The sequence below is a fragment of the Euprymna scolopes genome, chromosome 15 (assembly GCF_053919585.1).
Source record: "Euprymna scolopes isolate OS-2025 chromosome 15, ASM5391958v1, whole genome shotgun sequence".
Classification (NCBI taxonomy): Eukaryota; Metazoa; Mollusca; class Cephalopoda; order Sepiida; family Sepiolidae; genus Euprymna; species Euprymna scolopes.
The window spans coordinates 27,669,608-27,741,696 of NC_136496.1; the positions used below are offsets into that span (position 1 = coordinate 27,669,608).

General features: G+C 33.0%; 1 protein-coding gene across 3 annotated transcripts; it reads left to right on the forward strand.

Annotated features, from left to right (window-relative positions):
- Window positions 1-8,802: 8,802 nt before the first annotated feature.
- LOC145293757 (retinol dehydrogenase 14-like) lies at window positions 8,803-44,551 on the forward strand. Of its 3 annotated transcripts, none has more exons than XM_080140251.1 (2): window positions 8,803-9,200; window positions 43,456-44,551. In XM_080140251.1, exon 2 carries the CDS (start codon window positions 43,458-43,460, stop codon window positions 44,451-44,453), a length of 996 nt encoding a protein of 331 aa, XP_079996377.1. In that variant the 5' UTR covers window positions 8,803-9,200; window positions 43,456-43,457; the 3' UTR covers window positions 44,454-44,551. The 3 variants fall into 3 exon arrangements, with proteins under 3 accessions (XP_079996377.1, XP_079996374.1, XP_079996375.1); XM_080140248.1 differs by having other exon boundaries at window positions 8,804-9,196; XM_080140249.1 differs by lacking the exon at window positions 8,803-9,200 and adding an exon at window positions 33,256-33,518.
- Window positions 44,552-72,089: the final 27,538 nt, after the last annotated feature.

Genomic DNA, 72,089 nt, shown 5'->3' on the forward strand with positions numbered 1-72,089 from the left:
AAATGCATGATTTTGCGCTACGAAACAGTTGCTGTCAAGAATTGTGAATGTCGACGTGCTTGAAGGAATAAATTCTAAGGTGATCAACGTCATGAAATTTAGTGCATAGACTTTTTTCATTTATTTGTTTATATATATATATATATATATATATATATATATATATATATATATATATATGCGTAAATTTTCAGTATTTACTTTAAAAGTGCTCAATACATAAGTAGAGCTAGATAGTAAGTTATGAAAATATATATGGCAATTAAGCTACACCGAATATACCGCGGTTCATTCTCGTGAGAATTCGCCAGGCATAAGCTGAATTGCCATATATATTTTATAACATACTATATATATATATATATATATATATATATATATATATATATATATATATATATACACGACAATAATATTTTAAATAAATATAAACAATCATCGCTGTAAGAAGTGACAATTTCTGTCAGTCAGGATAGTCGGACTGCGTCACAAAGCTGCCCTTTATATAGCTGGTATTTTACCTTCAGGCTACCAGAAATTAAATACCTATAAATTCCAAACCAGCGGGCAGAAAAAGTAAACAATCCGAGAGTATTCAACAGTAGTAAGGCAGAATAAGAACTTAAAGGAGAGAACTCAGTACATGATAATTTACCTTTAATTTGTCTCGGTGAATATAAGAAAACGTCTTCACTTTAAGAATCTTCCTAGCAAGAATAAGTATACTACTACTACTACTACTAATAATAATAATAATAACAATAATAATAATAATAATTATACTACTACTACTACTACTACTACTACTAATAATAATAATAATAATAACAATAATAATAATAACAATAATAATAATAATAAATATACTACTACTACTACTAATAATAATAATAATAACAATAATAATAATAACAATAACAATAATAATAATTATACTACTACTACTACTACTACTAATAATAATAATAATAATAACAATAATAATAATAATAATTATACTACTACTACTACTACTACTACTAATAATAATAATAATAATACGACTACTACTAATAATGATAATAACTAGCAGAACCCGTGGAAATTCCACTGTAGTTGAACATTTTTTAAACACATTATCTATAAAATGAACAAAAAATACAATATTGCAAATAGCAACTTTAAAATAATTTTTTAGCAAATTCTTTTCTAACCTTTCAAAGCTAAAGATTTAATTTAAAATTTTTAGATTTTTCTCAATAAAAATTCAACACACAACACATTGTTTTGTATTTGCTTTCTGAATATTTTGTTTTATATAAATTATAAATTTACTTGCACTTTTTTTTTACAATTTTTAAAAAGAAACTATCATAAAAACGAACTTACAGTCTCCACTCAACATGACTCTTTTTTTTATTATAAAATAAAATAGTCAATTTGAAACCGTAAACAGACAGCCATGTTTTTTTTATTTTATTATTTTTGAAATTTTTTCCAGAGGAAATGGTTTTGATGATTTTTAATTGATTTATCAGTTAAAAATCATTAAAAATATTTAGACTTTAAAGGGAGGTAATTCGTTTCTCAATGATTAATATTTGCGATGATGATTTTTTTTTTCGTGACACTGGATGGATAACTAGTAAATTAATATTTAAATGATAACACTAATAATCAAACATGTACAGATTTTAGAGCTATTTGGCGGAATTGCACCAAACATAGCATAAAGAATCCATAAGGTGCAAAATGTAGTACGTTTAAGAAAACTAATTATGTTGTCTAAATAAAGCTTCTCCAGTCTTCTACAGGTGTTGGTATAAAAGTCGCCCTTTGGGATTTTCTTCTTTCTTTCTGTCCCCTCTTACATCCGGTCGACGTGTCCGTGTTCAGATGCCAAGTCGACAATCGATTAGATGAAGATGCTTGCACCGCTTCCCCTTCTTTGTCCGATTTGAAAAGGGAGATGAGACTATTCCACGATAATTATTTCTATTATTTGCGATGTTTATTTCCGGTCCGTTGCGTGCAGAACAAATAATGCAAAACAAGCAAAGGGAGATAATTTGGAGATTTGTACAAGAAGAAAAAAAATGACCATCGTATATTGACGGCGATTACCTTCTTTTTATATAATGGAAGAAGAAGAAGAAGAAGAAGAAGAAGAAGAAGAAGAAGAAGAAGAAGTGGCTGAGAAAGAAGGAGGAAGAAAGGGCGGAGAGTAGCAAAAGATAATATACAAAGAAAAGAAAAAAAAGAAAAAGGGGAAGAGGAAGGAGAAGAAAGAAAGAAAACCAACAAAGGAATAATAATAATCTATACTAGATTACGGGACCTGTGGAAATTCCACAGGGAACTCATTCGCATGTAATATATTGATGTTGGCATTCTGTAGATATTGAGTCTAAATGGAGACCCTCTGATATTATTCTAGCCTTTTTATTAAAACTGCTAAAGTATTTATCTTAGCTAGCACGAACGCCCGGCAAAGCCCGGTTGTAAAGTACACTTAAATATGATATTTTAATTCTTACAGATTTCGTATATATTATTATAGAGTTAATGTTCTATCGATTTTTATATCTTATAAATTTGCGATTTCAAAAATAAAAAATATATCTATATGATTTGAATTCATCAGCTTGAATCGAAACCGAATCTCACACACACACACACACACACACACACACACACACACACACACACACACACACACACACACACACACACATAGTGTAGAATTTTGTTGAAAATTCAAAGACTTACGTTTTCTTTTTATAATCTTCGTTTATTTTTTTGGATTTTTTTCCATTACAGCTGTTTCATTAATGGGTAGGCAATTTTACGATTTTTATGTCCATAAAAATATCCTGTCTCCACCAACTTCTTCTGATGTTTATCCATTAGATTTTTACAACAAAAGTATATTTTTAACATGCTGAACATCTTATTCGGGTAAAAAGATTTCCAAAGCTATGCCTCCTCACTTCCTCCATCTTTTGGTGTTATGTGAAGATAGTTTTCCGTTTTAACCCGTAATTTCGTATTTCTATTTTTTATTTATTATATATATATATATATATATATATATATATATATATATATATATATATATATATATATATATATATATATATATATATATAACTTTAGTTCCTTCAGCTATAATCGAAACCGAAGCCAAAACTTATGAAGAATTCTTGATAAAATTATTTATAAAAAAGAAAAAATAAATTACTAAGATGCCATCAACTAAAATCAAAACCGAAACCAAGACTTATGAAGAATTCTTGATAAAATTATTTTTCAAACATAGATTATTGAAGTGCCATTAGCTATAATCGAAACCAAAACGTATGAGGATTTTTTTGTAAAATTATTTATAAAAAAAAATAGATAACTTAAATGTTATTAGCTATAATCGAAACCGAAACCAAAATTATGAAGAACTCTTGATAAAATTATTTATGATAAGAAATGGAAGTACATAACAATTAAACGACCCGGATGTAAGCGTGTGACACAGAAAATAAAACACATGCTATCGTATTTATATATAGATTATTTTAATAATGAGAAGAAGAAGAAGAAGAAGAAGAAGAAGAATAACAATAACAACACGATAAACAGACAGACTAACAAATTGGGGCACTTAATCAGAATTTGAATCAGGAATCGAAAAAATTGGAATTTTGGGGGGTATTGGAATCGGTGTCGGGAAAAAATATTAGCCTATTTTCTGATGTAAAAAAGGTCGTTTTAATTGTTTTTTGTTTGTTTTTTTTGTTTAAAACTTATTTTTCAATTACTGGTACTAATGATGAAATGATAAATATTTATTGATACTAAAACTAAAATCTGTAGACCACACCTTCACAAGTATATTTCTTCTCTTTTTTTCAAACAACAACCAACATGCCTGAGGACGGTCGAAGGCCAATCCAACCGAAACGTTGCACAAATAACACTCAAGATGAGAACAATAATCCGATCAATACAAGTAATATAATCAGCCCTCATCTCAAAAATTCAGAACTGTATTTCTTACGTTTGCGCAAATATATACACATATTACATTAGGCATAACCACTTATCAAGTCCCAGAAAGAACTCGAGGACAACGGTTAAGAGTGTACAGTAGTCAATTGGACAATATAATAATCGTTAGTAATGGAAATTCGGTAAATTTGTTAACTTAAGTGGAACGGCTCATCAAGAACTTGTTTACGTTGGACTTGAAGACAATCAGATTATAGTCAGCTTGAAAGCAGGAAAACAGAAGACAATTCCACAGGCATGCACTACTAAGAAAAAAGCTTTGTTCATGGAATCTACGTTTAGGTTAAGGCACAGATAAAGAGTGGGGGAAATTATTGATAATGTTTTCAGCTAGACGAGTGTTTCTTGTGAAAGTTTGGCGAGGGGGGACCATAGATTGGAGCTCAGTTGAGCACTTGCCATGAAAATAACGATAAAGCAGACAAACTCGCAACATCTCTTCGGTGAGATAGAGGTTGCAAGGAAGAGAAAAGGACATCTCCTACGAGGCTACGAAGTCTATTTTGAACTCTATCAAGGCAAGACAAGTCCTTTCTAGCAGTTACTGCCCAGATGTAGCAACAGTACTCCATCCTTGGACGTACCTAGCTGTTATATAGATAGAGAATTGCATCAGCAGTGAGATATCTACTGGATCGATAGAAAGATCCCACCATTTTTCCAGTGGCCTTGGCAACAGATTTGATGTACGTGTTCTAGTAAAGGTCAAGCCCAGAAACTTGTCAAAACATTAGGCCTCCCCAAGACGAGAGCCATTCATTTTTGTAGTAATCCAACCATTAAAAAATTAAACTCTATAGCTAAATATTTAGAGATTTCAAACGAATAGTAATACGGAATTTAGAACAGAATCAGTAATTGTATCGAAATCGGGAAAAATATTGGATCGTCCCATCACTAGGACATACTGATACATACAGGTCCATATACAGTGATGATCATATTTATTGGCACGGTAAAATAAAAGTTAAATTTTGTCTAATAAATTCTAAAAAAGGGATTAAATTAAAGAAAATAACAAAGTATATTATGTATTTTTAACTGGCCTTTCCGATGCAGCAATCGGATTTTAGAAAAAATAAATAACAAAGGAACAACAAACATAATTGCAAAAAACCCTTGTTCAAAATTATTGGCACGGCTTTGTTTTTCTTTTAGTATCAGTATAATATCAATCAATTTCCGGTTTACGTGCTTTCTGAACTTTTTTATAGCCATATTATGCTTGTTTAACGCTAATTCAGTGAATAATTTTTTTCAGATAATTTTTAGATAGCGATTTATTTAAACTATTATAAGTGACTAAATTATAATTTTCAATCGCCATGGTTAAAACTAAGGAACACAGCGAAGACGTCAGGAAGCTTGTTGTAGCATGCCATACCAATGGGGAGGGCTATGATAAGATTTCAAAGAAGCTAAACCTTCCCAAATCCACTGTTAGAGCCATAATAAACAAGTTCAAATCGCAAGGCCACGTTATGAGTTTAGAGGGTAGAGGGAGAAAAAGGATTCTTTCCCCAAGAGATGAACGGAAAATTGTTCGACAAGTAAAACAAAACCCAAGGATCTCTGTTGGGGAGATTGTTGATGAACAGAGCACCTCTGGAGTGAATGTATCTCGACATACAGTTGGTAGAGTGCTACACTGAATATTCGGCGTTTCATCCACTCTAGGATTCGTCAGTCTTATGCGTGAATTCTGTGATTGTTTATCATTTTTATATGGTCCTCTTCTGTTGAGGATTTTAGTTAGCCTACCATTTTTCTAGTATTCACCGCGCCCCTTCCTATCAGCCAATGGGCATGCATTTTATCGAACAAAGGATCTGTTTTGAAACTAGTTTAGTGGTTTAAGGCAGACATTTTCTTTTTTTTTCTTTTTTTTTATATATAAATATACATATGTGTACATATATATATGCACATATATATACATATATATATATACATACATATATGTGTGATCGTTTATATATATTCATGTTTATTTAATTTATTTATTTGTTTATTTTCTATTATTTTTGTCAGTTTTAAAACTATTTTGTATCGCTATCCTAGAGTAAATTTTATTTTGTGAACACAGTTATTTGCTATTTCTCTTCTACAGTATAATAGATAAGTACATTCAACAATAAAAAAACACCGTATAAAAACAACACTAGCGAATAAATACTGGGAACTCAAAGAAAGCGGACATTCGCCGGTGGTCGAATGGAAAATAATAAGACAAGCTACCACGTGTAGGCATTTAGATGACCCATGTAAATTATGCCTTCATGAAAAATTTGCTATCCTGTACTTTAAATAACCCCAAAATCTATTAAACTGTAGAAGAGATTATAATGCAGATTATGCCGCCAGACTTTGCGGACACCCTGTAGATTATGCAGCCAAACCCTGTGGATACCCTGTAGATATGTAGCCAGACTTTGTGGACACCCTGTAGATTATGTAGCCAGACTTTGTGGATATCCTGTAGATTATGTAGCCAGACTTTGCGGACACCCTGTAGATTATGCAGCCAGACTTTGCGGACACCCTGTAGATTATGCAGCCAGACTTTGCGGACACCCTGTAGATTATGCAGCCAAACTCTGTGGATACCCTGTAGATATGTAGCCAGACTTTGTGGGTACTCTGTAGATACTGCAGCTAGACTTTGTGGACACCCTGTATATATATATATATATATATATATATATATATATATATATATATATATATATATATATATATATATGTGTGTGTGTGTGTGTGTGTGTGTACACATGCACACACACACACATATACACTCACACGGGCGATGTCCGACTTTGTCGGTCGTAAAAAATACTTTAATATATTTAAATTCATACAAATTTCGTATTTATTATTACAAAGCTAATTCTCTATTGAATATCATATTGTACCTAATATATAGAAGTGATTTCAAAAGTAAAAAAATCGGCAAGTTGAAATGAACATTTTGCATTTCAACTTGCCGATTTCAGTACGCGTTATTTATCCATCCAAGAAAAAACTTTGTGTATGATTATTGTTTCCTATTAATCTCAATGTTATGTGATCAGTAGTTTCAGGGTTTATCGGTTAAATATTTACACACAGACACACGCATACGTACATCTAGTGTTCAATATATCATGGACTCTCTCATTGATTTTGACGTATGAGGTTCTTGCAACTTCGTCTATTTAACCCTGTGTGTGAGTTGCAGATGGCATTTCAGTCCAACTAGTGATCTACAAAGAAGTCCACAAATAGTGCAAGAGTGTGAACTGTTGGAGTAAATGGCTGGAACGGCAGACGATACTTTTTTCTTTCCCTTGTTTGATGCAGTTTGACAATGTTTGATAATGTTTGACAATGTTTGATGCAGTTTGACAATGTTTGACAATGTTTGACAATGTTTGATAATGTTTGACAATTTTTGAGAATGTTTGATAATGTTTGACAATGTTTGATAATATTTGACAATGTTTGATAATGTTTGACAATGTTTGATAATGTTTGATAATGTTTGACAATGTTTGATAATGTTTGATAATGTTTGACAATGTTTGATAATATTTGACAATGTTTGATAATGTTTGACGATGTTTGATAATGTTTTATAATGTTTGACAATATTTGATAATTTTTGACAATGTTTTGACAATTTAAAATTAAAATGTTTAAATTTAACGTTATTTCACGCGGTTAATGGTAGCCGAATGGATACGGTCTTTGCTAATCGATTCCCGAAAGGATGAAACACTAGTGTCTGTAGGTATTTAATTATTATAGTAAAAAAATATTATATATATATATATATATATATATATATATATATATATATATATATATATATATATATATATATATATATATATATATATATATATATATATATATATATATATATATATATATATATATATATAACTATTTAATTTACTCACATAAAATTAATATACGAAAGTATAGATTTATGAGCAAACTTTAAGTATTTACTTCAAAAGTGCTCAATGCGTAGGTAGAGCTAGTTAGTATGGCGATTAAGCTACACTGAATATTCCGCGTTTCATCCACTTTAGGACTCTACAGGCTTATGCGCATAAGCCTGAAGAGTCCTAGAGTGGATGAAACGCGGAATATTCAGTGTAGCTTAATCGCCATATATATTTTATAAATTACTATATATATATAAGAACATATATAAATATATGTATTATAGTAAAAAAAAAGAACATATATAAATATATGTATTATAGAAAAAATATATAATAATCTTTTTACCGGTAACCTCATAAAACCTGTTGAATTGCTTTAAACATTATTGTTTCTTTTAGTTAGTTTTGAGAGATTTTGTTATTTTTTTTTTTGCATATTTAACGGGTTTTACAAACTCACTTTTCCTTATTAAGCCATAAAATTCGAACTTAGATAGATAGATAGATAGATAGATAGATAGATAGATAGATAGATACGAACAGACCGAGATAAATAGAGATGGATAGATTAATAGATTAGGTATGAAAGAAAAGGTATGATGAAAATTTGAAATTCAAGTCGGTGTGTGGCCGTGTGGGTGAGAGAGAAAGATAGACAAGTAAAGTAGTAATAAAGGGAGATGGGGGTGGGGGCAATACCCGGCTCGTTTCACTCCATTTTCCCCCTTCCCTTCTTTCTTTTTACTTTAAGACCCATTAATTAAAGAATTTTCCCATATTACCGTCATCATTTAATCATCTTTAGTTAGTCATATTTGCGCACTGAGTTTGCGAGCATGTCTTTTCTTCTGCTTCTTTATGCGTATGTGTGTGTGTGGGTGTGTGTGTGTATGCATGCGCGTGCGCACACGCGCATGCGTGTGTCAATTCATATCTTAATATAGCCTGTCTTTCTATCTACCTTTTTCCTCTGGGTGTCTTCATCCGAGCTCACTCCTGGCGACAGGGCGATATCAGCCTTTTTTTCTTCTTTAATTTTAATTTTTTTTTTTTTTAATTAATTTATATTAAGCTCTCCCGTTTCTTCTTCAAAAGAAGAAAGAAGATGGAAAACAACAACAACAACAACAACAACAACAACAACAACAAAGTATTTGATCTCGGCATTTAGAAAACTTTGAGCTCTCTTATAAGACGCGACTGGGAACAAAACCTCAGGATTGGTGCGTACACAAAATTTTTGCTTATATTTTGATTTTTGAAACGAGTATTTTGTTCTTGTATCTTTCAAAGTTACAGCCAAAAATTAACGGAATAGGGACCGCACCGTTGTTAGGTGATTTATTTTTATTGTTTTATTAGCAGATCGCCCGGCATTGCCCGGTTGAAAATACGCTTAAATATGATATTTTGATTAATGCAGATTTCGTATTTATCATTATATAATATGTGATTTAATATATAGTAATGATTATAAAAAAAAAAAATGACTTGTGCACCACTGCACCACCACCGAGAATCGAAACCAAAACGTTTAGCTTACGGTTTACTGTTTCCTTTGACGTTAATGCCTGAACTATGAAAACATGTTTGTTGCAAAGCTAAAAATTAAAACATGAACCAATAGCTATTACGTTACGCCTCTGCGCTGATTTCCTCGGCTAAAACTCAAATATAAAGTTTCGCATGGGTTTGAATACCCTATATATGAAGTTTCATGTCTGTAGACCAGAAACTGACAGAGGAGTTTGGTAGGCAAAATTCTTTAAAAAAAAAAATATATAAGCATACATAAATACATATAGGAAGAGGTTTGTGCTTGCTATAACCTTTTTACGCAAACTCTAGGAAGTATTTGGTAGACATATTTTTTTAAGAAATACATATACGTATATATAATTATATGTAGAAAGAGGTTTGTGCTTACTATAAACTTTTTACGCAAATATTACGCAAGTATAAATCATGTAAAATATATGCATGAATATAATTACACGTAATAGTTAACTAAAGATGAGCATCTCATAAGAAAACCGAAAAAAAAAAACTAATAAGGAATTAATTAAAATGAATGTTTAAAAGAATATGCAAATTAGCTAGATCTTTTGCAGATGAATGCAATTCCACGAACCATATATATAAAAGTTGTATTTTCTCCCTAAGTAAATAGAAAAATTAGAGTTTTAATATGAATATCAGTAAACACACACACACACACACAAAATTTTTTTTTGCTAGTATATAGATAGATTGTTCAAAGAAAAGAAAAAAAAAGTGACATTTATTTAGTGGATTTCCGTTTGTATTTTTTTTTTTTAAGTTTCGATTTATAAACGATTATCGGGTCTCCAAAGGTGACCGTCACATGCTTGCTATTTTTTCTTGCTGAACGTAACACTCAATACTAGTTGTTTCAAACTATGTAAACGCTTTAAAATAAGTTAAAATGCACAAAAAATAACTTAGGTAGATAGAAGAGTAACTTATTTTGCCTTGGTAACATAATTTTTTATCGCTTTTTCGTTTTGTTGTATATACTACTAAATGCCCATAAGCCGCATATTACTATATTATCTTACATCGGGTAATTTATGAATATCGCGGCTGTGCTTCTTCGGTATCAGATCGAAAACCGAAAACCGCAAAATTGAATTTCCATTAAAAACCAATGTTATCTAATTAATTGTCAGGTCGAAATTATTAACACATCCAAAAATTGCGAAAATTGCTAAAGTCGAAAATGAATGACATTTCGGAATCTTAACACATTGTTCCAAGGGAGGTAACTGTATTTTACTAAGAATTGTAAGAAAAAAAAAGATTTTTTTTAACTACTTTAAGTTTTACACCTTGATAAAAAAAGTAAAATGTTTATGATATCGTAATTTTTCTTAAGCAAAACGTTCGAGTAATTTGTAAGAAAAATGATTTTTTTCTAACCACTTTTGTAAAATACTTACCTCCCTTAGAACAATGAGTTAAGATTCCGAATTACCAAATTAATTATTAATGAAAATCATTTTCGAAGGAAATTACAAATTATACTTAAACACCAAATTCAATAAAGAGGGGGAGACAACTAAAGTTTCACTGGCGCTTCTACACTATTGGGACGAAATTTTGTAATCGATAAATGAACTTTTCAGATAAAAAAACAATGATTTCTACTGCTTTTTTTTGTTTTTTTTTTGTCAATTCTAATAAGTTACGATGGTAGCTTCCAAATTATGCAGTCGGAATTACCTGAATATTACTGAATTATCTAAAAAAATAAACAACAACTTTAATCGTGATAGCAGATGAAAAATTGCCGCCATCGTGTTTAAATCGAAACGGAAAATCGCCTCGCTTTTGAACTCTCTTGTGTCTTACGATCGCTTTTATCAAATTCCATTTTTTATTTTTCTTAATAAATAATTTTCTACCTTATCGATTTTCGTAATTTTTTTAATATAATCATCTTAAAAATACGAGGAATGTGTAGACACTAGTGTTGGGACGATTAATCGGGAATCGGAAAAATCGACAAATTTGGAGGTATCGGAATCAGTATCGGAATCGAAAAAATTGGTGCCCATTTTCCGATGCCAAAACGATTCTTTTAATTGTCTTTCTTTATTTGATTTTGTTTAAAGCAAAATCTTCCATTGCTGGTAATAATGAGAAAATAATAAATATTTATTGATTTTAAAATACCAATAAAATCTATAGATCATCCTCCACAAATGTAATTTTACGTTTACGAAAATATCTGAATATTTAAGATGTGCTTTTTACAGAAATTGGGGAAAATAACAACTCTATAGTTAAATATTTATAAATTTATAAAGAATCAGAACCGGAATCGGTAATTGTATCAGAATCGGAAATTTAGTACGGAATCGATAATTGTATCGGAATCGGGAAAAATATTGGAATCGTCCCATCAGTTGTAGACACTATTGTTTTCATGTGAAATTCAGAATTACGATTTCCGAAATTTCGTCCTACTAGTGTAGAAGCGCCGTTTCTCTTGTTACAGTTTCTCCCAAAATGATGGCATTCAATCGATCGTGAAAGTAAATGTTTTATGTAATCATCTATTATAATAAAGTCAGATTCGTTTCTGTTTGTTTGTTTGTTTACAAGTTGGTTAATATACACAAAACAATACAGTTTTACAACTAGATTTTAATACTGAAAACAGAATTCTTTTTTGTTGTGTACTAGTCTCCCCACGAGGGCAGAACTATCTGTTCAGATGCTTCACTCCACTTTTTTTGGTCTCGGTTAGTGGAGGAGAAATCTTTCATGACTGATCCATATTTTATTTTTGTTACTAACCAGAGTGCCCCTTTATGGGGAGCTGGTTTCCCCTCACTTTAAAAACCGACCTTGTGTCTAACTTTGCCCGCACTGAAAATGGAATATTTTTTTTATTTACTTGCCTCTCAACGAGGACAGAGTTAGACATGAGGTCGGTTGTTTATGTTGGGGGAACCAGCTCCCCAAAAAGGGGCACTCTGGTTAGTAACAAAAATAAAAAATGTATCAGTCATGAAGGATTTCTCCTCCATTAACTGAAAATGGAATGTTATACTGCATGATTTCTATAAGCCTGACGAATTCTCACAAGAATGAAACGCGGAATATTCTGTGTAGCTTAATTGCCATATATATTTTCATAACTAACAACCTAGCTGTACCTATGTATCGAGCACTGTTGAAGTAAATACTGAAAAATTTATGCATAAAATTATATTTCGTATATTAATTTATGTGTGTATTTGCTTTCCCACTGAGCAAATTAGGCACAAAGTCGTTTTTTAATGTGGAGATAGAGGGTGGGGGGAGGGAAAAAGGGGACCAGCTCCCGATGGGTGGGAAATTGGAGCTGGTGACAATTGGTATGAAGGGTTGCCCCTATCATTGACCAAGGTCTGATATGTGGGGTTAACCCCACATATGGTCTTTGCTTGCAGTATCTGTCAGAACAGATACTACACTTTGAGATATTAAATCCTTTATTCATGTTAAAAATACATTGAAAATCAACAATGAACAAAAAACTTAGGCACATGGCCAACTCAAAATAATTTATTAAATGTTTTACATAAATAAGTTTTTTGAATGTTTTACAAAAAATAATTTATCGAATATTTTACAAAAATAATTTATTGGATATTTAAAAAAATAATTTATTGAATATTTTACAAAAATAATTTATTGAATTTCTTATAAAAAATAATTTATTAAATGTTTTACAAAAAATAATTTATTGAATGTCTTATAAAAAATAATTTATTAAATGTTTTACCAAAATAATTTATTAAATGTTTTATAAAAAATAATTTCTTGAATATTTTACAAAAATAATTTATTGAATGTTTTAGCAAAATAATTTATTAAATGTTTTATAAAAAATAATTTCTTGAATGTTTTACAAAAAAATAATTTATTAGGGAGAAAGAATGCGTTGGAAAAAATATTTGGGAGGGTGAAATGGGAAATGTAGTTATAGCATTTCAAATGGGAAAAAATAAATCTAGTCCATATACCTATAAAGTTCAGCTTGTGTTTGTTTGTTTTTTTTGCTCTGACATTGATATTAAAAGCCTACTTTTTCTATTTAAAAATTATTAAAACGAATTCTTAATATACTCAATCATGTATATATGAGAGACTTCATAAAGATTAACTGATTTTTCCTTTGAAAAAAGAATTTCATTAATTAATTATTCATTTTTTAATGGTTCCTTATTGGATAATTGGATTAATTTAACCATTACACTCAGTTCTATTTATGCATATTTTTACATTGTGCATAATTGCATAGCATTTAGGATAAAAAAGTTTTAGCAAATGCACATCTATTTATATATATCTGTAAATATGTATAAAATGACCTTGTGTGTGTGTGTGTGTGCGGAAAATCTCTACCACACTCCTCTCTGAATTTTTGGTCTGCAGACTTGAAACTTCATATATAAAGGATTTGAACCTGTGGAACAAATTTACTTTTAGTTTTAGCCTGTAAAAATAGCTGCTAAGGGGGTCAAAATTGCAAAAAACAGTTGACCTTGGTGGGAGAGGGTCAAATAGTGATGTTGCTTTTGCACATGTCCAAAATTAAATACGTATAGTTCAAATTCGTTTGATTTTTTAACTTTTTGTATTTATCTGTTGGTAGCTTAGGCAGTAGCAATGCTGGAGAGATAAATAACGACTCCGGCTGGCCTGCTAAATGTTTCGGTTTCGATTCCAATGGATGGCACTCAAGTCATATTTTTTTAAAATAATTTTTGAAATCATTACTATATATTGGATACTAAAATACGAAATCTACATGAAGTAATATATATTCATACATATTTTACCACCGGGTAACACCGGGCAGCCTGCTTGTATCATGTATAAAATTGGGTTCTTTGTTATTTTAGCGAAATTCAAAAAACTGAAATATTAAATTTCAAGTGAAACCAATTGTATCTACTGAATTGTCATGTTGCACTAATGAACATATCCAAAAATTATGAAAAATGATTAGATAGAGAATTAATTATTAATGAAAATAGTTTTCCAAAATAATTTCAAGTGCGTAAATTAACGGCATCAAGTCAGGGGAAGTAACTCGGTCCGTCTTGCTACAATTAATCATCTATTTGAACGTTTTATGTAATAATGCAGAAATCTATATAATTATAAAACTCAAATGACCTTGTAACGATGTATGTAACCCATTTTCTGGTTTACGACATCCGGTTGCGCATGCGCGCATGACCTGCGCACTGAAATATTAACATTATTATTTTGAAATTATTATTTAACATGGGAAGAGTAGGGTTTTAAATAACTTAAACGTAATACAGAAATGAACAATGTAAAAAAAAAAAAAAAGCAGACAGTATTAACAATTGTTTATTTGGATAATTTAAACGCGAAAAAAAAAAAGAACAATTGGGACGCTGAAATTTATTATTATTTCAAAACTATTATTAAACATGGGAAGAGTGCGGTTTAAAATAAACAAAAAACAAAAGAACAATTGGGACGCTGAATATTAACGTTATTATTTCAAAATTATTATTTAACATAGGAAGAGTGGGGTTTAAAATAACTTAAACGTAATACAGAATGAACGATGTAAAAAAAAAAAAAAAAAAAAAAAAGAAGCAGATATATCAAAATTTGAATTTAACTATAATAAGTATTATGGTATCTGTTCAGTGCACATTTACCTATAAGTATGGCCATTGGCCAACAACTTATAACTCAGTAACTGTAATTTTTTTCCCCCAAAAATAATCAATTATATATAATAAACAATTATAATAAACAGAACGACTCCTAGAAATCTATCTATATTCTTTTTTCATTGTAATATACTTTCAGAGAAATGTTTCTGTTATGTCAAAAAACCCCAAAAAACTATTTTCTTTACTTCACAAGTGTCACGCTCATACATGAATTCCATAGCTAATACAGGGTGACCCCAAAAGTGAAACAAAAGCTAAACGGAGGCCATCTAGAACATATGCTGTAGAACGGAGAAAAAAAGGCCAAAGAACCTAATGTTTTGATGTGATGTTTTGAATATAATAAACTAGTTATGACCATAGTTTCATTCCATCCAGACAAAACACTAAGAAACGGGGCCTAATTAGAGTTGGGGCCCGTTTTTTTCTGGTCACCCTGTATAACATACTGACCCAACGGGTCACGGGTAGTCTGCTATTTAACTAATTGTGACATGACAGTTAGGTGGATAACATTGCTTATTGTTGAAATTGATAAAAACAGTAAGTAGTTATCAATGTTTTTATAATGAAAACTCATTTTTTTTCGTACAATAATGTAGAAAGACCCAAATATGGATTTAACAGGAGACAATACACAGCTAAAAATAAGCGAAACGAGTCAAGATATTTCAATAACCCCTTTTATGGTTCTAATTTCCATCATGTTTGACACATGCATAATTTGTAAATGAAATTCAATAAAACCATTGAATATATTTTATGTACAAGGGACGTCCCAAATGTAATGCCTTCTATTTTTAAAATCCCACCCAAATAGATCAAAAGATTTGCAAATTGCATTGCTATGATGACTGAAATTATTCATTCATGATCTCAAACATTTATCTCTCTGTTGCAGATATTGACGGTGTGAGACTCTAAGAAAGCAACATCTGTCAAAGACGTGTGTTAGAAGCAGAGATGCATCGTTAAATTCCTCCAAGCCAAAAAAAAAATTGAACTGATCAACATTCACTGGCGCCTGTTTAACGTCTACAAAATATTTGATGTCAGCACTGTTAGGAGATGGATGCGTTGATTTCAAAATGGCGACAGAGATGTGACAAAGCATGCTCTTATGACCACAGCATCATTCATCGCTGGAAAAAATTTGTTGAGAATAGTGGTGAAATACTCAAGCTGAGATCGAAACAAAAACTTAAAGACAGTGGATAAAGTGCGATAACCATTAGGCCAACATGCCACAATCTCTAAAAAGTGTTTTCAAACGTAACATAAGGAAGCTGTAATGTAGAAGGATTTATGCATATGCAATCGTGAAACAATTGACAAACAAAAGTGCTCGGCTGAGCTCCAATCTATGGTCCCCCTTGCCAAACTTTCACAAGAAACACTCGTCTAGCAGAAAGCACAGTGTGTGTGTGTGTGTGTGTAAGTGCATGTGTATGTGTGTGTGTGTGTGTGTGTGTGTGTGTGTGTGTGAGGAAAACTCTCAACCTATATACTCAACGAATTTTTGATCTATTGACTTGAAATTTGGCATATAAGGTATTCAGACATGTGGAAAACTTTTTAATCCATTTTCATCTGAAAAAAGGGTTGTAATTGAAAAATCGGTGCGTGGGAGTTGTCGGATTTTTACCTGTTTTTTTACGTAGGCATCATCACTTATCAAGGCCAAGAGGCCACTCAAGGATAAGGGTTAAAGAGTGTACAGTAGAAATTGGACAATATAGTAATCGTTAGTAATGGAAATTCGGTAAATTCGTTAACTTATGTGGAACGGCTCATCAAAAACTTGTTTACGTTAGACTTGAAGACAACCATATTGTAGTCAGCTGGAAAGCAGGAAAACGGAAGACAATTCTATAGGCGTGAAGTTCTAAGAAAAAAGCTTTGTTCCTGGAATCTACGTTTAGCTTTAGGCACAGATAAAGAGTAGGGGTGAATTATTGATAGTGGTTTCAGCTAGACGAGTGTTTCTTGTGAAAGTTTGGCGAGCGGAGACCATAGACTGAAGCTCAGTCGAACACTTTCCATGAAAATAATGATACAGCAGAAACAAACTAAGAAGTAAAAAAAAAAAAAAAACAAATACTCGAGCTGAGATGAAAACCAAAATGTAAAGACAGTGAGTCAAGTACGATAACCATTAGGCCAGCTTGACACGAATTTTATAAAGTGAATTCAAACCTACTTATTCTTAACATAATAAATCTGTAATGTAGAAGGATTTATGGATATGCAATCGTGAAACAGTTGACAAACAGATAAAAATCCGATGACCCGCCTCCCACATAAAATTTTTTTCAATTTTGATCCCTTAGCAGCCCATTTTTTCGGATGAAAACCGATTAAAAAGTTTTCCACATGTCTGAATAACCTATATACCAAATTTCAAGTCTGTAGATAGAAAAATTCGTTAATTATATAGGTTGAGAATGTCCTCGCACTTTTATTTTTTATATCACTTTTATAGATATAATAGATAGACAGAGCAGTGCAGATGACCCGATGTAATTGATTTCTCACTGTTTGAAAACAACTCGCGAGTTAACAACTGGAATAAAAGAAGGCGGGAAAGAATTTTGTCACGAGTGAAATGTGTGAGTTTTGATTTTGTAATAGTTAAAACTGGAAATCAACCAATGTAATCAGAAAGAAGGAGGTTAATAACCAACAAATTAAAAATAATGATAGTCTTTTATAACCTTTGCTCCTAGGCTGTCAAGAGAAAAATAAAATTAGATTCTTTGCTAGCAGATGTACCCGGCGTTGCCCGGTATTAAACGTAACGTTAAATTCTTTCACAAAAAAATGAAGTAAAAAAACACACAAAAAAAAAAAAAACGGAAACTGGGACATGTGCATTCGAGTATTATGTTTTTTTCTAAACAGTTCACTTCTTGTAAATAATATAAAAAAAAAATACTCAAGCTGAGATCGAAACCAAAACCTAAAGACAGTGAGTAAACTACGATAACCATTAGGCGAACTTGCCTCAACCTTTTAAAAAGTGTTTTCAAACCACCTTATCCTTAACACAAGGGAGCTGTAATGTAGAAGGATTTACGCATATGCAATTATGAAACACTTGGCAAACTGATAAAAATCCGACGACTCCCACGTACCAGTTTTTCAATTACAATTCCTTAGCAGCCCCTTTTTCAGATGAAAATGGATTCAAAAGTCTTCCACATGTCTGAATACCCTATATACCAAATTTCAAGTCTATAGATCAAAAATTCGTTGAGTATATAGGTTGAGAGTTTTCCTCACACACACACACACACACACACACACACACACACACACACACACACACACACACACACACACATTCACTTTTATAGATATACTAGCAGGCCGCCCGGCGTTGCCCAGTCATAAAATGCGCATGAATATTATATTTTAAATTAATGCAGAATTCTTATTTATTATTAACAGAAATGCCATAGGTATTAGACATAACGTTAAATTCCTTTGAAAAAAAAAAAAAAAGATGAAGAAAAAAAAATCGGAAAGAAACTGAAACATGCATGTGAGTTCATTTCTTGTAAGAAAAAAAAATACTTGAGCTGAGATCGAAATCAAAACCTAAAGACAAGTGAGTTCAGTACGATAACCATTAGACCAGCTTGACACGATCTTTAAAAAGCGTTTTCAAACCGATTTATTCCTAACATAAGTAAGCTGTCATGTGAACGATTCATCCATGCGCGGCCGTGAAACAATTGACAAACAGATAAAAATCCGATGACACCCCCGCCCCCAACGTACCAATTTTTCAATTTTGATCCCTTAACAGCCTTTTTTTTCCAGATGAAAACCGATTAAAAAATTTTCCACATGTCTGGAAACCCTATATACCAAATTTCAAGTCTGGAGATCAAAATTTACATCAATATACAGGTTGAGAGTTATTCTCACACACACACACACACACACACACACACACACACACACACATTCTCACTTTTATAGATGTATAGATAGACTTGCTTAATCATAAAATATATTTATGCAGATTTTGTATTTTGTATTATAAAGCCAATTTGCTATTAATTATTATATTGTACCCAATATATGTAGTAGTCATTTCAAAAGTAAAAAACCAATTAAACTTGGGTGCCCTCAGCAAGAATCGAAACCAAAACCTTAGCTCTCCAAGATTATTCATTATCATCTGAGCTAAGTCCATGTACATATCAAAACATTAAATATTAACATAGTTAACTGTATAAATGTATATTGGCATATGCAAATTTTATTAGCCTGCTGATAAAATTAAAAAAAAATACAATATATATATATATAGATTTGGTCTTTAGTTGGTAAAAATAGCTGCTAAGAGTTCAACATTGAAAAAAATTGGAACTTGGCAGGCGTAAGTCAAATTGCTCTTTTATGCATGTGCAAATATACATTTATATTTTTAACAAGGTTATATTTTAAGTTTTTATATACGGACATAGTACATTTTTAGAATTATATAGTAACTTAAAAATAATTTTAAGCATTTATTACTATAGACAACAAACCGAAAGAGTGATCAAAGAACCAATATAATGCAAATAAATGTTACCAAAGGCAAGATAAGTTATTCTTTTACATACCTGGATAATTTTTCTTTGTGTGTTTAACTTATTTTAAAGTGTTTATTTACTTTGAAACATATGTAGTGCCGAGTTGCTAAGTTAGAATGATAATAAGATGGTAGACATAAGACGGTCATCTTAGGGATCCCGATAATCGCTCAAAACTTGAAAATATAACAATATACTGATAGAAATTTACCCAATGATAAAATATGTTGAAGCACACACACACAACACACACACAGACACAGACACACACACGCACACACACACACGCACACACGCGCACACATACACACACGCACACACGCGCACACATACACACACACGCACACATACACACACGTACTCAAACACATGCACGCACATACACACACAGACGCACACATACACACACACAAACACACACGCACACGCATGCACACACACACATGCACACACACACACATGCACACACACACACACACACACATGCATGCACACACACACACACACACACACACATACACACACAAAACTTATCTAGATAGAAAGAAGTGTAACTTATTTTGCTTTTAGTAATATTTTTTGGTCTCCCGACAAAAGGCGGGTGGACCTGTTAATTCATCCTTGTCCATTCGTCCATCCATAAATTTATCAATAATTAGGCCTTGGAATTTTTTGAAATTTTGCACAAACATTAAACATGATATGAGTAAAAAAGTAACAGAACGGATATTCCTGGGAAAACTCCGATTGCCCCCCTAGGGCAGCCTTTCGGGTTAAAATGGCTAAAATTGACGTTTTTGTTCTTATTAAAAAAAACATTTGATGTCTTGGATTTTTATAAAACTTTCTGAAAAGTTGTAACTAACTGATTTCTATATAATTTTGTTTGTCTATACTTCGCGATAACACTTGGGTGTGCCCCAGAGGCTATTTTAGGGCTAATAAAAACACTCCATTTTTGGAACTATTTTACCATATTTGTCCAAAATTTTCTGTGTATGTCTATTTAGCAGTTTTGCATGGTGCTGAACTCAAATTTAAATATGTTAAAGTCTTGGGGACTTTTTGGTTTAAATGGAGGAGGGGACAAATGACGGGCTCAATCATTTCTTTTTTGCATGGTGCAGAACTCAAATTTAAATATGTTAAGGCCTAAAACTGCACCGTTTGTTCATTTTCACCAGTATTTGACGTCCCCTAAGGACTTTTGGGGCTAAATGGTTTTAGATATATATTTACCTTTTTCACCGTTTTTGTCATGTCATCTATCTTATTTATGCCCAGAATTTTGATAAACGTACAGAATAGTTACACTCGAGAACTGGTAAACCATGAAAAGGACATAATTTATGTAAAATGCATTAGAATGAGATTCTCTAACGGATCTACCTAGGTTTAACATGTGTAAACGAGTTAGATAGTTTTTTAAAAATGGTATAGAAAACTCTTACAAATCACGTTTAAACTTCTCTGGATTTAGTAGAGAAGTTTAATCTAGTGCGTTTTATATAAATTACCTTTTTTATGTTTTAATTGTTTTTTTTACAAGTTCTCAAGTGTTAACTACTCTACAATCTTACCAGACATTTTTACACACTACAGTCGAGATTAACTATACTATATAAATTTATAATATAACTAGCATGGATGCCCGGCATTGCCCAGGTGTTTGGAGGTGTGTGTTGAGCAAAAAAAAAAAAAAAAAAAAAAAAATGAAGAAAGTGGTAGTAGGCAGGCAGGCTAGAACCCGTACCGCGAAGGAGGAAAAGAAAGTGAAAAAAAAAAAAAAATGATGCATTAGCTGTTGCACCCATCGTCAAACCGGAAGTGACGTATGTTTAAATTAAGGCTAGACAATAGAAAAGAGGCGATGACTTTCGAAAATATCACCAAAAAGAGCGACCCCTATCTGTAGAAAAATGCTCCGTTGAAGGTGAGATAATACTTGTTTTTGGCCAATTTTTCAATATTTGTCGTCCGAAAGATCAAGCTTTAAAATGATACCGATCTCGGGAAAATCCGTCGCCTCTGTCGAAAGATTTTGCGAGACAGGCATACATACATACATACATACATACATACATACATTTAAACAGACAGGTGAGATTTATATTATAGAAGACCGGTTGTCTTTGTGTGTATGTGCATATGTATGCACCGCTAAGAATAAAAACTATCAAACAAAGACCCACAATATTTATTTAATTGGAATTCATTAATGAGATGAGTATTATTTATTAATTTATTTATTGCGGACTATTATGCTCATCTTTCTTAGTTGTTGGTTCACGACGTTTCAGCCAACTATTCCTCTTGCCTTCATCAGGTGGTAACCACAATGGGATAGGACCTCCGAATCTCCTAACTGCATACTCAGCAATTACTGTCATCCATAGTTATTGTCGTCTCACCATGTTCGGAGTTCCTATCCCGTTGCGGTTAACACCTGATGAAGGCCAGAGGAATAGTTGGCTGAAACGTCGTTAGACAACATCTAAGAAAGATGAGGATAATAGTCTGCAATAAATAAATTAATAAATAATACTCATCTCAATAATGAATTCCAATTAAAATAATATACCATTCAATACGGACCCAACACTGGAAGATCAGATAATAAACGTTGATTTATAAGACCAAAAAATTCAACCTTGATTGCCCTTTGGGGCCCGTGGCACAGTGGATAGAGACGTTGAATCTCTACGGTTCCAGGTGAGAATTTTCTGAAGATAGCGGTTTCAATTTCAAAGGCTTACTTGGCCAAAAACGTGGTGAGATGGCAACAACTATGGATGGCAATAATTGCTGAGAATGCAGTGAGGAGATTCGTAGTTCCTATCCTGTCACGGTTACCAGCTGACGAAGAGAAATAGGTGGCCGAAACGTTGTGAACCAACAACTAATAAAGATGAAGATAATAGTCCGCAATAAATAAATTAAAGACCCACAAATTTGATACATTGCTCAGAATGAATATCAAAAATTAAAAAAAAAAATTATTATTTCTTTAGCCCTAGACTGGTGCAGATTTGATGTGTGTGTGGTGTGTGTGTGTGTGGTGTGTGTGTGTGTGTGTGGTGTGTGTGTGTGTCTTCCAACCACAAACTAAAGGGAAGTAACTCTGATTTTTTTCACAGAATTAATTCCTATATGCTGACTCATTCTTCAAATGGTCATTTTTTTTTTTAAATATTCTTATCAGTTTGTTTAAGTTGGGGATGCAGCATCCTACCGGATGCCAAACATTCACCCGCTAATTCAGTTATTCCAACTGAAAGATCTTTTTAAGATTCTGACAGTCCCTTTGAGTGCTATTGTTTGAATCTCTCTTGCACTTGGTTCATCGGGTATATTTACAGATAGTTTTTTTAAATTCCTGTTCATGAGTTTAGTTGCTCCTATAATACCTGTAATGATAGAGATTTTCTTAAGATTCCAGTTTCTTTTCATATCATACATAAGATCTTGGTATTTCGTTATGTTTTTCCTTCCGCCTATTGGAGGACACTAACTTCTACTAAGGTTGCTTCTTTCTCCTTCTCCCATATCACTATGTTAGGTTTTTGGCTCCGGTTCATAGGTACGTAGCTGTAGAGATTACATAGTCATAATGGATGGTGTATGACTTATTTCCGACTGTTCTTGTTGGTAAACCTGTTCCTAGGACTTGCTGTGTCTACTTTTTTTTTTTAATTTTCTTCCTTTGAAGATTGTAACGCTGGGTATGGGGCAGCCAAACCAGCTGCCAACATTACCCTGCTTTTTATTGAAACCAACCGAGAGCTCTTTTTAGTATCCTCGTTGTTCCCTTAAGTGCAATTGTCTGGATCTCTTTAGCACTTGGTTCACCAGGAATATTAGTTAGGTAGAACTTCAGGTTCTTCTTCATAAGCCCTGTCGCACCTATAATAATTGGTATGATTGATATCTCCCTAGGATTCCAGTTTCTTTTCATATCATACATGAGACCTTGATATTTGGTCTGATTCTCTCTTTCAGCTCTGTTCAAACCTCCATCAATAGGAACACTCACTTCAACCAAGGTTGCCACTCTTTTTGATTTATTCCATATAACTATGTTAGGTTTCACAGCAGCATTTTCAAGGTGGGTGGCTGTAGGGATTACATGGTCGTAATGTATGGTATATGAGTCATTTCCAACTGTTCTTTCAGGTTGATGTTTCCAGAATTTGTTGCTACATTGAATGTTTAATTTTTTACAGATGGTCCAGTGGAGGTACTTACATACTACATCATGTCTTGCTGTGTAGTAGCTGTTCTCCAAAAGAACCTTGCAACTTGATACCAGATGACTTACTTTCCAATTTCGTGTGGCAGAATCTGCATTTTTTGTTATTAGTGAGACTTGCCATTTTCTTGGATGCATTGGTCATCAATCCATGGTCTTGAGCAGCCATTGTAACCCTTTCCTGACTGTGGTGGAGGGATCCCCTCTTGAGCCAGTCCAAGCAACCTTCTTTGTCTATGTATTCGTGGGAGAGTTTCCCCAGAAAATACTTTGCATGTTGTGTGTGTGTGTGTGTGTGTGTGTGTGTGTGTGTTTGTTTGTAATTTGTAGGATATGGTCGCTTGACAAGAAAAAATGTCGACAGTTGCTTTCACGCTTGACGGGCACGCGTAATTAACGCAGACTCTCGCCCTTCCTATGCAAATGAAACTATTCCATAGGCATAAAAAGAAGCCGTGGATGGAACGGGAGGTGGAGTTGGAAGAAGGCGTACTATAGAGACAGACACGTGTAACAGATTATTTAAGTCAATTATAAAAACTAAGGGGAAAAGAATCACACTACTTTATTGAAACTAACTGCGTTCCTAAGTTATTTGCTTCCCGTTTTTCTTATTTTTTCTTACGTTCTTTTCTATGTTGATGTTGGTCCCACTCTTCAAGGTTCCTCTTTTGGAAGGTTTCAGTATATTTCTGCCAGCTCTATAGGTATGTGCGTGTGTATGTCCAGAGATAGGAATTAGTTGGGCAGAGGGGTGGGAGAGGAAAGGGTAAACATAGATGAGGGGGGTGAGATAGACTTTGAATAGAAATATATTACACATTTTGCCCCGACTGAGAGATCTTTTTAAGATTCTGACCGCCCCTTTGAGTGCAAGTGTTTGAATCTCTTTTGCACTTGGTTCACCGGGTATATTTACCAGGTAGTTTTTTTAAAATTCCTTTTCATGAGTCCAGTTATATGGGCATAAACATAACCCAACTTTCTAACGAGAAAGTTTTATCAATAACCCAGTTCTTGATCACACAGCATAGGACAGAACAGAAAACAAAAAAAACATACACTGCTGATCAAAAATTTAAGACGACTTAAAAAGCTTTAAAAAAAAAATTTTTTTTTGAAGGATAGATTTTAAACTTTTCCGACTTAAGGTTACCAAATACTACAATCTAAAAGGTCATGCAAATAAAAAGCTACATTCCAAAGATTTATTTTTAAATTTTACATTTTTATTAAATTAAGCTTTTTACACATGATCGACATTATAAGATTAGAGACAAAAATTCTATTAAACTTTACAAAAAGTGTATGAAAACATTCAACAATCAAACTTAATAATGAGTTCTACCTCCACTGCTTTTAATGACTTCAAAAATTCTTTGGAGCATGCTAGAAATAAGGGTTTCCATTAAGGTGCGGGGGATCATGCTCCAGTTTCTGAAGATGGCTTCACAAAGTTCATTTTTTGTTGAATATTGTTTGCCATTTCGATAAACCTCTCTTGTCATCCATCCCCAAACATTTTCAATTGGGTTCAAGTTCGGTAAGCATGCAGAATGTCCCAAGAGATGGACTCCATTTTCTTGTTGAAAGCTCAAAGTCCGTCTTGCAGTGTGGATTGCAGCATTATCCTGTTGGAATAACCATCCTTCCTCACACAAACGATGACCCTCCATCATCAAAGATGCTTTTTGTAGCATGCTAACATAGCCAGTTGCTCTCTGACGACCCAGCACCACTTGGAGCTCCATCGTCCCTCTGTGAGAAAAGGCACCCCATACCGTTACAGACCCTCCACCAATATGACGTGTGGAAAAAAATTCTAGGGGCATGTTCTGTCATGCCAATATCGCTGAAAGTCATCAGGACCATCTAAATTGAATTTTTTTCTCATCATAAAACAGGACTTTTTTCCACTTCTCAACGTCCCAGGTTTGGTATTCACAACCAAATCTTAAGCGGTCCACTTTGTGATGTGCAAGCAATCGAGGAATTTGTTTACGATTTTTATTTACCATGCGTTTTTGTTGTAAGTGTCGTCTGATGGTTATTGGACTGCAATCAGCATTTGTAACCGCCTTAATTTGACTAGAAGAAAGTCCTCTGTCATTAATAACAACCCGTCTGATTCTCCTACTCAATGCAGGAGAATTTTTTTTGGGGGGGGGGCTACCAAAGGATTTTGCTTTTCCATAATTCTCAGTGTTCTTTAGACAGTTGCAAATAACAGTTTTACTGCGATTTACCTTAGCTGCTATCGCTTGCTGTAACAAACCTTGCTTATGTAATCCTAGAATTCCAGAGCGCTCAACTTCGGTTAATTTTCTTGCTTTAGGCATGGTAACACCTTTACACAGTGATTGCTAATCTTTAATTGAACTAAAAACATTAAAATTACCATAAATCTAACAATTTATACCCTTGGTCTTATAATTTTGATCATGTGTAAAAAGCCTAATTTAATAAAAATGCAAATTTTTAAATAAATTTTTTTGGAATGTAGCTTGTGTTTCCATAACCTTTTAGATTGTAGTATTGGTACCCTTAATCCGGAAGAGTTTAAAATCTATCCTTAAAAGAGAGATTTCTTTTTAAAGATTTTTAAGTGGTGTTAAATTTTTGATCAGCAGTGTAATTACACCTTTTTATATGATGCTTCACTTTGCTGTATAAATTTAGCATATGATCACCAACTTTCTGAAGCATGTGGGAACATAATGAGAATTGGCAGCGAACCGGATGTTAACGTATCCACCGTGAGAGACAAAATAAAAAATCGTCGTTTGCACATGGCTCCACGCATCGCTTCCGCTTGGGAAGAAAAAAATAAGATAACCACAAAATAATTATCAACCAATGGCAGAGCTCTGCGCCTAAAATAAACACCTCAAATATCACAGTCGCTGGGAGCCAGTTTGCGACTATAAAACGAGGGTTTTTAGGGAACCAGTAGTGAGGAGGAGAAAGACGACGAAGACGCCGGGCTGCTAGCGCTGATGAAAAAAGTCACCCGCTTTCCAGTTACAAGCCAGGACACGCATCACCGACAGCAGGATGACCGGCCTACCCTAACCCTCTCCATCGTCCAAAAGATAAGTTACATTTTACGAACATTCATTCCTTGTCAATTCATACATACCTACAAACATTTTACGAACATTCATTCCTTGTCAATTCATACATACCTACAAACATTTTATGAACATTCATTCCTTGTCAATTCATACATACCTACAAACATTTTATGAACATTCATTCCTTGTCAATTCATACATACCTACAAACATTTTATGAACATTCATTCCTTGTCAATTCATACATACCTACAAACATTTTATGAACATTCATTCCTTGTCAATTCATACATACCTACAAACATTTTATGAACATTCATTCCTTGTCAATTCATACATACCTACAAACATTTTACGAACATTCATCTCCTTTGTTAAATCACATTCCATCCTTCGAACACTTTGCCTCTCCTAATACAAATTGTTGGTCGTAAATAAAATCGGTTCTCAACCTTCAATATTCGTCTGTCTTTAATTATATGGAGTCAGAATCTACACACTTCCAACGTTATTCCTTTCATAGATTCTTTGTTGTGGCCTCTATGGCATCCTTTCCTCCCCCTAGTTCTTTCATAAATAACTCGAGGCCATAAGCATTAACGATCACCCAGTTCTTGATCACATAACGTATGATAGAACAAGTAACCATTTTCTTTTCAAAATGGCCACCACTTTTTTAAATTAAGTATTATTTTATTCTTTGAAAACAAGTATATTTTATATTTATTTAATTCATATTGCCACCATGAACTTAGGGTTAGTGTTAGGGGTAAATAGTAATAAAAGAAAGCTGTAGACGAGGGGTCAGTCTATAATGCAAGAAAAATTTAAAGTATACTAGAATTTCGGAAATTTTTTTAGGCTGGCCATTTTGGAAATAGAACAGAAATGGATACCTGTTCTGACCTATGCTATCTGATAAAGAACTGAATGAGCACTAATAATTTCTACTCAGTAAGTGGGTGATAGTTTTATTTAATCTATATTATATTTCTTTAACTCTGTCTGTCTGTCTGTCTGTTTCACTTTTTCTCAAAAACTACTGGAATGATCTGGCTGAAATTTTGTATGGACCTTTGTTATGATAAAATGAAGCGAACTAAGTTTTATGGTATCTGTTCAATACACAGTTAGCGATTAATACGGATTAATAGGCATTAGTCACCACAATATCACATTTACCCTTAGAATTCTAAGTTTACGGACTATAACTTTTTCCATTTTGTACGAGCCTTTTTCAAGTCTCACACAAAAACACACATTCACATTTCAAGCTATGTCATATATATACACGCACACAAACATACGCGCCCACGTCCACACATGTACACATATTCACATTCACGTACATACACTCACATTCACGTGTATATACACACGCTAACGCACACACATGTACTCACACACGTGCACACGAACGCACACATGGACGACGTCACTTCCGCTTTCTAAGGAAATATACACATGCGCAAAAGACCACCGGAAACGAGTATAAAACAAAGAGACAAGCTGTTTCTAACCCTTTTAGGACCAACTCTCGACCAGAGAGGTTGGGCTAACCAAGCCGCCTCCCTTTTGGGAGGCGCACGCTCGCGCGCGTTCACGTCCCCTGCTACTATGTATGGGGCATGAGATAACAGACTGTATGTACACATTCTCACTCTTTCTCTCTCTACTACTGGTCCCTGAGAACACCTTCGCATAGCTGACTACTAACTGATGTCAACTCTCAAATCCTCTTCTTTGTCTACACGCTGGACTATCATTCTCATTTCCACTACAACACTCATTTCTCTTCCCACGCGCAAACAAACGATAGTGAGATGAACACATATTTCCTATTCTTCTACAACACCAGTCCCGCAACGAACATTGGTTACACACGCGCGGACATGAACACATGTTATAACTAAAACGTTCATTCTTTCAACAGCAAATAAACGACGTTTATCTTATCCATCAATTGAGTCTTTGTTTCCTTCAATTCCATTCGTTTCATTATTTTCTTGTGGCGAGCTAGGGTATTATATCCTGGTCTGCTACAATTTTAACAGGCTAAAAAATCTAGTATGTATATACTACAGTGAACCCTTACTTTAAATTCCAAAATATTATATTTATTATTTATTTTTAAAGTCAGCTTTCTTTTTTTTTTTTTAATATGTTCACTTTTGTAATCACACAAACAAAATAGAATCTCATTTTTATTTTTCGGTCGACAGCGTGGAGATAAAAATAAAATAAAATAAAAATAAATGGCTTTATTATAGTTAAATCTCCCCCTCCCCCACCAAAAAGAAAACAGAGATTCTGCTTTTCTACTTTTTTAGGTGATTACGTGTAATCACTCTGAAAACTTGGTGGAAAAATTATTTTAGAGTTTAAAGTTGGGGACCAGTTTTGCATATAAATTCAATGTAAAGTGCTCCCCCCACTCTTTGGGCCATTATAACGTTTTGGGACAGTTAACTTTTTTTGCTATGGGATATAAATCGTGTATGTTTTATTTGGGGCAAGTACTTCTTAAGCGATTATGCATGGTTTTACAACCTTTTCAGTCGGACTTAGGGTTTAGTGGTAATAAAATTTAATCGACTGATCTGAAAAGTTAGAGTTGTTAGGAAATGGGGTCTCATTTTACCTTGAATTTATATGCAAAACTGTGTGTGCGTTTGGATTCTTAATCCGGCAGGGGGATGTGATGCGTCTAGTGTGTTAGGTATAAGTTAGTGTCAAGTTCATGCTTGCATGCCTTCTCGCTTCCAGCTAACACCGCTGGCTAACCTCGTGGTGAAAAGGGAGCAGCTATGCATGTCTTCCCTGCCAGTACATAGCCTCTCCATCATCAAGACTCCTACAGTGCCTCCATGTTGGCCACACATGGTAACTGGGTGCCTTGCAGCCCTTGGCTAAACTTGTAGGAGATCTCGGAGTAGTAGGGGACCCCAGAGGCAGTGTGTTATGGCACACCGATGTGTGGATATGTCCTGACACACTACCAAACCCTATCCCACTGTCTTGGTTGGGTGAAGACTAGGGGAACCAACCCCAAAATCAAACATCACTGTCTTGTAGGCCTTATTACAGCAAAAGGCTAAGAGATGGGAACTCTAACTTCAAATCCTACTGTTGCCTTGCAGTTTTCCTTAAAAGGCTATGGAACCTTATCCAAAAAGAAAAGGCATAGTAGCGGACACGATAGGGCGACTGTTTTCCTCACTGAGATTACTTTTGGTCTGAAGCTGCGGCCTCCTCTGCTGCCAGTTGTCACGGGTTCGCTCCATTGAACATGAGCATTGAAGGTTCAGAGGATGTCTATCTGATGCGCAACAGATACTGCACATAAACTGCGCAAGCAAGTTTGGAGCCAAGGTGGAAAGTTCTGTGGTGATGGAGTGAGACTACGCCAACACCGAGGGATAAAGCACTGAGGCCCCAACTAGTCATCGTCAAGACTGACGGACTGCATGATGATGATGATGATGATATGCAAAACTAATACCCTCTCTGAATTTAAAATGTTTTCCTCCAAAGTATTTTTTAGAGTATTTACACGTAATCGCTTAAAAAAAAATAGAATCCCATGATTATTTTTTTTTTGCGGGGGGGGGGGGGTTAGTTGAAGGTCCTAATTTACTTTTACGTGCAGATATAAATATTTTTATAACTTGACAAATTTTTACATGTTTTCCCTTTATGTATTGTGACCGAAATTGCGATTAACTCGTTGTGAGATTTTCACCTATATTTTTCACTTGTGTCATACTTTGGTACTTGCGTACATTGGTGAAAACACTATTATGTACATAGGTGTCATGTCAAAATTAGTATAAATTCAAAAAATTACGAAAAAATGATCCAGTAGAAAAAATAATTACAATCAAGTTTTATCGTGTGTTTTTATCGTGTGATTTGTGCGACGAATTCAGTAAGACAAGCTGACTTACTTCCCTTGACTTAAATTGACTTAAAGTAAGGGTCCTCCATTTTAGAACACATTTTTAAAGAACGTAATTGTAGATGCTCATTTTGTTAAAAACACATCTAGCATATCTTCTAATGCTAGGGTTGGCAATCTACAGCCTGTGAGCCAGATCTGGCTTACAAAAGCTTTTTGACCGACCCACAAGCCTGATTACCAATGGCTTTATTTTTTACATGGGAGACGAGGCTTTCAAATTCAATAAAAAGCCTGCTGCTATCTTGCGCTAACCCACTCCACAGAATTTGAATACTATGACCACAAAAACACGATCAATCACTCCATTTCTGTGTAAAATATAAAAATAAACATGAAGCACAAACTGAGAGTCAATTTGACCGACCGGCGATTGACATTATGCAGGGGCAGCTTCAAAGGGACAATGTTGTCTCAGTCAGCTTTCTATTTCATGCCTCATGATTGTGTGGATGTTACCATATGTGTATGTATGTAAGGGCATATATTTGCAACAGGTCATGTCATATGCTACTGATACCATGTAACCCAGTACTACCTGCTCCATGGTCGGTTCACCAGCGACTAAACTGGTATCCCCACCAGACTTGTTTGGTGAGGAGAGTGGCTAGTCTCCTTGAAGGATTAAAAACAAGACCTTCCAAAGGGTGAATGAACCCTTTTTCGGGGTCAACGGCCAACTAGCACCGTGTGTGTTTGTGTGTGTGTGTTGGGGTGGAGAGGACTCCTGTAAGTCGTGGTGAAGGCAACCTTTCTAGGAGAAGCAAATCTCTGATTTAAAAAACCATAAAGCTGGAGACCAGTACCCGCATTAAGCTGGTCTGCAGTTTAACTTGTTGCTGGCTATCTTGCTCTTGCTTGTTGCTGGATCTCAACATTTTGAACCGAGAGAGAGACTTAGCTGTTATACGAAGCTAAGATTCTGTAACATCATCGGTGTATAGATACTCCCTCAGGCAGTTGTCTATAAAAGTGGTCCTGTGGCGATGGAAAAGTTGTGACGCGTGGAGGCTTCAAATGCTGGAAGGATGTAATAATTGATCTCAATGACCATCTTCAGTGTCATGCCTGCTTGAGCGTGTGAATTCACCGGTAGGACTAAAAAATAGTCATTTTTGGGCTCATGAACTTTAAGTGTCTGAGGGAGTGGCACTCGTTTGACAAGACGCTGCAATCATCATATTTGCAACTATTTGCACCCGTTTTTGTTTGTGTGTGTGTGTGGTTTGTTTATGGTACAATTTTCAATAACACTTTCAAACATACACGTCATAATTTCATCCATTTCACTTCGACTGATATTTTTTCCACTTTTAAGTATTTTGACTTTCCTTGAAAAAAATAACAAACAATTTTTATTAGGTGTTTTGTTTTATTTTTAATTTGAGATTTTCTTTTGTTTTTCTGATAACTTAATGTTTATTTTGATTTTGGCTTTAATCATTTAAGTTGACATTGGTCTGGACCATTCTTCATAATTTTGGGCATTTATATTGACTTCGACATGATTTGTAAATACGTGATAATGTTTTCACCTGAAATGCGTTGTTTTAAAAGATCACCAATCAACACAAAAAAATATTTATCCACTCTTGTCATTTTTATCGAAATTCGTACACACGTAATCGTCTAAAACAAGTAGAATCTCATTTGGTGTGGCGGGGGGGGTAGTTGAGGGGGTATTTAGTTCTCCTCCACTGCAAGAATTGTGGCACCAAGGTCGGAAAGGAGGACTGAGAAGTAAGCGCCCCCGAGGAGGGGGAACTCTAACTCGCAAAAAGTGCCTGAGTAGCCCCGTCGGCACTTCCTGGCAAGAGCGTCCCAGGCGCCCTTCTCAAAGAGAGAAGGCAAAGCCCGGGAGGGTGGACCTCCTAGAACTGCACAGAAACACCAATCAACAAAGACTAGATCATTACAGGAATGCTTTTAATCTCTGTTTATTTGGGGGAGGGGGAGAAGGTATTAATCTTCAAATATACCAAATAAAAGCATTAAAAATAAAAATAAAGTTTTTTTTTTTTTTAAGGGTTAACGTACATCAAGCACCTTGCATGACATTCATTTATTTATAGCATAAAAAGTAAGTCAACTGACATTTCGTACGCTGTGATAGAATGAGGTTACATATTAAAAACAAGCTTTTTTTTTTATTATTCATTTTTTAAGACTTGTTAGTGGTTTTGTTCGAACGAGAGGAAACAAAAGTTACCGAGTTTGTTGACCTCTCCCCTCAATCTACTTTTCAACACAACGATTTTAAAACCCGAGCACTTTCTACGACGAGGAAAATAAATAAATAAATAAAAAAATAAATAAATAAAAAAGAAGACGGATACTAAGGTGAAAGTTGCGAAAATTAAGTTTTATTAGATGATAAACAATTCGTCTTAGAAAAACGCCCTCTTTAAATTTTTTATTCATTTATCTTTCGTCGCCTTAAGTAAGTAAAAACGTTTTCTTATTTTATTTTTTTTTTTATTTAATTCGTAAATATTTTAAGTTTTTCGGGTGTTTCCGAAAAAAAAAAAAAAAAGAAAAGTTTTTGAACACTTTTTTACGGCGTTCTTAAGTTATTGCAACATAAATAGTTAAAGGCCCAAAGGGATATTAGTTAAAACACTTGCTAATACTATTAATTGTAAAAATGTCCAACCTTAGAACCTTAAAAAATTAAACTTAGTCCTACAAAAAAAAAAAAAAAAAAAAAGAAAAGGAAACATAAACGGTAACTAAAACGAAACTGCTGTTACCCCCGTTTATTATTTTTCTTATATAAGTATACTAACACAGTTCATAAATTCGGCTATTTTTATTTTTATTTTTATTTTTTTTTTTAGATATGATTTTCAAATTAAATTCAATTTTTACGTTATTTTTGGTTTATAAATAGTTCGGTGAAAATACAGAATAGTTACCCCCCGCCCCTGCATGTTAAGAATGTGTTCCTAAATATTAAAGTTTTCAGCACGATCCGTAAATTGTACACTGACTAGATTTTACTGCCCGGCGATGCTCGGGAGCAACATTTATTTATTTATTTATTTACATTAATTTTTATTTCGCGTTATCGTTTAGTCATTACTTACTTAAAGCTATATCTAATTTTGGCTGTAAAGCCAGAATTCAACCTAATTAGAAAAAAAAAACAACAAAAAAAACTAAAATGACGTAAAATCGCGGGACGAAAATATGTCATATTCCAAAAAGTACATAAATTGATTTTTTTGGTACTCATGAACTTATTGATCCGTGCTGAAATAATAACGTTATTATTTAAAAAGCCATTCTGAATATGTGGAGGGAGGGGAGGGTGTTTTGTACCTATTCTGTACTTTAACCTTACAATTGAATAAAGAAACATATAATAAAACTTTAATTAAAGTTGGAAATACGATTAAAAAAAATAATAGCGCGGATTAGTAAGTGCACTAGCACCTTTGGTACTCCTTGGGCGTTGAGTTCCATGGCAACCAGCAAAAAAAAATTAATGGGTAAATGTTTACTTTAACTACAACAGAACACCGACCAATAAAATTTTTATTTATTTCGGTTTTCGAGGTCGCTGACAACGAATCTGATATTTAAACCCGTCGCAAATTTACCGTCTGCATGGTATTAACCCCTGAACCCTCGCACTATTTTGTGTCAACTCACCGCCATCGTTTATGCTATTCTTACATCATGCGTGTGGTGACTTGTCACATCGCGAAAGAGTTTTTTAGCAGACATTTAAAATAACAAGAAAGTTTTCAAAAACAAAATGTGGATCATTTTTCTGTGTTACGTAGTTTTTGATGCTTTTTTAATTGATCTGAAAAATTAAGTGGGTTTGTATTACTGTACACATAGATTCGAAAAAGTTGTCAAAAAACAAATATAGGGTTTGTATTACTGTACACATAGATTCGAAAAAGTTGTCAAAAAACCCCCAAATATATAACAAATAAATGTTTTCAAAGGCAAGATAAGTTACTTTTCTACCAAACTGGATATATTTTTTGTGTTTTTATTCAATGTAACATGTTTATTCAGCTCGAAAAACATGCAGTGTTTACCGATGTATTGGGAAATTCAAAATGGCGCCCGATTCTCTCTTTAACACGGTAAGTTTGGGAAAAGGTGTTATAAATAATAAACTAGACAAAATACTATTAAAAAAACACCGAATATATGTTAACTTATGTCATGGTAACATATATTGAGCGAATTTCTAACAGTATTTTGTCTAGTTTATTATTTATAACACCTTTTCCCAAACTTACTGTGTTAAAGAGAGAGTCGGGCGCCATTTTGAATTTTCCAATACATCGGTAAACACGGCATGTTTTTCGAGCTGAATAAACATGTTACATTGAATAAAAACACAAAAAATGTATCCAGTTTGGTAGAAAAGTAACTTATCTTGCCTTTGATAACATTTATTTGTTTTTTGACAACTTTTTCGAATCTGTGTACAATAATACAAATCCGAATGTTCTTTTGGTTACCTACGGGCTTCCATATTTTGTTCGGTAAAAAGAGACAAACAAAATATGAGGGGGGGGGACTACAAAATGCTTAATATTGTGCAATAATATTTTCAAATTGGTTTTAATCTGGCGATAAAATAGCTGACAAGAGTCATGTTTATATTAAAACTTAATATTTAAAAAAAAAAAAAAATTAAACACAATTAAAAATTATGTTGCAACGGAACATTTTGAAATAATGGAATTTTAATCGTTTTAATCTTTTAAAAATTAATTAATGTTTACGAAGTTTCTTTTTCTTGGCAATTCAGCTGTATATATTCATTCGAAAAACGCTATTAAAAAAACAACATAATATTAAGTTTATATCAATCTTTCAATTGCAACTTCAAGGTAAATTTTTGTTCAATATGTGTATTTAAATTTAAAAAAAATAAATATTTTTTACTTATTTGAACTCTTATGTTTCAAAAATAACAATTTCGATAGATTTAAATATATTTTGTTCGAATTAAAAAAACAAATGGTGGGGGTGAACACGCACTAAAAAAAAAGATTTCCCCTCGTATATTTTACGAAAACTGCACTTTATATGTAATTTCATTCTAAAATGGATAAGTATCGAAAAATTCACGAAAATCTGACTATTAGTTGATTTTTTGCTAGATTTATTAAATACGGGTATGTTTTCATGTTCGGAATGTCTATTACATGGGAAAGTTATTTTAAAGCGCCAATTATGTAAACACGATTTTCGTCTCGCAATTTCATTATTTTCGTTCGATGAAAATTAAAAAAAAAAATTATTACTGGTTTATTTTGCCCTTCTTCTTTTAAATGGTACAAAAGTTATACTGATAATATTAATTTATAATAAAGTTACATCGTGTTACATATAAGGTGGGGGTAATTCTGTGGTGACTTTTGGCAGTCCCTACTTTTCTGTATTTTTTTTTTTTTTTTAATCGGGTTGAATTCTGGATAAGAACCCTAGTTTTGTTAAAGAAATATTTTAATTTATGTAAAATTATAGGATGTAAAAAGTTTCCAAAACTTTCAGTCTTTTAATACATGAGGATTTGGTAAGTATTTTAAGGTTGGATATGACTTCCTATTCGACAGTTTAAAGGTTTCCTAATTTCTTTCAAATGTAAAACCTCACCCCCCCCTAAAATATTAAAATGGCTGACTTGTGAACGAACGAAGAAGCCGAAATGCATTCCGGTAGATTTAATGCACAATTAGCTTCTTTTTTTTTTTTTTAATATAGTTGTACATTTTTTGAAATATTTGTTAGTACAAAGGAGTTATAATAATAAGAAAAAAGAAACGTCATTGAGCTATAGAAGCCATTTTTATTATTCCTCAAAGGGACGTAACTCGTACAGCTAAACAATAAAACAGGATAAGATAATTCATTGCATAACATCCCTCTTTCATTAAAGAAATGAATATTGCTGGAAGGGGTTTCAGGTATAAACCTTTCCAATAGATCGTACCTGTTCGAGTTTGTGCAGTCACACACACACACACACACACACACACACACACACACATGCTCGTGCGCAAATAAACGAACCTTTATACATTTCAATTTCCCCGCGCATTTTGCACAAAAATAAGTTCTTCCAGCAACGGCACAATTTCAAATACGCCCACACACTTTTCGCACAACAACAAAAGTAAAATGAACATATTTCTAGCGGACGTAGTTGGCGACAGTATCATGTGACACAAGCGAGCAATGAGAAAATTCAGAAGATTGTCTTTTTAACGCTTTTCCAAAAAAACAAAATATATGCAGTTACAGTCGTGCAGTGCACTAGTGCAGTAGTAATCTTGTTTTTGGAGCCGGCCCAAAATGTATAAAAACGCGTCAAATAGTCTTCTAGGGTTAATTCAATTTAGTGAATTCAATTCGTTTTGTTCATTCGGTCGTTTCGACGACACACAAGAACATTAGGTGTATCAGAATTTTTGTAGGAATTTTTGACACCCCTAACACGAAACTGCGAATAAAATATTAAAAAAAACTCGTAATTTCTCTTTTAAAGGTGGTTGTTTATTTTCTTTATGGATTATACTTCCAAAATAAACTATTAAAGTTGTATAAAAAGTAATAGAAATATTTAAAAAAAAATAGTAATGAAATTAATTGAATGTTACGAGTTCAGTATTTTTCAATTTTTAAACTTTAAAAATCTATCAAAATTTTTCTATTGATTCTCTTTTTACGATATTTTCAGGCTCAATGTGAAATTTTATGCTCTTTCCAATAAATCGAATATAATATTTTAGACAAACATTTTTTTTTAATTCACGCCACCCCCATTTTCAAATGTCTATTAAAAAGTAAATAATTAATTTATGTACCAAAGTTTTATATATCACAAATTGAAGATAAAAGATCAATAAATAATATATTCAAATTTAAAACAAAAAAAAGTAGTGTTTTTTAGAAATTTACCTGTAAAGTCCGAAGTTTAAAACCTTTTTTTTTTTTTTTTTAAAAAACACGTTTTTTTTTTTTTTTTTAATTTTTTTTTTTAATGAAACCTTGGTCCTTGCTCCATTAATTGAAAAAAAAAAAATTAGGGCTTGAATTACATTTTTCGAGGAGTTATAAGCTTGGAAAGATAGCGGGTCAAATTATTCAATAGTTTTCACAAAATTTCTGACACTGTTACAAGAACATGCCTCTCGTCTTCACAACATCGTCGCTGCTGACGCCGTCAACACCATGATGACATACGCCACGCGGGCACTCAAAAATCACTTATGCACGCAAGCATCCATTCCGCCCATTTTCTAATCAATAACATCGAATTACTTTCCTCATGAATTACATTCCTCATAGGACTTTTAAGTAAGACGAACTTGGCTAGATAAAACACAAACTTTAAAATAATCTCCTTATTTTCACACCTTCTAAACTCCTTGATTCCACAAAGGACTTTCATCTAACATTCTAATCATAATGACTTCGAAAGAACTTTTATCGATCGGACCTTTGCTTATTCACCTTGTTGTGCTTGTTTAAAAATAAATGCGGCGCATTTTAAATCAGAAGAAGGTGTCGTTTTGTTTCATTCATTTTTTTTATTATTTGGTTTGGGGCAAAGAGATTTAATTTTACGACACAACCTGATTTCGTGATTTTTTTCCAGATGATTTGCTGTTGCTGAACTGTGTTTTATGTGCATGTCTGTGTGTGTCTGCATTGAACTGTGATCTTACATTTGTTTTTTTTCCATAGATGATCACGTCATCGATTTAATGCTAATGTTCCAGGGCACTTCTCAATAATCATGTCCATCTTCTGTTGGAAAACATCTTGTGACATAACTAGGCCAAAGGCCATTCTTCTGAAAGAATATCTCTCAAAGGGTGATTTGAAAGTGGTCAGTAAGTGTGACTCTTTGTCAAGCTTGACTGACCAGTACTCATTTTTTTGCATCTAGCTTGGAGAAGAATTTAGTACAAGACAGTTTGTGCGAGAGTTTCTCCATGGTTGGGCATTTGTGGTGGCAACGCATGATGGCCGTGTTTAGATCGTTAGGGTCTAAACATGGGCAAAGTTTGCCATTTCTCTTGTGTACATATACAATACTATTCACCTAATCCATTGGCTCAACATTTTGGATTATTTCTTGGCCTACTCGTACCAGTTCATCCAGTTCTGCCTTTTTCTTGTCCGCCATGTGGATGTTTCATTTGCTGGGTGCATGAATTATGGAATGGTTGCTTGGACAAAGCACAATGTGGTATTTCCCTGCAAAGTTGCCGATCTGATGAAATTGTTAATTTATTTATTACAGACTATTATCCTCATCTTTCTTAGTTCTTGTTTCACAACGTTTCGGCCAACTATTCCTCTGGCCTTCGACCCGACCATGGAAGATCAGATAATGAATAAACGTGGATTTATAAGACCAAAAAATCCAACCATGATTGCCCTTCGAGGCCCGTGGCGCAGTGGATAGAGACGTTGAATCTCTACGGTTCCTGGTGAGAATAGTCTGAAGATAGCGGTTTCAATCCTACCCAAAGCCAGTCAGAGGCTTACTTGGCTAAAACGTGGTGAGACAACAACAACTATGGATGACAGTAATTGCTGAGGAGATTAGGAGTTTCTATCCTGTCGTGGTTACCACCTGACGAAGGCCAGAGGAATAGTTGGCCGAAATGTTGTGAAACAACAACTAAAAAAGATAAGGATAATAGTTTGCAATAAATAAATTAATAAATAATATTCATCTCAACAATGAATTCCAATTAAAATAAGATACTGATCAAATAATATATAATTAAATAATATATAATCAAATAATATATAATTAAATAATATATAATCAAATAATATATAATCAAATAATATATAATAAAATAATATATAATAAAATAATATATAATAAAATAATATATAATTAAATAATATGTAATTAAATAATATATAATTAAATAATATACTGATCAAATAATATATAATTAAATAATATATAATTAAATAATATATAATTAAATAATATATAATTAAATAATATATAATTAAATAATATACTGATCAAATAATATATAATTAAATAATATATAATCAAATAATATATAATTAAATAATATATAATTAAATAATATACTGATCAAAAAATATATATTTAAATAATATATAATCAAATAATATATAATTAAATAATATATAATTAAATAATATATAATTAAATAGTATACTGATCAAATAATATATAATTAAATAATATATAATCAAATAATATATAATCAAATAATATATAATAAAATAATATATAATTAAATAATATATAATCAAATAATATATAATCAAATAATATATAATCAAATAATATATAATCAAATAATATATAATCAAATAATATATAATCAAATAAGACATAATCAAATAATATATAATCAAATAATATATAATAAAATAAAATATAATCAAATAAGATATAATCAAATAATATATAATCAAATAATATATAATCAAATAATATGTAATTAAATAATATATAATCAAATAATATACTGATAAAATAATATACTGATCAAAAAATATATAATTAAATAATATATAATTAAATGATATATAATTAAATAATATATAATTAAATAATATATAATCAAATAATATATAATCAAATAATATATAATTAAATAATATATAATTGAATAATATACTGATCAAATAATATATAATTAAATAATATATGATCAAATAATATATAATTAAATAATATATAATCAAATAATATATAATTATAATTAAATAATATATAATCAAATAATATATAATCAAATAATATATAATCAAATAATATACTGATTAAATAATATATAATTAAAAATATATATAATCCAATAATATATAATTAAATAATATATAATCAAATAATATATAATTAAATAATATATAATCAAATAATATATAATTAAATAATATATAATCAAATTATATATAATCAAATAATATATAATACAAAAATATATAATCAAATAATATATAATCCAATAATATATAATCGAATAATATATAATCAAATAATATACTGATCAAATAATATATAATCAAATAATATACTGATCAAATAATATACTGATCAAATAATATACTGATCAAATAATATATAATCAAATAATATATAATCAAATAATATATAATTAAATAATATATAATTGAATAATATACTGATCAAATAATATATAATTAAATAATATATAATCAAATAATATATAATTAAATAATATATAATTGAATAATATACTGATCAAATAATATATAATTAAATAATATATAATCAAATAATATATAATCAAATAATATATAATTAAATAATATATAATCAAATAATATACTGATCAAATAATATATTATCAAATAATATATAATTAAATAATATATAATTAAATAATATAATTAAATAATATATAATCAAATAATATATAATCAAATAATATATAATCAAATAATATATAATTAAATAAGATATAATCAAATAATATATAATCAAATAATATATAATCAAATAATATATAATCAAATAATATATAATTAAATAATACATAATCAAATAATATACTGATCAAATAATATATAATTAAATTATATATAATTAAATGATATATAATCAAATGATATATAATCAAATAATATATAATAAAATAATATATAATCAAATTATATCTAATCAAATAATATATAATCAAATAATATATAATCAAATAATATACTGATCAAATAATATATAATTAAATAATATATAATCAAATAATATATAATTAAATAATATATAATCAAATAATATATTATTAAATAATATATAATTAAATAATATATAATTAAATAATATATAATTAAATAATATATAGTCAAATAATATATAGTCAAATAATATATAATCAAATAATATATAATCAAATATTATATAATTAAATAATATATAATTAAATAATATATTATTAAATAATATATAATTTAATAATATATAATTTAATAATATATAATTAAATAATATATAATCCAATAATATATAATCAAATTATATCTAATCAAATTATATCTAATCAAATAATATACTGATCAAATAATATACTGATCAAATAATATATAATCAAATAATATATAATTAAATAATATATTATTAAATAATATATAATCAAATAATATATAATCAAATATTATATAATTAAATAATATATAATTAAATAATATATTATTAAATAATATATAATTTAATAATATATAATTAAATAATATATAATCAAATAATATATAATCAAATTATATCTAATCAAATAATATATAATCAAATAATATATAATCAAATAATATACTGATCAAATAATATATAATTAAATAATATATAATCAAATAATATATAATTAAATAATATATAATCAAATAATATATTATTAAATAATATATAATTAAATAATGTATAATTAAATAATATATAATTAAATAATATATAGTCAAATAATATATAATCAAATAATATATAATCAAATAATATATAATCAAATAATATATAATCAAATAATATATAATCAAATAATATACTGATCAAATAATATGTAATCAAATAATATATAATTAAATAATATATAATCAAATAATATATAATCAAATAATATATTATTAAATAATATATAATTGAATAATATATAATTGAATAATATATAATCAAATAATATATAATCAAATAATATAATTAAATAATATATAATTAAATAATATATAATTAAATAATATATAATCAAATAATATACTGATCAAATAATATAATTAAATAATATATAATCAAATAATATAATTAAATAATATATAATTAAATAATATATAATCAAATAATATACTGATCAAATAATATAATTAAATAATATATAATCAAATAATATAATTAAATAATATATAATTAAATAATATATAATTAAATAATATATAATCAAATAATATAATTAAATAATATATAATTAAATAATATATAATCAAATAATATATAACCAAATAATATATAATTAAATAATATACTGATCAAATAGGTTTCATTACACTTCCATCAAATCTAATTATAATTGAAATAAATTAAACCAACAGCTACTATATAAATAAGGATTTATAAATTTTAAACAACCACTTGTGAAAGAATGTGTGCTTTTTTTTTTAATCATTTTATTAACAAACATTTTACGTAATAAATTAAAACAATGAACAGCTTATTTACAAAGGATTACTTCCACTTTTAAAGAAAACTTTTTGTGATTGTCTCCTCTTGTCCTGAATCACTCTTTAAAATTAAAAACCAAAGAAAGCTAAAATGCAAAAGTGTCATTTGTTTATATTTACTTTTTTCTTTTCTTAATTTCTTGTTTCCAATTTTTTCTGTTTTCCAGAAATGGATGTGGACCCACGATTTATATTATGGGCTGGAATTGCCGCTGCCTCTCCTCTAGCCATCTACCTTTTACACTGGCAATTTTTCATGTCGGCGAATGTCTGCAAAAGTCTTGAACTCCTCATTGGCAAAACCATTCTCATCACAGGTGCAAATACAGGCTTAGGAAAACAGGCAGCCTTGGAGTGTGCCAAACGGCAGGCAAAGAAGCTGATCCTAGCATGTCGTAACCTACAACGGGCAGAAGAGGCCGCACGAGATATCAGGAAAGCTACAGAGTTCCAGGATGGATTCAAAACTGAGATTGTTGTCATGAAACTGGATTTGACGTCCCTAGACTCAGTGCGGACATTCTGTGCCCAAGTGAACGAGCAGGAACCGCAGCTGGATATTTTGGTGAACAATGCTGGAGTCTTTCGTTGTCCTTATGCAAAGACGGAGGATGGATTTGAAATGCACCTTGGGGTGAATCACCTCGGTCATTTTTTGCTAACTAACCTCTTGTTGAACTTGCTGAAAAAATCAGCCCCCGCTCGTATTGTTGTCGTTTCGAGTTTTCTCTATAAACAGGGTGCCATAAAATTTGATGATATGAATTGCGATCGTTCGTATGGTCGACTCGAGGCCTATAGCAGTAGTAAACTGGCGAATGTCCTGTTTAGCTGTGAATTAAGCCGCCGCTTAAAGGGTACTGGCGTTAACGTCTACTGTGCCAACCCAGGCATTGTTCGTACGAATATATTACGATATTCGATTCCTCTTTTGGTGAAGATGCTCGATTATGTAGTGGGCATGTTTTTCCAGGATGTTACACAAGGAGTACAAACTATTCTCAACTGCATTGTGTCTAAGGAATTGGAAAATGAATCTGGCTGCTATTATACAGACTGTTTAAAGGAACCCATAATTAAATCTGCCAAGGATGAGGTTCTGGCTAAGAAACTGTGGGAATACAGTGAGATGGTTACTGGTTTGGCTATTCAACGAGAGCAGTAAAATGCTTAAAAAAATAATAATTATACCGATGATTTGGAAAAAAAACTTCAGTATTAAGTTCTATATGTTATATAGATAAAGAATTTGTATTATTCTCACTACGTTGTTGGGTAATTTAAAATGATTGCAGCCATGGAAGAATGCCAGAAAAATCAGTTTAAACATTAAAAATAGTTTAATGTTGTTATTTAGATTAAATATTATTAATTTATACTACCAGCTCGGCCATAATATAAACTACCCCTCCCTGTAGAAAAGTGCCCAGTTGAAGGTGAACGAATCAATGTTTTTGGCCAATTTTTCGATATTTCGGATGAAGGGTCGAGCTTTGAAACCATACTGATCTCGTGAAAATCCGTTGCGTCCGTCAAAAGTTTTAGGCAGACATACATACATACATTTAAACAAACAGGTGAGATTATAGATTATGTTTGACCCAATATATAGCAATGATTTAAAAAGTTAAAAAAAAAATGACTCGTACGCCACCAGCGAGAATCGAAATCAAAGCGGTTAGCATACAATTTACTTTAACATTGATGCCTGAGCCATGAAGACATGTTTGATGCAAAGCTGAAAATTAAAACATGAACCCATAGCTATTACGTTACACATGCATATTCGTAATGCCGTCATTCGACCTTCACCTGGCAAAGTCCATTTCTTTAATTTTTACACTTTTGCACTAATTTTCCCCGGTTAAAACCCAAATATAAAGATTCGAATATATTGTCATGTCATAGCTTAAATATGATATTTTAATTTTTTCAGATTTCGTATATATTATTATAGAGTTAATGTTCTATCGATTTTTATATATTATAAATTTGCGATTTCAAAAATAAAAAAATATATCTATATAACTTTGGGTGCATCAGCTTGAATCGAAACCAAAACTTATGAAAAACATGTATGCTTATATATATATATATATATATATATTTATAACTTCAGTTCCATCAGCTATAATTGAAACTGAAACCAACACTTATGAAGAATTCTTGATAAAATTATTTATAAAAAATATATATATTACTGGAGTGCCATCAGTTATAATCGAAACCAAAATCAAAACTTATAAAGAATTTTTGGTAAAATTATTTATGAAAAAAAATAAATGACTTGAGTGCCATCAGCTATAATCGAAATTGAAACCAAAACTTATGAAGACTTCTTAGTAAAATTATTTATTACAAGAAATGGAAGTCCATAACAATTAAACGACAGTCACTTGGATGTAAGCGTGACACACAAAATAAATAACACACACACTAATCTATTAATATGTAAATTATTACTAGCAGGTCGCCCGGCGTTACCCAGTCGTAAAAATACTCATAAATATTATATTTTAATTCATACAGAAACTGACACATGTGCAAGTGAGTTATACGTTTTTTTCTAAACAGTTAACTTCTTGAAAGTAAAAAAAAGTATTCGAGCTGAGATCAAAACCAAAACTTAAAGACGGTAAGTCAAGTATGATAACTATTCAGTCAGCGTGACTCTCTCTTCAAAAAAAGTTTTCAAACCGACTTATATTTGACATAAGGAATCTGTAATGTGAACCATTTATGCATGCGCAATCGTAAAACAGCAAACAGAAACATCTGACGACTCCCACGTATCAATTTTTCAATTTTTACCTCTTAGAAGTCCTTTTTCTGGATGAAAACCTATTAAAAAGTTTTCCACATGTCCGAATAACGTATATACCAAATTTCTAAGTTTGTAGATTAAAAATTCGTTGAGTATATAGGTTGAGAAGTGCCCTCACACACATACACGCATTCTCACTTTTATAGATATATAGATTCATAAATATTATTGAATAAAAAATCATTTCGAGTTAAAATTCAGATTTTGTTGTTAGATAAACACGATATCAGGTCATATTTGGTCACCATTTTGTTTTGCTTCGGCTTCTTTTGTATAATACTGACACTTTTTAAGCATACTTTTCTCAATTTTAGATGCATAATACTAACTGGAATTTTAGTGTAAATGTTTTGTTATTTTGTGATGTATAACCTAATTAACAACATGAAACTATCTTTAATGCCTAAAAAGATATTTTTTTGCATTCTTCCATAGCAGCGATGACACGTCTTTGGTATCAGAACGAAAATTGAAAGGTGCAAAACTGAATTTCAATGAAAAGTCAATTAATTTTTATGTCAATTTCAACTAAAATTTAATTTTTATATTAATTTCAATTAAAAACCAAAATTATCTACTTAATTTGTAAATCAATTTCAACTAAAATTAATGTTATCTTTAATCGCCATGTCGTGATTAGTAACATATTACTATATTATTACATGAAATATTTACTTTCATGATCAAGCGATTGATTGACCACCATCATTTTGGAAGTAACTGTAACAGGATAAACTTTATTTATCTCCCCTGTTTTTTTATGTTTGTTTATTTAAGCATAATTTGCACTTTCTTCGAAAATTATTTTCATTAATAATTAATTTGGTAATTCAGAATCTTAATTGGATTTTTTTAATTAAAATGATTTCTCATTTAATAATATTTAATGGCATAAAACTACTTTCAATGTCTGAATCAATTTTTGTTCGCGTTCTTCCATGGCTGCGATCTTTATAAATTTGCAGAGTTTTATGTTATTCTCACGACGTTTCAATCAATGTAACATCCAACCGTCTTCAGCTGTATCAGGTCGTGGTGTAACAGATAGAGTACTAATTAATAAATTCAGTTCTACATGATATTTTTATGAAGGTTTAACGTTCAATCCTCAACATCGACAATAGAATTCAGTTGCGAATTACTTAAGTATTCATGGTTGATGGAACGAAAGCATGCTAACCTTGTGAATTGAGTAAAAGGGTTTCATTTGAAATTCTGTGCAGATTCTCGAGTTTGACAGAAAAATTCCTGAGTTCGACAAGATACACCTGAAGAAGATCGGAGGTTAAATCAACTGAAGCTTTGTGTGAATAACACTCAAAATGAGAGCAATAGTCTAAATCAGGGTCTCCCAACAGTGTCTGTACAGCCCACGGGGGGGGGGGACGTTATGAGACTTCAGGTGGGTGATGGCCAAATTTATCATATAGAAGGTTCCTGAGATTCTTTAGGGAACAGTGGAAGACTGAGAGCTTCTAGTAACATTACTAGGTTTACTTAACCCATTTTCTTTGGGATTCACAACTAATGTGGAAATTGATTGCATCACATTTATTTTTATTTGGAAAAATTAATTCAAGAATCATATTTTGTAATGTTGAGAAAGCTTCTTTAAGTGTTTTGTGAATCTGATTTCTGATTCACGTTTTCAACAAATCCTTCTCATTTATCGAATGTGTCCTGGGAATAGAAACCGAATGGATGTAGTGAAACGTGGTGATCTAATCCCCCCCCCCCATCAAATATGGAACGAAATATTTCAAACTTTGTTGCTTATCATCAACAACAATCTTCACATTGATCGGTGATTCTTGAGATTATTTTTCTGATTTTTATTTGTTTCTTGTATTAGCGATAGTATGATATATTAATTGAATTTTTTTTTTACATAGGCATCACCACATTATCAAGGCTCAGAGGCCACTCAAGGATAAGGGTTAAAGAGTGTACAATAGAAATTGGACAATATAGTAATCATTAGTAATGAAAATTTGGTAAAGTTGATAACTTATATGGAACGGCTCATCAAGAACTTATTTACTTTAGACTTGAACACAACCATATTGTAGTCAGCAACATCTCTTCTGTGAGATAAAGGTTGTAAGGAAGAGAATTGAATTACTTGATTTATAGTTGTTAATACTGCTCCCATTCGATTGAGAGAGTAAAATTTTGTTGAAAAAAAAAATATATGAATATTCAATTATTTATTTTCACTTTAATTATGTACTGCCACTACTACTACTACTACTACTACTACTACTACTACTACTACTACTAACATTATTATGTAAGGATGCATGTAGGGATGAGGGAAGGCGGTTGTAGGTATCCGAGTGTTCTAAGGGGTTGTTTGGCAAAAAAGGTTGGGAAACTCTGATCTAAATCTAACATTATTATGTAAGGATGCAAGGAAGGTGGGTTGTAGTAAGTATCCCGAGTGTTCTAAGGGGGGGGGGAAGTTTGCTGAAAAAAGTTTGAGAAACCCTGGTATAGACTCTGTTGGTTTTGGCAAAGAGGTAAAAATCGTCCAACTGACGAACCGAGAAATGTATAGATAGATTCACAATGGACATTGTCTGGTTAATTAATTTTATGATTTTTCGAATGTTCTAAGGGGGCGTTTGTCAAAAACGGTTGGGAAACTCTGATCTAAATGACACACATTATCAATCCTCATCTCAAAATGTCAAAAGTATAAAATCCGGAGTTTTAGACCACTGAAAAAAAAAAAAAATTACTGATCAACATTCTTTATTGTAAAGATCTAACATCTACACTGTGTGTGCACTATTATTGCTACATATTAGATAGATAAACACCATCTTTATGGCAGGATCACAGATAAAGTAATCCTGGGTCTGGTGTTGCAATGTACACTACGGAAAAAAAACACCCACACACACACACACACACACACAACAGATATAAAATCCAAGGAGTTCAGAATAAAAAGTCTGAGTATCATGATCAGCAGGTGCCCCCTTTTTTATGGAAATCACTCCAGACAACACGTGAAGCTACTTGATGTAAGATGCTGAAAAAAAAAAAAACACACTTCAAGGTCAAAAACTGAAACAGCGGTTCTTCCCTCTTTGTCAAAAACATCGCTCATGAAATATTGTGACTACAAGAAAAAATAAGTGACTGGAGTTATGGGACTGATGAAAGGAAACCGGAAAAAAAGCTATGAACAAAACTTTTTACCCAGTACTGCTCGTTTGTGGAACACAATACTGTGGAGCTGCTTCCCAGCTGACTATAACATAAACAAGTTCTTGTTGAGACATACTTTTAAATAAATTAATTCATACCCAATTTTCACCATCACCAATCATCAAGGTATTATCTCACCCGGCAATCATTAATCTTACACTTGATTTGCAGTGACTCTAGAGTTTAAAAAAAAGTCCACTTTCTATTCTGCATATAATAACTAACTTGGAGAACGTGATCAGCATTTTGTAAATCAAATGTTTGCTCTTCTTTTATTTTAGATAAGAACAAAATTGAGTTGACCAAACTCCAGTTCATTCAAGGCATTAACGACTATGAGTCTTCATCTATCTCTCTCCCTCCAAACATTCATGAATTCATTGTTGCTCATCATTCAGAACCCCGTTCACGCCGTTTCTCAAAAGCATTTTGATGCATTACCATAGCTTTCTTTGCAGTTGCACAGACAGTAGGATGCAGTTTCTTTCTGTCCCAGCAGTGCCCATAATGGGCGATTGTCCTGACCATTTTACCCAAAGCCATCTTCTGCCCAGCACAACAAGATACGAAACCATGAACAAAATTATTCCTGATTGCTTTCATATTATATCAGTCACCTGCTTTCCATGAACTTGTGTTACCATGATCGGGGGGAGGGGGCTGAAGTGGGTTCTTAACTTTACTCAAGGATCTCCCACAGGTTAGCAGAGGGAAGGCGGCGCTTTACTTTTTTCCTTTGAAACTAGCACTGTCCCGCCACCCTATACAACACCTAGTATTCCCAAATGGTCACCAATCTGGTACTGGCCAGGTTCATTGTTGCTTAACTTCGGTGATCTGGTGAGAACCGGTGTGTCAACATGATTATGCCGTATCTAGACCAAATACAGGTGAATAAAGTCTATGCAAAAAAAGAAATGGACAGGTCTACGGCCCCCCCCCTCCCTGTTGCGAAACTTTCACAAAAAACACTCGTCTAGTTACAACGATCATCAACAGCCCCCCCCCCGCTCACTATCTGTGCCAAAAATCTAAACGCAAATTCCATCAACAAAACTTCTTTCATATAACTGCCCGCCTTTGGAACTCTGTTCCACTGGCTTACTTTCCAGCTGACTAAATTGTCATCTCTAAATTAAATGTAAATAAGTTTTTGTCGAAGCGACCCCATAATAATCGATTTTTACCCCAATTCCACCATTAACTATTAATATGCTGTTGTCTCAGTGACTACAATACACTCATTAGCCCTTATCCTTCAGTAGCTTTCAGACCTTGATAAGTGATGACTGGGACTATGACAACAGAATATTCCTTTCATTGTTTTGATTTTTGAGTATATATCCGACACAGTTTTTACAAAATTTTTTTTACATAGACATCACCACTTATCAAGGCTTAGAGGCCACTTGAGGATAAGGGTTAAAGAGTGTACAGTAGTCAATTGGACAATACAGTAATCGTTAGTAATGGAAATTTGGTAAATTTGTTAACTTGAGTGGAACGGCTCATGAAGAACTTGTTTATGTTAGACTTGAAGACAACCATATTGTAGTCAGCTGGAAAGCAAGAAAACAGGATACGGTTCCACAGGCATGCAGTTCTAAGAAAGAAACTTTGCTCATGGAATCTACATTTAGGTTTAGGCACAGATAAAGAGTGGAGGGAATTATTGATAGTGGTTTCAGCTAGACGTGTGTTTTTCATGAAAGTTTGGCGAAGGGGGACCATAGATGACGAGCACTTGCCAGTTAGACACAGTTAATCAACTGAGAATCACATCTTTATTTAAAAGCATATAAGATATCAACGGATACACACTCAAGAGTAAAAACAATGAAAATAATATGCTGTTATCATAGTCCAAATGATTACACATGTAAAAAAGAAGGAAATTAGGCTTGTAATGGATGCTATTATAAAGGCAATCAAAAGTATTTTCATGTATATCACGAGTGACATTTTATGTGTTAACTAATACATCTGCTCTTTATCTCATTGCCTTGTGTATAATTTTCTTAAAGTCGTCTCCTTTTCTAACGCAGCTATTACATCGCAAATGGACAAACAAATAAAGCAAATGAATAAAATGAAATCCGGGGCGGCATTTTTTTTTTTTTTTTTACAAAACCATTTATTTCCGTTACTTTCAACACAACTTAAAAAAAGTCTCTCGCTGCCACATGTCCATCTAGCCTGGTTCACGTTTCTACTTCCTTCGACCTCATGCTGGTCACAGCCGGCCCATTCTCATCCTCGACTTAACATGTCCATTTTCTTCAACGTGCCCTTTGCTTCTACTCGGGCACGTGGTGCATTTTTCTCCTTTTTCTTCTTACGCACACTTCCTGATTTGCAAATGCGGATTTTCAACTGCTGCTGCTGCTAATCTCTTTGCAATCCATATTTCGCTGCTGCTGCTACTACTTTCACACGCGCTCATATGTACTTTATTAAACTTTAATCGTGTTAGAATACCATATTATAACTACTTTATCTTCTCTAAGCAAACCGATATTTGTGAGGGTATATAACTAAGAATAAACCCACAACTTCTGGTGCCTCTGAAGACTCCAGGTCACCAGTCGCCAAATGAACAGAGTTGGTTATTTTTGTTTTCATCCATTGGTCATTCTTATTCATTAAGGTCCTGGATATGACCTTAAACTATATCCGATGATGAGGCCCCAGCTTGTGGGCTTTGGGGAGTGTGGAGCCACTCTTTAATTGCTATTACTCCCAGGTCTACTGACCTGAACTGGTAGTACCTGTTAGGGTCCCAACTATGGGTTAAATAGAAAACGACTAAAAAAAAACAAAACAAATATACTCTATTAAAAATTGTTCTTCAAAATCATTGGATTCGGCATTAAATAACCTGAAAAGAGTTGATATGCCGTAAAACAAAAACAACCAACCAACAACCTTATTCATTAAAACTGATCTTTTAAATTTTAATAATATGGATTTCATCCTGGTATATATTTTGAGAAATTCTAGGGTAGGGTTGATGACGTATTTGGATACACAACACAAAGAGGTTCCTTTACATATACAGAATACTATATATATTTGCAGGTCGCCCAGCATTGTTCAGTCATAAAATATGCATAATATTTTATTTTAATTCATACAGAAACTGAGACACGTGTATGCGGGTATTATGTTATATTCTAAACAGTTAACTATTTGTAAGTAAAAATAATTAAAAAAAAATACTCGGGCTAAAATAAAAACTAAAACCTAAAAACAGGTAGCCAAGTATGATAACCATTAGGCCAGCTTGATATGATCTTTAAAAAGTGTTTTTAAACCTTTTTATTCTTAACAAAGAATCTGCCATGTGAACGATTCATGCATGCACATCTGTGAAACAGTTGACAGAATAATATTCGATTCCCCCCCCCCCTGTATCAATTTTTCGATTTTGACCCTTTAGCAACCCTTTTTCCGGATGTAAACCGATTAAAAAGTTTTCCACATATCTGAATACTCTATATACCAAATTTCAAGTCTGTAAATCAAAAATTTGTTGAGTATATAGATCGAGAAGTGTCCTCACACGCATTCTCACTTTTATAGGTATAGATATATAGATAATACCAAAATTATGCCATCGAGTTTCTAAACATTCTGTATGCTAAGCGTAAATTTAGCATTCCAATTATGTTTGAAGCTGAAAAGAATGGCTTTAGCGCAACACTATTTCTATTGTCACTAAAATATCCGACAAACCCGACAGGCAGCTAAATCCCACCCCCACACAGTAGATATCCTTAGATGTAAAAGATCTTTCTACTCCAGTAGTTTCTTCGTCAGAACCGCTAGACTCTGGAATTCCATTCCAGGTCCCTGCTTCCCTAACTGTACTGATATGCAGAAGTTCTAGTGTAACGTGAACTGACATCTTGCTGTCCAAATCCCAACATAGTACCCCAGTAGTTGCTGCCCCTGATAGTAGCCTCCTACACTAAAGTGGCAATGTGCCTTGTTTGGGTTGAAAATGTAATAATAAAAAAAAAATAATAAAAAAAATACCATTACTTTCTCAATGAAAACAAAACACACAGATTTGAATTGAATTGGTCCCGAATAACATTTGTTTTTTACATTTAATAAATTTAAAACAATTTATATTTGTGTATAAACCAGGTTGGTTGTTGGTTGTTTTTGTTTTACGGCATATCAACCTTTTTCAGGTTATTTAATGCCGAATCTAGTTATTTTGAGGAACGATTTTTAATGGAGTATATTTGTTTTTTAAGTCGGATTCTATTTAACCCATAGTTGAGACCCTAACAGGTACTAACACTCCAGGTCAGAGTGGACCTGGGAGCAATGGCAATTAAAGGGTGGCTCCACACTCCCCAAGGCCTGCAAGCTGGGGCCTCACCATCGGATATAATTTTAGGTCATATCCAGGACCGTATAAACCAGGAATTAACTAGGAACAACACAGTTTACACATAATAAGGTTTCTTTCATTTCAGTATTTTGCTTCATTGACGAAACTTTGTCAAGAAAATTATTTATTGAACAGAGTAAGAGAAGATATAAATAGTGGTTAGAGAAAGCAAGACACAAATGTAGGGCAGGTAAAGTAAGAGATTGTATTGTACTTTGTTGATTTTTTTCATTAATACATCCAAACAATTTATATTTATGTATAAACCAGGAATATTTAAAGACCAAAAAAGAATGAGCTGAGAATAATGCTTATTTCAATACTTCGTTTCAATTAAGAAACTTTGTCAAGAAAAATATTTATTGAACAGAGTCAGAAAAGATAAAAATTTAAAAAAAAATGGAGGTTGGAGAAAGGAAAACCCGAATGTAGGGTTGTTAAAGTAAGGTATTGTATTTTATTTATTACTTTTATTCCTATTTATATCTATACACTCTGTTGGATATTATCTTTTAAACATAATTTTCACATTTACTTATATATATTGTTTTTTATTTTACTAATCTATATATATAAAAGCAAAAATGTGTGTATGTATGTATGTTCGCTTTTTGTGTATGTCCGCGAAAAGCTTTTGTGCGAGAAGCGATCGGTTGGCTCACTCCTTCTGTAGACTTTTTATATCACGTCTAAATGATAATATACAAGAGTTACGAACAGGGGTCGCATGTGTATTTAATTTGCCTGACTTCTTCTACCAGCTCGCCACTTTGAAAAGCGAATGATCTGGCTTGCAGTGCAAAACTAGGTCAGATACCATGCCACTTCCTCGCACCTGTTTATTTCGCTTCATAAACATTCACTTAACGCCCTTATCAGTTCCTTTCCCTCGTGGCCGAGACGGTTAGCTGTCTGGCTTTTTTTCCCCTTTCGTTTCCACCTTCGCGTTAAGGCTTTGGGGTTCAATCCTACCTTCCTACTAAAACTTTTTTCTTTTCTTTTACACCTCCAAACACCCGGGCAACGCCGGGTACCCCCCGGCTTGTATATTTATAAAAGGAAGACATATTTTTTTTTATTCATGATTAAAAATAAAAAATAAACCAGATAATTGGTTTTACCCTCATCAAACAAGATCTATAGCAAGGATTTTTGAAAATGTGAAAGAAAAAAAAAAGCAACTATTTAAAATTACATAGAAAAATGTGAGCATGAAAGGTAATATGGTTAAGATTAAACTTAGAAAAAAGAAAGGATAGTTGTAAAAACTGGAAGAGAAAAAGATATTCTAGTAAAAAATTTAATAAATTTCTAACTTAAAATATTTCAGTATTAATTAAGAATTGATTATAAAATGTTAAATTGAATCTTCAAAAAATTCTTAATGCGGCATTATTTTAAGTTATAAATTTATCATATTTTATATTGGAATATCTTGTCTTTTCCTTTTCTAGTTTTAGCAACTTATCTTTTTACTTTTTCATGTTTAAATCTTAACCATATTACTTTTCATGCTCGCATTTTTCTATGTAATCTATGATCGTTCCAGGCTTTGCTTTGTCAACAATCCATGAAAAAAATTATTACCAATTTCTTAAATTTACTAAATCAAAAAATCAAATAAAGGATGTAATTCAGTAAATAAATAGTCAGCAGTCAGTTTTGGCCGGTGAGCTTAGATGAAAGGTCGGTTAGTGATTGAGCACAGCGATGGTGCAGCTGAGCAACAGATCGGGACAGCAGTGAATTATTAGCTACAGTAGTAGCTGAATCGACATAATCGTAGTGACAGAGCAAACAATGCGGGTGCGTAACGAATGAAAACATTTCAAGGAGAGTAAACAGATTTGGTTGCTATGGTAACCAACAGCCAATCAGAAAAAAAACTGTCTCTCTGTTCCTTACATATTCTGAGAACTTTTGAACTTTTGTTTTACTGAACGAAAATTGAAGATTTTTTTTTTCAAAATATAGCTGTGAACTGTAAAAATTGTTTGAAATTTGGTCGCAAAATGAGTGAGCAGGGAAGCTTTTAAGCAGTTCTGAATGAGCAAAACTGCCACTTAACCATATTTTCCAACGCGGTAGTGTTTGATTAATAAAGATAGTGTTATGGTATATCTACAATGAGACTGATTACATTCAATCTTAATAATCTGAATTTGCTTTTCTCTTTATAATCGGCAATGGTGTGTGGGGCCCTGTTTTTTTTTTTTTCATTTGTTTGTATGCCAGTTTTTATTTATTTCTTGAATCCTTGTTCACTAGTTGTTATTGGGAAGTTGTTCTTTTTTTTTCGTCTGCCAGTTATTAGCATACTGGGATATTTTAAATTCAAATTTCCGTTATTTCGTGAATCCTCGTTTGCCAGTTTCTATAGCTGTAGGTTAGTGAAAAAATAACACGGATGCAGATAAAAAAGTCAGTATATTCTTCGTAAAACGTAGTCAATGAATAACCTGGCTGACGAGAGTAACATTCCCTGGCCCTTACTCTTTCGGCCTCACTTATAGATCAGTAATTTACCTTTCTCCCAACGTGAAAGGACGTGACACAAGATTAGAAGGTGAGATAAATGAGTCAGCGCACCTAAAAGTGCAGCACTCTGGTCCTGCAAAAATAAGTCTGAGTCGCCTCATTGGCATTCCTCAGTGATGGTGTCTTAGACAACAAGCGATAAACTTGCCCCCCCCCCCCAAAAAAAAACTTGAGGGCAAAACCTGGGAGGGTGAATCTCATGTTTACTCAGAACATTTGTCTAAGTTCAACAGCTAAAAGGCTTCTGAAATGGTCCAGCTTCCGTGGGATTGATTGTCGCTATCAAAACCTACACTGGCATGCCATTCATTTGTGGTTTCATCTCTGCTTAAAGTTATAGCTTTATTAATTATGGACCAGTTCATTTGTAGGTATGTTTCCCCACCAATAAAAGCCAATCGGGGATAAGGGTTATTGCATGCACAGTAATCAACGGGACAGCATCGTAGCAATCGTCAGTATTGGAGATTTGATAAACTGTCTTACTTAAGGGGGCGATTCATCAGAAATTTGTTTATGTTGAACTTGAAGGCATCCAAGTTGTAGTCAGGTGGGAAACAGGCAAACGGAAGAGAGTTCCACAGGCGTGCACTTCTAAGAAAGAAGCTTTGTTCATGGAATCTACGTTTTGATTTAGGCACAGATAAAGAGTGGGGAAAATTACTGACAGTGGTTTCAGCTAGACGGGTATTTTTCGTGAAATATTGGCGAAGGGGAGCCATAGATTGGAGCTCGGACGAGCACTTGCCACGGAAGTAACGATAAAACAAAGGCAGGCTTGCAACGTCTCTTCTGTGGGAGAGAGGTTGCAGGTAAGAGAAAAGGGCATCCCCCACTAAGCCATGAAATCTATTTTGTACTCTGTCAAGGCAGGATAGGCTGTTTTTAGCAGCTCCTGCCCAGATGTGGCAGCAGTACTCCATCTTTGGGCGTACTTGGCTTTTATACAAATAGAGAATTGCATCAGTAGTGAGATATCTTCTGGAGCGGTAGAAGGATCCCACCATTTTCCCGGTGACCTTGGCAACAGATTTGATGTACGTGTTCCATTTCAGATCAGGAGTAAAGGTCAAACCCAGAAGCTTGTCAAAACATGGAGCCTCCCCAAGACGAGTGCCATCCATTTCAATTGATGCCAGATAGGGATCAGAGCGTTGATGATGTAAAGATAGGAGTTTGGTTTTAGATGCATTAAAGGTAACCAGCCACCTCTTCCCCCACTGTACCATGCGCTTGAGATCAGAGGAGAGAGAATAAGAGAGAACTTTGTCATTTACGGCCTTTGATGTGTTGCCATAGATGGTCGTGTCATCAGCATAAATGTCAACGAATGATTTAAGTATGTGTTTTGGGAGATCATTGATGTAGATCAGGAAGAGAGTTGGACCCAGGATGGACCCCTGAGAGACTCCAGCATTAATACTGTGGGCCTCTGATTTCCGCCCATCAGCCACTACTCTTATGAGCCTATCAGAGAGAAATGATTTAATAATTGAGAAAAGATTTCCAGTTATACCATAGCTGGAAATCTTGTGAAGTAAGCCCTTATGCCATACCTTATCGAAGGCCTTTGATATGTCAAGATCAATTGCCCTAGAAAGGGAGCCTTTGTTGAGAGATTCACTAATCCTATGAGATATAACCGTTAGCACATCGGCTGTAGATCTTGCAGAACGGAAACCATATTGTATGTCACTAAGAAGGTTATTTCTGCCGAGGTGGTTGACTACTTCTTTATTTAATATGGATTCCAGCAGCTTACTCATGACACACAGGAGACTTATTGGTTTGTACTGAGAGGGCAGGGCATACTGACGAGGTTTTCCAGGGTGTTGGAAAGCACTTCTCCTTAAGGCAATGCTTAAACAGTTTTGTAAGTATGGGGACAAGTTCTAGTTGGAGCTTTTTCAACACTGTAATTGGAATGCCGTCTGGGCCAGTTGCTTTACTGGAATCAAGGTTCTTGATTAGCTTGGCGATCTCACACACAGATATTTGTATATTGCATAGTGTGTTGTCTGTTATAGGAGGAAATACAAGGAGTTGATGGCCTTCGTCGTATAGTATAGAATTAGCTGCAAAGTTCTTGGCAAATAGTTTGACCTTGTCTGATGCTGACGAGATGACCTCAGGTCCATTGATGATGGTTGGGATAGAACGCATGTTTCTGTTCAGGATCCTATTTGTTATTTGCCAAAACTGGTGGAAACCAAGCCGCTGCTCAGCTACTTTGGATTAACGGACTGAGCATATAGCTCTATTGCATTTTTTATTACTCTTTTACAGTGGTTGCTGGCAGTCCTGAAAGCAGCTTTAGTTTCAGGACATCTATTAAGTTGGTAGTAATGGAAAAAGTGATTTCTGTGCGCGATGGCAGCAGCACATTCTGGGGCGAACCATGGCTGGCTGTTAGGTTTTTGTTGGAATTTTTCAGATGGTATGAATAGGTCTATGCCTACAATTAACTATTCGGTAATGTCTAATACTATAGATTACACATCATTTTTAAACATTTAATGCAAAGGTAGATCAGATATGAATGCACGGAAGCTATCCCAGTCAGCCATAGAGTATCGATATATAGTATGGTGGAGAGGTACGTCTGAAGACTTATTATATTTCATTTTTATCTTAACTGATACAACGGAGTGGTCGGAGGATCCCAGGGGAGATGAACATAGCTCAGGAGAAGTTGTGAGAAAAAGGTCTAGAAGACTTGCATACTGACCGGTAGTATTGGGCACATGGGTGTGTTCGTGAACAATCTGAGTGAGGTCATAGGCAATTGCAAAATCATGACAGAACCTCCCCTCATCATCTGTCTTATTTGAGTGGGTCAGCCATTCTACATTATGGACATTGAAGTCACTGCAAATGTGAATGGTAGCTGAAGGATGAGCAGACAGGATGTGGTCAATTTTCTCAGATATACTCTTAAAGATAGTAACACCGCTGTTGTGGGGGCGATAGAGGGCAAATATAAATGCAGTGATGTAAGCAAGTGCAACCCGGAAGCACATATAAGGTAGATTAGGGTCTTCTCTGGAGATATCCCTCCCACACGGAAAGCCATCTTTAATGGCGATCTTGGGGATCAGATTAAGATGTTAAGATAGAATATCCTTTAATTATGAATTCGTCTAGAGAAGTGGTTGGCCCTATGCCAGTTTCACTTGGAAAGAATATGTCCGGTTTCGTCTCCTGTAATTGTGTCTCAACCTCTGGAAGGTTGGAATGTAGACCCCTGATGTTGGAGAAGGAGACATGGTAGTAGGGGTCTACGTTGGAGGATGGGGTTCTAGGTTTATTCGTGTTTCTTTTTTGGAGATTTGTCATGATTGTTGAGGTTTTGGGGTTTGTGGAGCAGGTCGGTAGACTTGGTTGGAGCAGGATAGAGAGGGAAAATAAGAGAGAAAAACACAAGAAATTTTCTTTTTTTTTTTTTTGTAGCACATGATAAGGTAAAGCCGTAACAATTACCCACTAGTATGGCATCGAGAGGCCCTACCAGAAACTACTGTATGGTCCAGAATCCATTCACCAAATGGCAATACAGCAGCCCCGGTACTTTGCACCTGCTGATAGGACAGCCTCCTTAGTGGTTAATCCAAGGTTCGGGTCCCTGACTCTCAGGCGGGTAACGTCAGCCCAGATGAAACGTTTACCTCCAGCGCCCTTACTAGTGATATGACCACAAGGATAGACATAGAAACAGAAATTTTCCGACATCTCAGGCTACTACCTAGAAAGCAGCTTTTTCTTCACCCTTTGTCAGAAAAATCATTCATTGGAAATGAGGACTGAAGGACAAAAAAGGAGAAGTGAGAGTTACTGCATTATCTACTCTCCATTGAGAAAAAAAAAAATTAAAAAATAAATAAATAAAAATGGAAAAAAAAAAAAGGTGAGAAGGACTTATTAATATTTACTTAGTTCAAGTCCGTTGCCCCATTCCCGACTTAGGGTAGTACTTGAAGATAGTCTCCCCTCCCATGTTAATGCATGGATACTTTTTGCCTTTATCTAGGTCGAGCTGGGATGTTCGACCGTTCCAGCTCCACCCCATAATAAATATGCTATAATGGAACTTTTATCAAATTGGAAAGTCTGGTTATTTTTAACTCGTTTAAAAATCTGGTTAAGAAGTAATACCTTTAGAGTTACGTATTAACTTTAGACTAGCTAGAAGTAATGCATACTTTAGAAGAAAAAAAAGCCGCGTTTGTTTTTGAGTTCAGATTATATGCAAATACAATTTGGGAAATGTTCAATTTCATGGGAGACTTTTTTTTTTTCTCGTTTTAAATATAAGAAAAAGTATTGGTTAATAATAGTGTTTTTGATCAAAAAAAGATTTAGGAAAAAGATAAGAAAACAAGACAAATATTCAGGATTAAAGTCAAACCTGTGATAAGGAAAAATAGAAAAAAACATGTCCTCATAGCTCAGGCATTAACGTTAAAGGAGAAAGTAAATTGTAAGCTAAACATTTTGGTTTCAATGCTCGGTGGTGGTGTACAAGTCATTTTTTTTAAAACTTTAAATCATTGCTATATATTCGATAAAATATAATGATAAATACAAAATGTGCATTAATCAAAATACATATTTAAGTGTATATTACGACCGGGCAATGATGGGCAGCCTGTTAGTATTTAATAATTGTACAATTTTATGTATTAAATAATTATGCAATCTTATTGTCGAGGAGACATACGTACCTACGAGTGAACTGATCCATAATAAGCTAATAAATATGGCTTTAACTTGAAACAAGAGAAGGAACCACAAGTGAGTGACATGCCAGTCGAGGTTCTAATAGCGACAATCAGTTCTATGGAAACTTGACCATTTCAGTGGACTTTTAATATACAGGGTGGCCATAAAGTCCATGTGCATTTTTTTACTAGAAGGCCGCCTTGGCGTTGCCTGATCGTAAAATATGCCTAAATATTATATTTTGATTAATGCAGAATTCTTATTATAAACAGAAATACTGTATAAAAAAAAGTTAAAAAAAAAAAATGGAAAGAAACTAAGACATGTGCATGCGAGTATCGTTTTTTCTAAACCATTCACTTCTTGTAAGTAAAAAAAAAAAAAACCCCGAGCTGAGATCAAAATCAAAACTTAAAGACAGTGAGTCAAGTACGATAACCCTTAGACCAGCTTGACACCATCTTTAAAAATGTTTTCAAGCTTACTTATTCTTAACATAAGGAAGCTGTTATATTTCATGACCACATGTGTAGTCATGCAACAGTTGACAAACAGATAAAAATGCAATAACTCCTGAGTACCAATTTTTCAATTTTAACCCCTTAGCAACCTTTTTTTTTTCCAGATGAAAACCGATTATAAAGTTTTCCACATGTCTGAATAGCTTGTATACCAATTTTCACGTCTGTAGATTATATTGAGTATATAGGTTGAGAAGTGTCCTCACACACATTCTAACTTTTATAGATATATAGATTTGCATTTGCGATAAAAAAAAAAAAATTGTAAAAAGGATTCAAATAAAGTTATTTTATTTATTTTTCTTTATGCACACGGACTTTATGGACATCCTGTATATATTTTTTTTCATACACTTATTTTTTCTACTGATGCTTAAAAGAAAACAATATGTGTTCTATTTTTGCTTATAGTGAAAATAAAATATAAAGTGCCTAACATTGTAAGAAATAAATAAAAAAAAAAACTCCCATAACGTATAATGGACAGATAAAGAAAAAAAAAAATAGTATTAAAAAATATTGCCTAAAACTTAAAAATTTCATGTTATTTACGCCGGGTTTTCTACGCTTGTTAATAAAACATGGGCATCAAACATCTGTGGCCTTATGCCATACTTAAAGAAAAATATTTAAAAAGAGAAGAACCCCCCCCCCCCGAGAGATTAAAATAATCAACTCATTTTTTATTTAAATAGAATATAAGGGAAGCAACTCGATTTTCACAAAATATTAAAACATGGATGATTGAGGCAAGTAATTGGCGAAGGCAGGGATGGTCAACCTATCGCCCATACGTCAAAAGCGGCCCATTACTTGATTATAAGTGGCTCACTGAGCCACAGAGATAAAAAATATTAAAACATGGATGATTGAGGCAAGTAATTGGCGAAGGCAGGGATGGTCAACCTATCGCCCATACGTCAAAAGCGGCCCATTACTTGATTATAAGTGGCACACTGAGCCACAGAGATAAAAAAAAAAAAACAGTGTAATCAACATATTTCTCACTGGCAGGAAGATGTGACACAAGTGTAAGTGAGATGTTAAAAGTCCGCACCTTAGATTCCTCTAAGGTGCGGACTTTTAACATTGCTTTGGTCTGCAAAATCTGTCTAAAGGGACTGTCCAGGCAATTTTTGCTTGGTCAGAGTGCTCTTTCTTTAGGGGCACTGACTTGACACTCCCCCACCTTCTGACCTTGTGTCACATCTTCCTGCCGTAGGAATAAAGTAAATAACTACTCTTTTAAAATTTTTTTGTTTTAAATGTGGTTGCGTTACTGCTACAGTTTGACATGCAAATTATGCACCATCACATGTTTCGCATAATACATATGGTTCAACCATCTGCGAACACTTAATAAATAACCGTGTTTGTGCCTTAAACTTCAGTGTCGACCTGTTCTCCATTTTGAGCAAGTCACACTCTCTCTTTCATTTAAAACTTTTAGAAACTACCTCTATATGGTCCTTAAAGCTTTCTCTTTTCAAAACAAAGAGAAAATCTTTTAGGACTTAATGTAGTTTCTATCTGATTTTTTTCTCTTTTTTCTTTCTTGCCTACTTGTTCCCTGTCACAATTATGTTGACACACCGGTTTTTGCCAGATCACCGAAGTTAAGCAATGATGAGCCTGGCTAGTTCCAGATAGGTGACCATTTGAGAAAGCTAGGTGCTGTATGTACTGCGCTGAGTCATAGAAATTTCAAGGTTGGTATCTGGGGGCATGTTTAACTCACGGAGGAAGATGCACCCAGTAAACAAGATGGAAAGCAACAGAAAACTTCCCTCTTTACTTGTCATCCCGAGATAATGATGGCGTTACAATTTGGAGAACCATGGTCGCTAACACTGTTAAAACAGCAAGGCTACTGCTGCTGCATGTTTCCCGCCACATTTCCATTTCATATATTTTTTTTTCTTAATCGTTATTAACCTCGATTTTAGCTCTGTTGAGCAAAGTTTCAAAGCAGTCAGCTTTTCACTTCCTATTTTTAATTCACCAAGATTAATAAATTCAGTCTATACATAGCTATTATTAAATTTTGTGCATCTAAAAAGATATATATATATATATATGTATATATATTAGGTTGGTGCAAAAATAATGTTTTTTGACATTCAATTAAATATTTATAAAAACGACATTATTTTTGCACCAACCTAATATATATAAGTGACTTTGTCTGTCTGTCTGTCTGTCTGTCTGTCTGTCTGTCTGAGGAATTGTTTCTACTAAACTCCTCTGTCAATTTTATATCTACAGACTTGAAACTTGAGATATAGGGAATTTGGACCTGTGGAACAAATTCGATTTAGTTTTCAGCTGGTAAAATTTGAAAAATTGACACTTGGCAGGCATAAGGTGACTTAATATGCTTTTGTACACATGTGCAAATACACATTTATACGCTGCAGTCGGTTTATTTTAAACTTTTTCTTATCCACCTGATGATAACTCAAACGGTAATGACTAAGGCTGCAGTGCTAAATGTTTTGGTTTCGATTCTAGTTGGCACCCAAGTCATATTTAAAAAAAAAAAAAAATGTTTTCAAATCACTACTATATATTGGGTACAATATAATAATCAAGAGAGAATTGGCTTTATAATAATAAATATGAAATCTGCATCAATTAAAATATCATATTCAAGCATAATTTATGACCAGGTCATGCTGGGCGGTTACTACTGTATTTTGGGTACAATATAATAATCAATAGAGAATTCGATATATAATAATAAATCCGAAATCTGAATAAATTAAAATATCGTATTTAAACATATTTTATGACTGGGCAACGTCAAGCGGCCTGCTAGTATACATGTATGATATAGATATATATTTTTTTAATGTTTGGATTTTGATTTTCTGAAGTTGGTATTTATTTGCTTCACCAGGAAAGAAAATTAGACACAAAGTCGTTTTTTAATGTGGGGGGGGGGACCAGCTGGCAGTGTCCAAATGAATAGCAATTGTTTCGGTATAAAGGTTTTTCCCCCCACATTAACCAAGTATTAAGTAAGGTTTTCCAAAAAGGAAAAAAAAAAATGCATATTGCAAAAACTGGGATTGAAAACTGGACATTAATTCGTTCAGTCTGATCCTCTACCATACGAGCTATATACAAGTTGGTCTTGTGATAAAACAGATCCTTAATAATTGTAACCTACTGTTGCATGTATTGTTTTATCGATTATCATTGAAAAATACCACCATTGTAATACAATTCCGAGTAGGATATAATTTTATTTGACAAAAATTGAATATGTATGATTTGTATTATTCAGACTCTTCTCATATTGAGTGTTATTTGCACAGCGTTTTGGCCGATGTAACCTCCGACCTTCTTTAGCTATATGTTGTTGAAGTTGGGAATCTTTCTATCGAGTTCAGGTATCTGCAGACAATATCGAACAAAATGCTTTATTTAATCCCCGTGAGTAACATACTCCAATTTCGTCAGCAACAAAGCTATCACAAAACTTATCGAAACCGATAATTAAGGACCTTAACTGTGCAAAACAAATCCTTCGTTATCTAAAATGAACCAAGAAACAATCTTTAATATTTAAAACGTCAACATATCCTCTAAATTTAGAAAGATTTTCAGATTCAGATTGGGGTAACTCTGAGGATAGAAAAAGTATAACGGGGTACTGTTTTAGACTGTCAAAGACTGGACATATGATCTCTTGGAAAAGTAAAAAACAACAAATTGTTGCCCTTTCTACTTTTGTGAAGCAGAATTTGTGGCCCTCACCCATTTCGCGCAGGAGGTAATTTTTCTGAACACCCTTCTAAAATCTATTTTAAAACCAGATCTAAGTAAAAGGTCTATAGTAATTCATTGTGACAACCAGAGTAGTATCTTATTAGCAAATAATTCTATGATTCATCAAAGGTCGAAGCATATTGATATCAGATATCATTTCATAAGGGATGAAATAAGTAAAAAATCTATTACTCTTACTTATGTGACGTCTGAGAATAATATAGCCGATATTTTCACTAAACCTATAAAAAGGATAAAATTAAAATATTTTATGGCCGAACCTTTTGGAATCTAATCATGAATAAATCCCTTTTCAGAAACCCAAAAAGAGAAACATAAACAGTCGAAATCACACGCACGCACGCACGCACGCACGCACGCACACACACACACACACACACACACACACACACACACACACACAAAATAAATAAATAATAATAGATTGTAAATTGTCCCGGGCACGACGTTAAACTGTGACCATTTTTATCTTACTAACCAAATTAACCAACTAATACCTAACAGAATGTTTACAGGTTTTGTAAAAAAAACAACAACGTATATTTGCATGTGTTTGTGTATATATATTTATAGGTATTTGAATAGGATTATATATATATATATATATATATATATATATATATATATATATATATATATATATAAAGTGTTTATTTTTATATGTATCAAAAAAAAAAAAAATTAATGTGATTTACAAAAAAATGGCTTCGTTTTGCACACATTATACCAATATATTAATAATTCTTTTTGACCAATGAGAATAAAGACAAATTCCCCAAAACAAAAAACAAAAACAAAAACAAAACAAACAAAACAAACAAACAAAAAAACAAAAAAATTGTTATTTTATTTGTTCATTTATTTTTTATTTTATTTATTTATTTATGTTTTTCCTTTTCTCAAGCCTAACCAAATTGAATCTAAAAGGATTTTTCCATTATATCAAAAAAGGGGTGTGTTAAATGTTTTTGATTCCTAATGGGGGGGGGGTATGACACCAATGATTTTGACAATCGTTTTTATATAATAACCAACCAATGAAAAGCTTCCAAAGTTACTATAAAAATTGTCGAATTTTGGATTCAATCAGTTTGCCGAACCGCATTTGATTCTTCACCGCCATCTTTGTTCAACATAATGTCTCAACACTTAACAGGTTATGGGCCCAGCCATTGTCTTTTCTTTGACAGTTCGGAATCTAAATTCGAATTGTGGCAGGTAAAATTTCTGGGATATCTAAGGATTCGGAAACTACAAAAAGTGATACAATCTCCAACAGAGAATCCTAACGACCCCAAATTTCTTGAAAAGAACGCGACTGTTTTTGCAGAACTGATTCAATGCTTAGACGATAGAAATCTGTCTCTGATTATAAGAAATGCCTTGGATGATGGACGGAAAGCATTGAACATATTAAGAGAACATTACTTATCAAAAGGGAAACCGAAAATTATATCACTATATACAGAACTAATGTCTCTAAAACGTAACGAGGATGAAACTATTATCGACTACATTATAAGGGAAGAAACAACCGCCAATGCCTTAAAACTCTCAGGTGAAATAATAAGCGATAGCTTGTTGATATCAATGATCCTTAAGGGACTTCCAGCCGATTTTAAACCATTTACAACTGTTATAACGCAAAAAGACAAACCCATAAATTTCAGTGAATTTAAAGTGGTATTGCGCAGTTATGAAGAGACGAATCGGATGCTCGTGGACAATAATTCCAGCAATATCATGAAGTTCAAAAATGCTTCTCGAAAACAGTCCGGCATATTTAATCTACTTTTCAGCCCAAAATGCCATAAAAAGGGTTAGATGTATAAAATTCAATGATACATTAAATTTAAAAAATGGCGATCCAGTGGATGAAAACGTGAGGAAATATTACCTAGCATCTTAATCGATCACAATGAAAATATTAATAATGTCGACAATTGCAGTAGAACTACTGACGAAAATATTAACCAGACACGTCGATACCTGATAAGGGAGCGAAAAAGGCCAGACTTCTTAAAAATTGAAAAGATACAAGGCTACGCAGTGAATTACTGTTACTCATTGAAAAACGCACCGGAAAGTTATAATGAGGTGATTAATTCAGAAAATCACCAAAAATGGAAAAAAGCTATGATATCCGAATTAAAAGCTTTATCTGAAAATAACACATACGAAATAGTGTCAAAACCAAAAAATAAGAATATAATTTCTTCACGCTGGGATTTTTTCCAAAAAAAATCACAGCTTCTGGCAGTGAAAGCAAGATTTGTTGCCAAAAGGTTTTTCACAAATTTCTGGAGTGGAATATTTTGCAACATTTTCACCAACAACAAATTTACGACAATTAGAATTTTATTACAATTTAATCCACGTGAGTAACATACTCCCATTTCGTCAGCCATGACCTAGTAGAAGTCTTTGCAATTGTATTCTTTAATATATTAATACTAAGTAGGATATTCCATAAAAGAAAAATCAGATTGCGAGAACTGAGATAAAAAAGGAACATTTGATTAAGTGTAATTGTTAATGGTCTTTTTTTTTACAAATGAGTCATCACTTATCAAGGTCCGAAGGCCACTCGAGGATAAAGATTAACGAGTGTACAGTGGTTAAAGGGAACATGACATATAGTAATTATTAGTAGTGGAAATTTGGGAAATTGGATTACTTAAGGGGACAGCTCATCAAGAATTTGTTCACATTGGACTTGAAAACATATTGTAGTCAGTTGGAAAGCAGGAAAACGGAACAGAGTTCCACAGGCATGAATTTCTAAGAAAGAAGCTTTGTTCATGGAACCTATGTTTAGGTTTAGGCACAGATAAAGAGTGGGGGAAATTATTGATAGTGTTTTCAGCTAGACGTGTGTTTTTCGTGAAAGTCAGGAAGGGGGCAGCATAGATTCGAGCTCAGACGAGCACTTGCCATGAGAATAATGATAAAGCAGCGATAAACGGTTTGTTTATCTCTGCTTTCTTTCTCAGCAAAATTCTCTGTAGACAGTTGGTGGGAAAATACGAAAGTATTAACAAAGTTTATCTCGACCAAGATTTACCCTCGAGTGATAATTTAACTTGCTAAGCCGTGTCCTTTGTTGTGTCTCCATCAACTGGGTAACCGTTCTGTTGACAATGGCATTTTCATCTGCTTTATTTTTCCTTTTCACCATTCAGCTGACGTAAAGTTTCTCGGGATTAACCGAGTTATTATGACATCACATTACGATGCAGGTAGCAACAAAAAAGGGCACTTGTTGCCACTAGAACATCCAAAGAAGATTAAGTAATTTTATTTAATAGAAAGATAATTTGACATTTTTAGGTTTGGGTGGAATTGCTGTAAAAAAAACTGTAAAAGCATGCTCAAGTGGAGTGAGTAGAATCGGGAGCAGCAATGAAGGGAGAGAAAATTACATAATATTAGCTGTATATACCCGGCGTTGCCTGGTTAAAACATATTGCCGGGCAGAATGTTTAGTCATATACTATTTAAGATACGTCAAATATCCTAACTTATTACGATAACTGACCACATGTTGAATTTAGGGAAGCATAAATCACATCTATCTTAGTCTATGAAAATCAAACGCGAACTAACTCTCATAGCTTTTTTTTTTAAATTCAATTTTCACCCCAAAGAAAACACTGTGCCACTTTGAAGTAGGGAGGCTACAGGGTGCCCCCCCCCAAAAAAAAAACGGGCCCCAACTCTAATCAGGCTCCGTTTCTTAGTATTTTGTCCGAATGAAATGAAACTTTGGGCATAACTAGTTTATCATATTCAAACCATTACATCAAAACACTAGGGTCTTTCGCCTTTTTTTTCCGTTCTACAACATATGTTCTAGATGGCCTCCATTTAGCTTTTGTTTTTTTTTGAGTCACCCTGTACTAACGGGGACATAAGTTGCAGATATATTATGAAGGGAGATGAGCAGCAAGATGTCTGTTCACATTACACTTGAACTTCTGCATGTCAGTACAGTTGGGAAAGCAAACTCCCGGAAGAGAGTTCCAAAGTCTAGCAGTTCTGGGGAAGAAACTATTAGAGTAGAAGACATTAGTCTTAGCCGATGTTGCTATGACGTGATTGGAAGTCAAAATCATTGAAATTAACCAAAGTCAATCCAATGGTGACAATGATTTTCTAAAATGTCGACGAAAAAAATCGACCCCTCCTTGTACAAAACGGCCGAGTTTAGGGTGAAGGAATTAATATTTTTGGCCAATTTTTCAATGTTTGTCATCTGAGACATCAAGCTTCAAAATGATACTGATCTTGTCAGGATCTGTCGCCTGTTGAAAGTTTTTGCGATACATACATACATACATACATACATACATTTAAACAGACAGGTGAGATTTATATTATAGACTAGCCTGGGTGCCCGTGAAAAAAAAAAAACTGACGTCTTTGCTGTTGCATTCATCGTCAAACCAGTAGTGGCGAAGGTTTAAATTAAGGCTAGTCAATCGAAAAGGGGGGATGACTTTCGAAAATATCGGCGAAAAAAGCGACACCTCCCTGTAGAAAAGTGCCCAGTTGAGGGTGAAGGAATTATTGTTTTTAGCCAATTTTTCGATATTTGTCGTCCGATGGGATAAGCTTCAAAACGATGCTGATCTTGTGAAAATTCGTCGCCTCTGTCGAAAGTTTAAGGCAGACATACAAGCGTACATATATACATACATTTAAACAGACAGGTGAGATTTATATTATAGACTAACGGGGGTACCCGGCGTTGCCCGGATGTTTAGAGGTTTGTGTGCTCGGGGGGTGGGGGGTAATCAAAACATAAGAATAAGCGAAGTAAATATTAAAAAAAAAAAATGTTAAAACTTAAAAAAATCGAAAAAAAAAACCACGAAAAAAACTAACGGAAGGCAAACGAACGATGTTAAATGTAAAAATCGGAAAAACAAAAAAGAAAACGCGAATGTGATGGAAAAAGAAAACAGAAAAACGAACGTTAAAACTTCTTTAAAAAATCTGAAAAATAAAAACCAAAAAAAAATCACTGGCTTAAATAACACTATTTCAATATTAAAATTTAAAAAAGCGAAAAGAAAAGACATCTCACACCACGATTCGAACCCAAAACTTTTAGATAATGTCGCTGCGCTCTAAGCAACTGAGCTAAGATGACGTCGACGAAATTGAGTCGTTTTTTAAAAATTTAAACTAAATCATGTTCCGACGTCATTTGCTCATGCATAGAAGCGAACTTGTCATGAGAGGACGGTTTTTGCTGACCACTCCCTGTAAAAAACTGATGATTTTAGGGTGAAGATATTAATGTTTTTGCCCAATTTTTCAATATTTGTCGGGCGAAGGTTGGAACTTTAAAATGATATCAATCTTGTAAAAATCCGTGACCCGTGTTGAAAGTTTTTGCGAGGCATACAAACATGCACACATTTTCGCTTTTATATATGTAGACTAGCGAGGGGTACCTGGCGTTGCCCGAGTGTTTGGAAAATTAAAACTCCGGGGGGGGGGGCTTAAAATAAAAAAAGTGTTTTGGTAGGTGAGTATGAGGATCGAATCCTAACCCTTGAGGCGAAGTTGGAAATTAAAGTGTGAAAAAAAAAAGTGTGTGACTTTAACCATTGACCCACTGCGAGATACTAACGGAAACACGTTTGAATTTATTTAATTACTTAGATTTGGCAGGTGCACGTTTTAATGACTTAATGAGGTCAACTTTGACTGCGGGATAGTATTTCATTTACTGCGGGAACTCCTTTTTTATTTTTGTTTCCTCAAGATGTTAGTGGGGGGGGGACTAGCTCCCCTTGTCCAATTTGAATAGCAATTGTTTGATATAAGGAAAATATTTCCACATTGATCAAATCTGATTGCTTTCGGACATTTCCACCAATAGACGGAAAATACCGCCAGAATTAGTGTTGCTTTTATTATAGGAAGAAGACTAATTCACATGCGGTGAGCGACAAATGTTGAATATTTATCTTCCCAAAGTCGAGCAAATTAAATAGACAGGCGAGCTCCATTGTTAACTCGGAAATATTAAGATTTATATGTGATATAAAAAGTTTTAAGAAGTTGCAAGCCGACCGACCGCTTCTCTGACAAAAACCTTTATTGGATATACACAAAAAGCGAACATACATACACACATTTTCGCTTTTATATATATAGATTATAGATTAATACCAACATAAGCAGCATCATTTAAAGACACAATTCCTAGTTTTAAATGAGCAGTTAACGACTGATCGAATCTGTGTTGCTGTCGTAATCTTATCCTTCAATATTGTTTTATGAGGAACACATGATGCTTGTATTCCACAAGGTAACATTCTAAGGGTTCTATTTTTCTTTCTTTTCTTTGGTCCCCAAAGACCTTGGCATATCCCTCATACATATATACGACATAATCACGTTGACACACCAGTTGCAGCTAGATCACTAGAAGTTAAGCAACGTTGAGCCTGATCAGTATTATATGGGTGACCACTTGGGAATACTAGTCCTGTGTGTGCTTTCCACTTATCTCAGCATTGTTTCCATCAGAATCATGCAATGTCGATTCAGGAGAGGTGTGGTTGGAGATTGAACAGCCCTTGCTTCACAATTACATGAGCAGCTACCCTTATACAGATCATTAAGTGCTATATGATGGGTAGACTGTCCTTGTGCCAGGCCCTAAACTGGCATCTAAGCTTCAGCCTCTGTCCCATCGTCGAAACGTTGCATCCCTCTGCCTGTTCTACAAGTATTATAATGGTGAATGCTCTGATGAACTGCAAG

What these genes read in the sequence shown, in the direction of transcription:
- LOC145293757 (XM_080140251.1), top strand. Translation starts at nt 43,458, where the DNA reads ATGGATGTGGACCCACGATTTATATTATGGGCTGGAATTGCCGCTGCC.